The 72,089-nt window shown below is 38.8% G+C and overlaps 3 protein-coding genes across 3 annotated transcripts; all 3 read right to left on the reverse strand.

The window, feature by feature from the left end:
* Positions 1 to 11,328: 11,328 nt before the first annotated feature.
* LOC101409151 (stromelysin-2) lies at positions 11,329 to 21,318 on the reverse strand. The gene is given in 16 exon segments (XM_004427397.2): positions 11,329 to 11,429; positions 12,536 to 12,565; positions 12,568 to 12,616; positions 12,618 to 12,639; positions 13,329 to 13,455; positions 13,458 to 13,477; positions 15,669 to 15,729; positions 15,732 to 15,761; positions 15,764 to 15,798; positions 16,693 to 16,837; positions 17,036 to 17,200; positions 19,506 to 19,638; positions 19,755 to 19,889; positions 19,975 to 20,172; positions 20,175 to 20,215; positions 21,204 to 21,318. Coding segments are annotated over 16 exon segments (1,407 nt in total).
* A 6,018-nt stretch (positions 21,319 to 27,336) lies between these two features.
* Positions 27,337 to 35,669, reverse strand: LOC101408894 (interstitial collagenase). The gene is made up of 10 exons (XM_004427396.2): positions 35,565 to 35,669; positions 34,870 to 35,117; positions 34,628 to 34,776; positions 34,261 to 34,386; positions 33,064 to 33,219; positions 32,808 to 32,925; positions 29,958 to 30,091; positions 28,267 to 28,429; positions 27,628 to 27,731; positions 27,337 to 27,446 (listed from the first exon to the last, which is right to left on the reverse strand). Exons 1-10 carry the CDS (start codon positions 35,667 to 35,669, stop codon positions 27,337 to 27,339), a joined length of 1,413 nt encoding a protein of 470 aa, XP_004427453.1.
* A 20,367-nt stretch (positions 35,670 to 56,036) lies between these two features.
* LOC101408634 (stromelysin-1) lies at positions 56,037 to 63,631 on the reverse strand. Its single transcript, XM_004427395.3, has 10 exons — positions 63,527 to 63,631; positions 62,494 to 62,738; positions 62,253 to 62,401; positions 62,018 to 62,143; positions 60,274 to 60,432; positions 59,917 to 60,061; positions 58,888 to 59,021; positions 58,321 to 58,480; positions 57,193 to 57,296; positions 56,037 to 56,137 (listed from the first exon to the last, which is right to left on the reverse strand). Exons 1-10 carry the CDS (start codon positions 63,629 to 63,631, stop codon positions 56,037 to 56,039), a joined length of 1,428 nt encoding a protein of 475 aa, XP_004427452.2.
* Between the last annotated feature and the right edge of the window lie 8,458 nt (positions 63,632 to 72,089).

A 72,089-nucleotide genomic window follows, 5' to 3' on the forward strand; every position in this document is an offset into this window, starting at 1 on the left:
AAGAGTAATAAATATAGCCAGTAATGGATATGATTACTGTTGGAACTGTGTAGCTCCTCATTTGGGGGAAGACAGTAAGTACTTCTTCACCTGTAAGAATGATAACTGGATCTTAGGTGAAATAAAAAGTTGCTCCATTGTCATATGAGAGTTTAACCGTGTGTAAATGAGTGTATATGGAACCTTAGTAGCCAATGAAAGGGACTGAGGCAGTTAGCAATTCGTTGTTTGTTAGATACATATTTACACTTCATTGCTTGTTATGCAATAATGGAGATGGACCCAGTAAATAGTTCTCTTTTGTTGACTAGCATGCTATTAAGCCATGCTAATAGTGGGCTCTGCAGGGACACTGGAAGTGAAAGAGGTTTCTTTCCTTGGTTCTGGTGTGCTTCTCTCTCCAGGTTCTGTAGTGTGTGTGCCTTCTCCAGCACCCAGCTCCTATAATGTGTGCATTCTCATATTCCTGTGGAATATGACAGCCAATAGCACTCAGTGGCCAGCAGTTTCCCAGGGAATCCCTGCAGGTGGATTTGCAGTGGAATTCCTCCTGAGACATCTCCTTGTAAACAGCTTCCCATGGCACCCCCTTGGGTAGCTTTCTAGAAAGTCCCAGGAAAGTTCCAGAAAGTTACTGTGCATCACCTCAGCAACTTCTCTGCCACCCGGTGAGTTTCAGCCACCTCCTCTACAGTAAGGTTTGGATCTAAGCCTTGGAGTGGGGGAAGTCGTTTGGAGCTCTCTCTCAGCCCTTGCCGTAGATTATATCTGTTATTTCTGTATTCTTTAAGGTTCTCTTTACTTCTTGCTAGCCAATCCTTCATGACCTCAGTTCTGATTAAACTTCTCCTGCTCAATTTACTATGCAGTTTCTATCTCCTGTTTGGACCCTAACTGATATAACAAGTATATGCTTTCCAGGCAATTTTCTCAAGAGTACATTAATGGTGTTGACCTTAAACAAATAGACAGCCAGTAATTTATCTGGTAAAAATGGGTTTATTTGGGATGAGCAAAGAATTGCAATAGGTAAAAAGAGAGGCAATAAATTAAAGTACTAAAAACATAGCACAAGTATGATACAACACCTGAGTGATTGACACCCTAAGTAGCTTCATTGCAAACGCCAAATAATTTCATAATCATGGGCCCATGGGATACTGAATGGAAAGCAGCACTCTGAAGTGAAGGATTAAGATTTTGGTGAGAGGCGGATAGAAATTTGAATCCTAACTCTCTTCTCTATTAGGCATGTAGAACTTGACAGGTTAATCTCCTTACGGAAATTAGTTCCCTTGACTGGAGAATAGGGCTAATAATAATATCTTCCAAAAATGGTTTTCAGGAGAGTTAAATGGAAGTATGTGTGTAGTGTATATGTACTTCAATGCTTGTCACATTGAAATATATTGCTCAATGAGTGTTGATTCTTCTTAGAATTGAAAGAGATCCTTAAAGAGAATCACCTAATTAAATCCTCTTACGTGAGAGATGGGGAAACTGAGATTCAGAAATGCTAAGTTGTTTTATTTCTTAGAAAACTATTGGGAAATTATTCAAGGGACAGGGTGAAATTATTCAAAGTAGATTTCAACCTCTTAAAGGAAGTGTGACTCATTGCAGAGAAGAAATTGTTTCTGTGCAATGAGAAAAAACAAAGACAAAACAAATATTTTCAGCTGAATCCACATTACAAACTACAATTGAATCATCTTCTTTACAAATTTTGGAGCCTTGCCCAAGAGACAGCCATGTGACCAGGTGTTCCTGCATCATCGTCATCACCCCGGGTTCAATGTGACTCTAAGAATAATTACTAAAATGGCATGTTTCCAAGAGAGAGAAATTGTGCCCTAAAGTCACATATGTGCATAATCAAGTTTGTGGTTTAGCTAATGACAATACAATACCACTGCATTAATCTTGCTGAGAAAGCTTTACTGATGTAACTATTTACAAATCATCTTTTGGATATCAACTGACGTATCACTGCCATGTCCATGCTCCAGGGAAGACTCTTCCCAAAGAACTGCGTTTCCTACTGACCTTGCAGGAATGAAGTTTGTATGAATCAAGTATTTCTGTGGCAGATAAAAAGATGGCCTCAAATTTCTGGCATTCCACCCCCTTGGCCTTTGAGAGGTTAGGTCTATGCTCTTTCTTCTTGAATCTGGGTTGATTCTATGATTGCTTTGATCATTAGATTAAGGCAAAAATGCCATAGTGCCTTAAGAGATTGGCAGCATTCACTTTCTGTTTTAGAACACTCGCTTTTGGAATCCTGAGCTGTCATGTATTAAATCTGTCTTTGTTGAGGCCACATGCTGGGAGGAAGGCCAAGCCAGGTGGAGAGGCTGCATGGAGGGGGGTCAGGCTGTTTCTGCCATTCCAGCCACGTGCCAGACATGTGAGTGGCAAAGCCTGCAATGACTCCAGTCCCAGTAACCATCTGGCTATAACCATGTAAGAGCCCTAACAAGAACTGCACAGCTGTAAATAGTTAACCCTCTGAACTAGGAGGGATTATCATTTTAACCCACCAAGTTCTGGAGTGGTTTTCTGTTATGTGGCAACAAATAACCCAAAAACCTCCCTTGATTAAATTTTTGGGAGACTAAGTCATTCTTTCCCCTGCACACTTACTGAAATAATGTTAGTTCACTGAGTTTCTGAAGAGATGTCATATGCATGTGGTAGAGAGTAGCTCTGTGTGTTTCTTCACTGACTGAATACATTATTTCTTAATTTACATCCTGCCTGTTTCAAAAATGGACTTGATTCTATGATTGAATGATTATTGAATGAATAAATGAGTGAATGTGGTAAATGAATCATTAAATACATACAGTAAGTTTGGACATGAACTTTATGGAGACATTTAACTCAATTGTTTCATGTGTTGAATAAAATTTCACGCTCTTAATTATAAGTTGACAAGTTGACTGCTTCATAATTTTCTCTCCAAAATATACATCAAAAGTGCCTATCTTGGGTCTGGTCCAGTGGTGTAGTGGGTAAGTTTGCACGCTCTGCTTTGGCGGCCCAGTGTTCGCAGGTTCAGATCATGGGCACAGACCTACACACGGCTCATCAAGACATGCTGTGGCAGCATCCCACACACGAAATAGAGGAAGATGGGCAATGGATGTTAGCTCAAGGCCAATCTTCCTCACCAAAAAGAAAAAAAAAAAGTGCCTACCTTTCTCTTGATTCTAACCAAACATCTTGGGAGTCCCCAAATACAGCATGTCATCAAACACCTCCATTCCATTGCTCATGCGGTTCCCTGCACTTGGAACACCCTTCCTCTCCAGACTTATGGCCTGACAACTCCCATTCATTATTCACTCTCAGATCAAACATTATTTCCTTCCTAAGCTTAGGGACCCATTTATTCATTCATTCCACAACCATTTATGGAGCACCCACTTCATGCCAATTATTGCATGCTTGAGTAAGTTAGAGTGGTAAATAATTCAAAGAAGTTGCAGCCTGGTATGGGATAAATTTGAGGCAATAGTTACATGGAGTGGGATAAGTATTTTTGGAGCACTTGGACATGATATGCAACATCTGGGAGAACAGAGAGTGTGTCTCAGAGAAGTAGATCCTGAGCTGAGTCCTGATGTGCAAGGGGGTAGCTGGAAAGCAAGGGAGAGAAGGTGTAGGGGAGAGTTTTGTGGTTTGTTTGATTTTCTGTTTATGTTTTTAATCAAGTCAATCAAATTGAACTAAAGAGGATTTGCTGTAAATAATTAGGAGATTTGCATGGCATCCAATAATAAAGTATTTTGAGAAAGGAGTAGAAAGGGAGGGTTAGTTTTCTCTGTCTCCTCTTCCAGCTTTTCCCAGCTCTCCATGTTTCAGTTGCTGGGATCCCACTGTCTCTATCAGAATATTAGTCTTGGTGCTAACAATTGGCGTTGTTAATTCAACTGTTACAATTCAGTCAGGTGAATGATTAATTTCTAGACCTGGCTTTCAGTAATCTGAATGCCAGCTATACCCAGAAAGTGCTTCTGGCAGTAGAGTTCTCTGATTTTCTTTGCCTCTATGTAATGCATGTCTTTATGTGTATACTATAGGCCAGTGTTACTCAGTGTTGTCTTTGCTGGCCCATCTACTGTTTGTCATTCTAAAATGAGATAAGTAAAAAATGGATAACAAGTGCTTAGAAGCTCTTCTAGAAATTTGACAGATTTATGTCTATTGAATCTAATAATTTAAAAATTGGGCCCTCAAAATCTTTGTCATTTCATTTTCTGAGTAATTTCTTTTTATTGTATTTTACAAAATCATTGGTCCATAGTTTATTGGAAATTTAAAAAACTGCTCCCTCACTACAGATGGTTTGAGAAGCACTGCTTTAGTGTTTAAACCTTGTGATTTAAACACCTTCCAAAACTCTTGTTTCTCTCTACTTGGACTACCTCCCTTGCCCTTGCCTCCTAAGTTCTTGCTTTTTGATTTTCCACTTAGGTGTTCGCTCCTCTTTGTGGCCTCCTGTGACTTGTCGGTACTGGATATTGGGATCGAGACCCTTCTAGGTGATCCCACAGCTCTTTGTGCTTCCCCCGTTATGGCCATAGTACCTGATATCGTACCACATAGACTACTCACTTCTCTGTCTCCCTCTGGAAGATATAAGCTCTGGGAGAGTGGAGCCATGTCTGTAAAGCTCTGAGTCCTGTGTCCCTAGTATAGTATCTACTATACAGTAGACCTCACTGAATATCTGTTAAATGAGTGAGTTAATCAATGAATGAAGGAGTAGAGGAAGTAGAACTGCCATCCAACCTCCAGGAACCTGCTTCATGCAAGCACCTCTTTCTCCACTTAGAGAGCCGTCAGAGCTTGCTTCTTAGGTGAATTAGCTTGAACTCTCTCTGTTCCTTGTCTTTGAGGCATAAAGACCCTCCTACTAGGTTTTCTGTCTCACCCCAGGGTTTAGGATAAAACTGTTCTCCAGGCTACTCTTCCCTCTTTGATCTCCAGCTTGCTTCCTGGGTGACCTGGCCCAGTGTAACTTCCTAATGTAATCCTGCATTATATCATCTTAATCCTTTCTTTTTTCACTCACTTTTCCCTCTACCAATTCACAGACTTCTCCTTAAGTCTGCTCATACCTGAATCATCTTCCTGGATATCAAATATGATTCATACATTCTTGCTCACAGCTCTTCTTGCCACCACCATGTCACCTGTTCCCTTCTCTCTGTCTCTCCCTCTGTCTCTCTCCCTCTGTCTGTCTTCCCTTCCTTTCTCTTCTCTTCTCCTTTCCCTTTTCTTCCTCTCCCTCTCCTTCTCCCCATCCCTCTCTGTTTTGCTCTGACTACTATTTCTCTGTCTCTTACAGGCATATTTAATATAATACCCTAATACTTGTCAATGGCAAGAAAAGATCGTTTTATAATGCATATCAAAATTGTCCTTATTCATAATTTACTTAATGACTACGAATACTGTGTAATAGTGCTGCTTGGTGCCTGGATAAGAAGGTGAGTAAAATACAGAAAGAGAAAGGGAAAGATATCCCAAATCAAGCAAGGGCATCGATGGCCAATTTTCCCTATTTCAAAATTTTGCATTAGAGCTCACTCTAGACACAGTCATATGTCTCTGTATGTCGAGGATATCATTTCCAGATTGTGAGCTCCAAAAGGGGTGAGACATTTCTGCCTCCAGATCTTCTTTAGCAGAACTGGATTTTTACCTGAATTATCTGGTTAATTGTTATGTGTCTGTAACTCCACATAAGATCATTCACTGAATTAGATATGTATTGCCGATTTTAAGATTACCACAAACCTAGTGGATTAAAACAACACACATTTATTATTTTGGTTTCTACAGGATGGCAATCTGGGCATAGTTTAGCTAGGTTCTCTGTGGAGGATATCAAGGTATTGCCTGGGTGGCATTCTTATCTGGAGGCTTGACTGGGGAAAAATCCACCTCCAACCTCACTCAGATTGTGTTTACTTACTTTCTTTTCTGTCTCATTACCACAGTTCTATGGCTATTTATTGGCAAGTCCCAGCCTGTTCACAAAGTCAGCATTCCCCTATCTCCCCAAGGCTAGAACCACTTGATCCCTTCCTACAGGTGCAGTCATACTTCCAATTCCCTAAGCCAAAATTGACCAGAGGTAGGAATCATTAAAACACCCACTGCACCTATTTCTGAGAACATTCATCAACTCACCATTAGTGCTGGTCTTGTCCTGACATTGGAGACCAAGTCTCTTCAATAGTCCTTGGCTTCAGATTGGGTAGCTTGTATTTTGTTTTAGTTCCTTCTCAGAGATTCTTGTTCTGATACTAGGCCAGCTATGACCTGTCTCCTCAAATTTATGCGATCCCACCTCCCCCCTTATCTCATGATTTGGGGATTTTCTTGAACTAGGAGTTGAGACACTGATAGGTAGTGGTATCCAACCTCCCAAGTGCCCAGTGTTTGCCTCCCTGCCTGGATTCCCCAGCATTGCTTGCCTCAGATTATTCTTCTCAGTGTTCCTTCCACCTACTTGGATCTCCATTGACTCGTGTCAAACCTCATTTACTTGACTAGATTATGACTGGCCTTGGCTTTACACCCCTTTTGGACACATATTTCGCCCCTTCGATTGAATCTCCTTATCAGCACCTGCATCTGAAACAGTTTCTTGCTCTAAGAAATTAGTCATGCCAAAATTGATTCCAAAACTTGCCAAATCTGTGTCAGAAGTTAATCTTTCATGGGACGATACCATGGACAAGGTAGAAAATGATCCAGGCTTTGAGAGATGATTGGTCTTCTGTAGGTAAAGAAGAAGGTGAAGATGGGTGAGAGTGGGGGCAACGTGTGCACAGACATGTAGTCAGAAAATTACAAAGATTGAGTAACATCTCTCATGTGTGCCTCCTCCTGTCCACTCTGCCACTTTCCTGCTGAAGTCCTTTATTTTGCCCTCTCTAGACATGGCACAGGCAGAATTCAGAGGATATGGTAACTGAAGGAATGTAATCTGTGAGCAAAATAAGAAATCAAAGTTGACTGAGTTTCAAGACCAAGATATAAGAAGAAGGCAGTGCTGTTGTGTGAACCAGGGAACACTGAAGAAGCAACAAGACTGGAAAGGTCACATAATGTTGAGGAAATGATAGAACCATAAGAGTCAGATTTCCCCTATCTTCAGGAATTTAAAGGATTCCACTTAATATTGCTGAGTCTATTTCCAAACATGCAAAAACTGCCATGAACCCAATACTTCTCCATCAGTTCTGAGGATGAATCTTGAATCAGTGTCAAGATTCCGAGTTAGAATCTATTCTTATCTTAGTGTTAACTGTCCTAAGCCATTTTTATACATGGAGATCTGTAGAATCGGAAACACCTTGGTGGAGATTATACAGCAATCTCAGGGAACCACAATCTCAACTTTTGTGCCCTTAAAAGCAAAGACATTACTTAGAGCATATTGGAGACAAAGTTAAGCTGGATTAGGTTGATTTATGATCTGTTAATCTGGCCTCAAGAGGAGCAAGATCTTTGGGGCCAGACAGTTCTGAAGTAGAAGCTTGGTGTGACTGTTTACCAGTTGCTGATCATGGGAAAGTTTATCCTTTTGAGCTTAAGATCTGCAATAGAAAGACATTACTATTTACTATGGTTATTATGAAGACTAAATGAATTTCCCATATAAAGCACGTTGTATAGGGCCTATAAACTGAAGTTCCCTTTTTTCCTTACCCCTGCAACCACATGAAGGCATTCATGAGAACCGTTAATCTAGCCTGGAAACGTAAGAGAAAATGTTTTTGCAAGCATTTTCCTTGCCAACATTTTCCCAAGACTGTCTGTGCGTGCTTTCCACTTTGTAATTTCACAATCATTCTTGGTGGAAAACATTGATGTTGCTGCCTCTATGTCAATTCTTTTCTCACCCGTTGAATAGCAGGAGCATAATTAGGGTGGGATTGAGCACAACACACCTTCAAGGGTCTAAGCCAGTCCTGCTCTCCTTTCCACAGTAATTGACTCAGTGTGGCCCGTGAAGAAAGATAGCTCAATCAGAGGACAGTAGAGAAATCTTATTTGGTGGATAGGGATAACGTACTGAAGAAATGCTTTCAGTTATCAGACCATCACAAGGAAATTCAGGCTAAAGAAAAAAGCTATCATTTAGAGTGCAGAGCCAAAAGAACAGCAGAGGAAGCTGATTAAACTGCAACTGAAAACTGCCTTAAGACTTTTCTTGTTAGTTGGTGAGCCAATTAATTTCCTTTATTAAGTCAATCTATACCAAAATCATCCTACAGGACACTTTGGTCAGATTTGTGCCACCATCTCCCCATCCATGCTGCCATTCTTGGGATCATCCATGACCTTCATATTACTGAATCAGCGACATGCCTTTCCAGCTCTTCTTCCTCTACGTAGCCCTTAAGTGCTAGAGTTTTTCAACTGATACACTGTCACCTATGAAATGACATGTAAAAGGATATTAGTTACAGTATTGCTCTTAAAAGTACAATATTGAAAGTCAACCCAAATGTGCACTAATAAGGGTTTGTTAAATAAATTTTAGATTCATACACTAGATTACTATGTAGCTATTTAATAGAATGAGGCAGCTTCTGTTACCGATACAGAACAGTCTCCAAGATACATTAAGTGAGAAAAACTGGTATGTGGACTAGGATATGAAGTATGTTACCCTTTGGGGAAAAAAACCAGATGTTCATAAACGCATAGAATCGATGAAAAGATTCACATGAAATTCATAGAAATCAGAAGCATTGCTGACCTCTCGGTTGCTGAGATGAGATGGGAGGGAGAAAAACTTTTCACTAAATAGGTAATGTTTTCTTCATTTTGGACTTTGGGCCATTTTCATGTATTTCCAATTCAAAAAATCTAATGTAAAACACTTAAAATAAAAAAATAAAGAAAAATTACTTTTTTTTTTTTTAACAAAAAGCTCTTTGTAGTTATGATTAGTGCTATCTACCAAATATTTCTGATTCTCCTCCCATACGTGTGACAGGATATTATTTGCCTGTCTTTGGCATTAGATGAGGCAATGTAAATTTTCTTTGACAATGAAATGTAGACAGAATGATGTTTGTTACATCCACACAGAGCTTTAACAGTCACTGTGAAATTTACCAATAACTCTTTCCCTCTGTCACAGTGAAGGACTGAGCTTGAAGTGGTGGCTGCTCCTTCAGCCTGGATCTTGAAGTGAGGACAACTTGGAGTAGAAATCCCAAAGGAATACCATGATGGACTTTTAGTTTTAATCCACTGAAATTTGGGAGTTGTTTGTTACCACAGCATAACCTGGCCTAGCTTGAGTGACACATCATTTTATAGGGTTCAATCCTGAACCATCTTGCTTTCTCTCTGCAGTCTCTCCATATACCCTTATCTATTCCCATGACTTCACTGATGCCCGCAATCCCCCACAGTTTTATTTACTCTGTTTTTGGTTTCCAGGCTCCTTTAGCTAATGGCCTATTGATGCCTTTACTTGGTTATCTCACAAGAATTTCTAAATTTAAAAAATGAGATGATTCCTCCCCACTCTTAGCTGTCTCCCACAAAACTGCTTCCCTTCCAGTCTTCCCCCAACTATATTAAAGCCACTGCTATCCAAGAAGGTGCTCATGCCAGAAATCCAGGAGTTATTCTTAACAACTTTATTTCCCTTGAAACTCTTCATCTAGTCCATTGTTAAATCTGAATAATGTTAAAATGTATCTCAAGTCTAGTCATATCTCTCAATCTCCCCTAAGACCTCCTATCCTTGCCACCTTCTCCTGTCATCTGTAATAGTCCTTTAACCTGTCTTCCAACTTTCAACATTACTTCCTTCCGATTCTCTCCAGCTAGCGTAATCACTCGAAATATATAATGGCTCATGTTGCTTCTCTGTTTAAAGACCCCTTCAGCAAATCCGTAATGCACTTAAAATAAAAGACAGCTCTTTAACACATCTGAAAGACCCTGAATGCAATGATTCTTCTTACATGTCTAACATCATCTTATTCCACATCCACCCACCAACACTCTAATCAGGCACCCGTCTGCTTTCCTTTCCTTGAAGATGCCAAGATGTTTTCACCTCTGAACCTCAAAATTATTTTGAGTTTTCTCTTCCTGGATTGATGTATCTCCTACACATATACCTGGATAATTGAATTTAGATGCTTTTTTTTCATTATCGTACCAGAGAGACCTTCTCTAACAAGCGAACTTCAGCAGGTAGTTCCCTCCCTCACAATATTATTCTCCCTTGCCTCTCTGTCATTTCTTTAGTAACATCTTCATAATTTATAATCATATATTAATTTGTGTCCCTTTTTTTTTTGATTTCTTACTCCTACCACACAAAACTTAATGAGATTAGGTTAAATGTGTTTTTCTCACTGTCCTGCACCTTGCATCCAAGACAGTGCCTGTCATTTAAGTGAATCAATAAAAGAATGAACAAGTTTCTGTAGTGGACCTGGTAGGGTGTAAAGCATATAACCTAGTGGTAATAAACCTGTCATACAATTGGCATGCACACACAAACTTTTATTCACCCAGGAACTGCCAGATACAAAATGGTAACAAGAGAATATTTAGTGAGAGAGTGTGGAGGATATGGGAAATTTGGTTCCCAGGGCCGGCAGAGAGCACCACTGAAGAAACATTGGGTTAAAAGAGAACTGGCTGGATCTCAAACCAGTTTTGCTTCCCCACATGTAGGTGATGATGGGGACTAGACGGTTTGCTACGTTTCTAAGCTCCAATATCCCAGAACTCTATTTCCCAATTTTGTCCAGAGCCAGTCCTACAGGAGCTCTTTCTTCCTTAGGTGTGTAAAGAACACTTACAATATCTGGGAAGTGAAAATAAAGATTCTGTTGGTAGAGAGAATGGGAGAGGGTACATGACAGCCATATGCCCCATCCGTGAAATGTGTGTTCCTACTACACCTACTAGCAGACCATCTGTTAAATGCTCAGTCCACAGTGTGGTCATTGTATTGAAAATGAATTATTCTAGAAAGTAAAGAACAGGCCAAAAATAAAAATCTTTTTTAAAGATTAAATAAAACAACAATGGAGATACATTCTCTTGCCTATTGCACATGAGTATTTCCCACTTCTATTTAATGTAATCCAGCAGCAAGTAAAGGTTTCCAGATGAATGTTCCATGACACGTGAAGATATCTGCTAGGCTGATCTTCTTTGGCCACTGCACATGCAGGAACAATGAATCATTTTGACTCATAATAAATTATGTGAATAATTATTAGATTCATTTAAAATGAATCTATTTTCTCCATATCTCACTTAACAATATAACCAGTTGTTACTCTTCAATATACATGTCACCACCTTGGCATTAGGGTCAAACTCAAACTGTGACGATCCACTGAAGAAACAGAAAAATCCTGTAAATATAGATGAGGAAAATAATGAGACATTCTTCAAATAAATCAATTTTCCAACATGCGTAACTCAGAATGAGAGTGAGCTAATAGTGAATGGCATTTATTAAGTGGTTACTCTGAGCCAGGCGCACTGTGCTAAGTACTTGACACGCTTTATCTCATCTATTCTTACAATAAATATGAGGTATTACTAATGAGGACAAAATTGAAAATAAGGGAGATTTTGCGATTTTCCCAAGGTAACATCTCTAATGAAAGATGGAGGGAGAACTCTATCTCATCTGTTTGACTCCAAAGCCAATGCTCTAAGAAAATTAGATTATACTACCTCCAAATAGACAAAATTCTGTGTTATTTTAAAACCTTAGTTTATCCCTTTTCTTCCCAATTTTCTCTTCCTCCACTAGGTCCTAAATCATAGCTATGGACGCAATTGGACCCAGGAGAATCAGGTCAGCAATAAAATACACCAGAGGTCCATTTCCTGCTTTGAATACATTAAGGTCTAGTTATCTTAACAACAAGATCATTAGCCTCATGAGCATTGTGATTGTCAAGCCCTGGCAGCTCCTTCCATAATTCCTTAAGAGCAAGCACAAGCTTTGCTTTCTCATCTGCAAATTACCAGGAATCAGATTTTGTCTATTTTGAGCATATAGGAAGACTACTATTTATTTACAGGTGAATTATTTAATGCAAACAATTGCAGGCTGCAACAGAAGGCCAGACAAGGCTCCCTTTGGGATAGGAGAGAATGGACAACAGGATGGGACAGAGGAGAAAGACAGCCAGCCATTAGTAAATGTGGCTCGTATTTGGTTGCATTTTTATACCAACATAGTGCGACCTGAAAGATAATGGCTATGATGTGTGGAAGTATCCTTTGATTTTACACGCTGGCATGAAACAGAGGCTTAGAAATTATTCAAGAAAAACAAAATTTAAATCCAATTTGCATAAATTGGAAAGTTAACAATTTCAGGAATTTGGAGTAATAAGGATGTAAGACTGAATGATTTTAAAATTGTTTTGATTCTCCACTTCATTTTGATACCATAAAATGCCCCAAAGTGTCCGTATTGGCGATGAAATGAGTGTCCTCTTACCAGACGCCTGTAATACAGCATCAACTTTTTCTCAACTCCTGGAAAGTCATCAGCTATTAGTCTGGGGAAGCCTTGTTCCTTTGGACTGGATATTTTCGTCAAGTCTATACGAAGTGAAAGAAATACAGCTCAACACTGTGCAGGGGCCCCATTACATGCAACAGTATGATGTAACGTTAGTGTTCCAGCGTGGACTCCCGGATAAAATTCTCAAGTAGTATAAAAAAGTGTTAAACATTTTTATGACTACAAAAATATGTGACTTTCCTGGGCTTACAAGCTTAGCACATAAAACAATATTTTCTCCAGAAACAAGGATATCATGCTATTTTACAGAGGTTCCATATATATGTCTGAGGTCAATTTTCTAAGCCTAGACACGTAGAGCCTAAGGGCCTTTCTGCTACAAATGCAGGAAGACTGAATGCACATAAGATGCAAAGTGAATTGAATGAATCACTTGGCTAAAAATAAGCTTCTGGTTCTCTATCATACTTGCCCTGTAGACCTCGTCTCTACAGCCTGACACACTTGGGCTTCCTTTGGTGGCCCACTGTCGGGACCTCAGTTAGTCTCCTGATATCTTTCGGTGTGTGGATATATGACACAGAGATCAGCTATTTTGAGAGCTCTTTATTATATCTGGAAAGTCAAATAACTATAAGTCATCTTCCTCATAATCAGAAAGTTTGAAGTTAGAGGAAGTTAGATGGTGGGAGTGGGGGATATCCTTGAAGAAAGAAAATTATTTTCCTAATTAGGCTCCTTACAAAGTCATCCTATTGTATCTTACCTCCAGTAATTGTCCTCTACAAAGAAGTACATTTTATTCTTTTTCTTATCAGAAACAGCTGCATCAATTTTCCTTATAATTGGAGGAAAACCCAGGGTGTAGATGCCTCTTGGATAACCTCAATTCTTCTGACAGCCCAGAACTTATTTCTTATGGAAAAAAGAAGCCCAAGAAATTTTGAGTGAAGCCTTTTGGTTTTAGAAATGATTTTACTACATTGTTGTGGAAAACAGAAAGTCTTGGTTTTAATTCCAGCCATTAACCCAATGCCCAGTTGATAGCTGGTACTTAATAAATATTTCCTGAATAAATGTGTGAACAAATAAATGAGTAGATAACTCTGGTCCATTGCTCTTTCTAGGTCTTGTATTTGTTATCTATAAATTAAGGTGACCAGTTCTAGTTATTTCTTATAATTACTGGTGACTTCTTAATCTAAATTTCTAACCTAGAACTCTCTCTTAAGCTTCAAATCAATAAGTCAGTTACTTATTGGACACTTATTGGATATCTCATAGTCATTGAGTCCAGTCTGTTCTTCTACTGAATATCTTAGAGATCCACCCAAGTTTGAGTGAATTAGGACAATGGAATCCTATCAGTCTCTCTGCTTTTACTTTGTCACACCACCCCTCCCACACCAACCCTGAATACCTTCCTCACCTCACTGCCAAGTTAACTAATCTAAAATGGCAATCTATTGTGTATCTCTCTTGTTTCACCTGAGTTAAACAACTTGTACCTGTCTGAGCAGTTCAGATATGCTCCTACTCTTGTATAGACAGTTCCTTCTGCCTTAAAGAACTTTCCACTCTCTACACACCCAACCCTTCTCCGCACAGTAAAATTCTCCTTCAACACTCATCCTACACATCATCTCCTCTCAAGGATCTTTGCTGTACCCTGGGTATGGGTCAAGCGCCCTTCCTCTGTGATCCCATGGCATTCTGGCTTCCCTCAACCCCAGAACTTATCATATGGTATGCTGATGCCTCCATCTTTGCTGCGCTTTCTAGAACATGAACCCTTTTCAGTTTTGACCTCCAATAACGAGCACAGTGCCTGGCACATTGCAAGCAATAAATAAATGTCAGATAAATTAATGAATAATAGAAATACTTTAGATTATATAACCCTTTACAATTTCCAATGCAACCTCACATTATTTTATTTAATCTTTATAAAAAGGAGATTGTCAGAAACACATATTTTAAAAAAATCCCCATACAGTTTGACATTTAAAAATACTCCCAAATAAATTCTGAGTCAAGGAAAAAGAATTAAAATTAAAAGAAAACTTAAAATGAACAAAATGAAAATACTACATATCAAAACTTGTGGGATAAAGCAAAAACTGGGAAGAAAGGGATATTTATAGGCATAAATGCTTATATTAGAAAAGAAAGAAGGCTAGAAGTTAATAAGGTAAGTATCAAACTTAAGTTATAAAAACAATAACAGAATAAATTCAAAGAAGGCAAAAATGAGGGCAATGAAAGTATGGACAGAAACTAATTAAATAGAAAATCAAAATACAATAAAGAGGATTAACAAAGCCAAAAGTTATATTTCTTTGAGAAGACCAATAAAACTGTTAAATATCCTCTTATCCTATGACATCGATAAAGAGAGGAAGGCACAGAGATTCGGTATTAGAAACGAGAAAAAGGAAAAAACTTCAGCAATAATTAAAATGACAACAAAATAATACTCTGAAACTTTTATACCAGTTGATTTGAAAACAGACAAAATTGACAAATTCCTAGAAAAATGTTAACAAAATGGACTCAAGAAGTAATAGAAGCTCAAATAGCATATTACTAATAGAACAAAACAGCAGTTTAAAAATCTGACAAAGGAGCCAACAGGCCCAGATAGTTCCATTCTGTAATTTGTCTATCCCTGTACTGATGCCAGATTATCTTATCTATTAAAGCTTTATAATGCAGGACATTTATCCTCATCTTATTCTTCTTCAGGAGTATCCTGGATATTCTTGGCCTTTCCACTTCCATATAAATTATGGAACAAATTTGTCAAGTTCCGTGAAAAATATTTTGGTGTTTGTATTGAAAATTCCTTGTATCTATGGATAATTTGGCATTTTTACTATATTGAATTTTTCTATTCATGAATGTAAGATATCATCTATTACTTAAGTCTCATTGTATATTTTAAAACAAAACTTATAATGTTCTTTGTACACATCTTATTTAAGCATTAGCACTAGGTCTTGTGGTAATAAACTACCCAAAATTTAACGTAACGGAGAAAACTCGTCTTGATGAAGTTTTTGCGATGACTTACTTCAACAGGTTAAAATTCTTATATAATACTTACCTCTAAAACCAAATCGGTATCCTTACATTTACTTCATATGCAGCATCTAAGTCTGAGGGAAAGAGGGCCAAAATGTGGAAATCAAATGAAATTAGATTCGAGATACCAGTGGGATCTGTGCCAAAAATATCTATAATAGCTAAAAGTTGATTGCAATTGTCTTTCTTCTTTAGATACAAGAACAAAAAGAACATATTCTTCTCTTTCTTTCAATCAATGCTAATTCAGAAGTCTGGATTGGGCTGTCCTCCTCCATATGATCCCAGGGTAATGAAATCTATGGCAGGAAATGTGTTAACAGTGTAATGATTTAACTTGATGTCCATTCTACATGTCTGCAAAATGGTATGTGTATTATGCACCTATTAATATTTTTGAAAAAAGAAGCAGAAAAAATGTATACCTATTTATGCCTGTATGTGAATAGAATATCTTTGTAAAGAGATAAAGGAAATTGGTAGCAGTGGTTGCACATATGGGGAGAACTGGGGACTGTATAGAGAGGGGAGATGAGATTTTTCCTTTAACTCTTGTCTTTTGGTGTTGTTTTAATATTGTGCCTTAAGCATATATCACTTTTTAAAAAATTAATTAATTTAAATAGTAGGATTTGTTAGCAAAGATAAAGATACAAACCTGCTTCTAATGATCCACCAGCACTTTTTGAAGAAGTTGTATAATTTATGATATTTAAATGCAACAATTACTCATTCCTTTATTCAACACATTCACTGCATGTGCCGGGCCTATTCTAGGCCTTGGAGATATAAAAGTGAATACAACAGATAAAACCCCTTGCCTTCATCGAGCTTACGTTCTAATGACCAAGAATCATCCTTTGTAAGTCTGTGAAAAATGATCTGGACAATTTTAAGGCTGATAAAATGGAACAAGTACCGGGTCTGAATGATTTAAAAATGTAGAGGAAATATTTTATTTAAAAATCTCTGTTGAGTTTCTGTTTTCCTTTCCAAGCATTGTACGTCAAAAGAACAGATAGGAAAATATAATTTTCTGGTCTGACCTGTCTTTAAAGAGCAGGATTTCTCCCCTCAGAGTGCTGGCTGCCTCAAAGGACAAAGCAGGATTGCACATGGCTAGCGTTCCAGGTCCTGGAGGCACCGATTCCGTGGGCGCCACGGGGTCATCAGGGGAAGTAGGGGGAGGTCCTAAAGAGAACAGATGCAGAGATGCAAACGTTAGGAGAAATATGATGCTTCTGTCAATTTATACGCTTTCCAAACATTCTTAAAGTGCGTTGAGATGAAACATCATGTAGTATTTTAAAATTTTCCTGAAGACCATCATTGTGAAGCTTTCCTAAAGAACATCAAGAATGAATAGGCACTGTTTTCATCATCACTCACCATATGTGGACTGAATGCCATTCACATCCTCTTGAGAAGGGTGGAACTGGGCCAGGTCTGTGAACGCATTGAAGAGCGGGTACATCCAAGCTTCAGCATTGGCTGAGTGAAAGAGATCCAGGGAATGGCCAAGTTGATGAGCAGCAACAAGGAATAAATTGGTCCCTATCTGAAAAACCATAAGTGTTCAGAATCTAACAGCTATTTATTCCATAAACATATATACAGAACACATGCCAGCTATAAAGGCCATCCTTGGACTCACACAGTGTCTTTTCTTTAATTTGTGGATTGGATGATTGATTGGCATATTCCATACTTCATAGAACTTCATGTATTTTTTAAGGTAGTCTTGAAGTCAATATATCAGAGAGGTATTTTTTTTAACATACTCCTCCCTAGTTCTCTCTTTGGTCAGGGAAACCCAGTCACTTTTCTTATAATGACAGTGGTAGACATTGTTTCCAAAAGATATTTCTTTGGAGAGACCAAGACTGGTAGCCCGTCAATTCATATAACTCTTTATTGTCTCTATAAATACAAAGTAAGTTATTGTTCAAATTTAGTAACATGTACCAGTTGCAACCTCGGTTGAAATAAATCAGAATATTCACACTATTCCTCAAATTCTTAGGCAACAAAAACTCTGGTTATTTCCTGTGGGGATTTAGCCTGAGTTGTTTTTCCTCCTCTTCGTCACTATCAAATAAGTTTTGATTCTCAAAAACCTTCCCAGTAGTAGGTGCCATTGGATGTGCACAATCTTCAGTTTAAAATAGAAATGTACCCAATAATAGTTTTCTGTGGCACAAACACAGCTGGATTCAGCTTTTTTTACTATTATAAAAAGAGTTTTTATTGAAATTAATAGTAGAAATTATTTAACCAAGGCTACAAGCAATTATGCAGAAAACAATAGTTGTTCAAATAAAACAAGATCATTTCATGCAACACAAGCTTCAAGTCTGTACTCTCAGTAAAGATGCTCTTTGCATTTGCATTAAAGATCCCAACCAGAGCCAGCCCTGATGGCCTAGTGGTTAAAGTCAGGCACTCACCACTTAGGTGCCCAGGTTCTCTTCCTGGTTGCAGAACCAAACCACCTGTCTGTTCAGTTGCCATGCTGTGGCGGTGGCTCACTTAGATGAATTAGAACGACTTGCAACTAGGATATACAACCATGTACTGGGGCTTTGGGGAGGAAAAAAATAGTGGATCTCAGCTGAAAAAAAAAAGATCCCAATCAATCTTAAAAATAACAATTGTTTTGTAGGGGATCAGAATTGGTCACCCCAAAATATGTCTCTTTGGCTTGATCGTTTTTAAGAAGAAAAGACTCAGGGAGAAACTTTGACCTTCTCCCTAACTGTCTGAAAGAATTTAAGATAGAAGGCTTGTTCCAGGAAGGAGCTATCACCTTAGATAACTATAGTATAATATGAACCAGGTGCTGTAGACAGGGAGGAACCTAGCAAAGCCCATTTGATCAAAGTCCTCTCCCTGTCCCATTGTCTCTGCAAGGCATAGCAAACATTTGTTTACCAAGCATTTGCTTTCCCATATCCGTGTAAATTTCCTTCCTCCCCTTTGAAGTCCCGTACTGCTACCCCCCATATTCTCTTTTGTCTTTAGCTGAAGATGGTATTTAAGGTAGCAGCTTTGGCCATTTTGGTGAGTTACTCAGTTTTCCTGGGTTTCTCCCCTTTATACATGTTGTTAAACTTTGTTTGACTTTCTCCTGTTATTCTGTCTTATGTAAATTTAATTCTTAGACCAGCCAGAAGAACTTAGATGGGTAGAGTAAAATTTCTTCCTTTCCTACACTTTCAAACCATGTGTTTCAAACAGTGTATTTCAAAACTTCAGAAGCCACTTGAAAAAAAATAAATCAATAAATAAATGCAGTTAATTTTGGTCATTGTGTTTAAACTTAGCAAAGTCTTTCAGAACAAATTTAGGAAAAAAAAAAAGAGAAAGTTTCTAAGCTAGAAATAGTGACAGGTTTATTTAAACAGATGACCTAGCAATTTTCTTTATTTTCTGGCATTTTTCCTGATCTTTTAAGAGAAAAGGAGGCAAATGGGAAGAAATGAAGAAACCCAAGGGCAAATTTTAATGTCAGAACTGATTCAATGCAACTTATCCTACCTTGATCATCTGTAGTTACAGCAATGAAAAGCATTGTTAACATGCTCATTCTAACACCTCCACAAGATCCTGAGTTGTGGAAACAAGATTGAATCGTGCTTACAATATTATGTTTGTTGAGGGCAATGAAGGAAATGCAGACATTTTATAAAGTTCTTCAATAATGATTGAAACAAAGAGGACTTCTTATTGTTACCATTTGAATAATCAGAAATTTCAACTATTAGGATGCTCCATTTAATGCTCACTCTGGATAATCAAATTGTTCTTGCATAGTGTTAGACATTATTTCTGAAATCATCCAGAGAGGTTCATAACCCACCTGATGTATCCTCCATCCACAGTTCATCATCATCAAAGTGAACATCTCCATAAAAGCCTGGCCCAGGTGGATAGGTATGAGCTGAAACTTTTCCTGGTCCATCAAAATTTTCAAAGTTTCCATTTCTCTCTTTCTGGTGGAGGAAAAAAATTAATGGAAATATAAGTATTTAGAATTTCCTTTTGCCTTTTTTCAATAAGACAACACCAGATAAACGAATACATTTTATTTTATTTTATTATCTTTAACTGGAAAAATCATTATGTCAGTGTCTCCGTCATAAATCTTGGAGAATGAGAGTGAAGACACCTTCCCCTAGATTTTCAGAGCTTTCTCAATGGCAGAATCAACAACTCTTGACAAATCCAGTGTGTAATCCACAATCTTTCAAGAGAAAAAAAGGATATGTTATTTTCTCCTGTAATAGTAAGTTATAAAGTTTCAATATTATGGTAAAACCTCTTTGGACCCATTACCTATAAGTAAGGTGAGTTTTCCTCCACTTTGGCATGCCAGGAAAGGTACTGAAGTGACCAACATCAGGAATTCCACATCTGGGTTTGAGCATCACCTCCACAGTGTCGGAGTCCAGCTTCCCTCTCACCTCCAACTCCAGGAACTTCTGCATTTCTTGAATTTTTTTAAACAACAGGCCCACTGTCTTCCTCTAAAAAAGTGTTTCACATCTTTTGCAGGGTTGTAGTATTTTTCTCCGTATTGATAATGGAATAATAAGTATAGTTTTAAGGTCATTGTTAGGATTTTTAGCCATTCATCTAAATTTCACAAACCATTTTAGTTATCCAGTTTATTGAAACAAATGTAGGTAAAAAACTCAATATGCTTTTTCATTAAGACTCCCCATATAATTATTTTATCTTTATACTAATTTTTTTTTTATAATTTTATTTATTTTTTTCCCCCCAAAACCGTAGTAGATAGTTGTATGTCATAGCTGCACATCCTTCTAGTTGCTGTATGTGGGACGCAGCCTCAGCATGGCCGGATAAGCAGTGCGTCGGTGCGCGCCCGGGACCCGAACCCGGGCTGCCAGCGGCAGAGCACGCGCAGTTAATTGCTGAGCCACGGGGCCGGCCCAACTTTATACAAATTTTTAAAATTCATTGCAATTTACTTTGTTAAGCCAAGTAAAAAATTTGAAGTTAAAAATTCAGGTCCAGCATGCTTAAAGAAAAAGAAACTCTCCTTTGACATAATTGTGTGGATAGTTTTGATGAATATATCTAACTTTTTCTACTTTATACTGTTGATATAGACCTGGTTCAAGACTGAAGTGGGATAAGTTGTTTTGTCCAAACATGACAAGTAACAATACGAACATTATTACCTCATACTACTGATCAAAATTAGCATGTTCCCTCCCCAATTATTTTAACTAAAGAAATTCTAAAGTCAGAGAAGTTTTCTGCATTTTCCATTTGTTCTTTTCATTTAGCCCCAACGCTGCTGCTACTATTTTATTGTATAAACTTGAGTAAGTCTATCCCTTTTTTGTGCCTTTCTTTCCTTTTCTGTTAAAATGAAGGGACGTTACACCTCCAGCACTTTAATATTGTTTAATGCTAAATTATTCCAACACAGTAACCTCCAATCAAATCATTCTGCTTTGTGTTGCTAGAACAAGCAGGCACATTTGTTCCTCTGCTTGGGTTGGCCAGTGACTGCAATGGCTGCCACCATTAAGTGCCTGGACAAGATCCATGTTTGGGTCCTCCTTCTTCACTGCTCCATTCAGAGAATAAGCTGAGCAGACTGGCAGGTGTAACAGCAGAAGGATGACAAGATGCTTCATTATCACTGTCTTTACCTCAGGAAAACACCTCTGCTTATTGGCTTCCATTTCTACCTTCTAAAAGCCACCCTTTTATAGGGTAACAATGCCTATATCTGAACAGCGTGATTCATGCATGTGTTTTTTAATCTGAACATTAGGAATGTTCACAAAAGTTCAATGTAAAGAGGATATAGCCGACATCAGTAACTTCCCTCAATCTTCTAAACTTGAATGATGAAAGAATGATTGATCTCCAGGAAATGGCTTCTGTGTTTGTAAAGAGGAAAAAGAATTGACTAGATAATTCATCTTTCTGTGTTTACAGAGAGGTAGCTGACAAGCCTGGTAAAATGTCATGTGTTTAGACATTTTAAAACCAGTGAAATTTTCTTTTAAAAAGACTATATTTTAAACTCAAATATAAGTAGGTTAGGAATAAGTAGATGGATGGAAAGAAATTCCAACTACAATTATGGTCTAAATGTGGGAGTTGCTATCTAGGAAGATATTAGAAGGGATATTTCATTTCTTGAGTCTTCATTTAAAATGGCTGTCACCGATTTTCAGATGGATTTACTGGCCCTGGAGGGGGAGCATGTGAGAAGGAAGCAGGTGATGGAAAGGAGTGTCTGTAGAGGAAGGAAGAAGTGCACTGATTCTGCTATGGCATTCACTCATTCTGAACGCATGATATGGATTTCAGAATGGATGATATGTTTATAGTAACCACTCCATAAAACTTGTTAAATTGAAATAAATAAAATTGCATATTAGACTGAAATGTTCCTCCTACCTTCCTCCTCTTCTTTGCTTTTTAAAAATCTTCCTTTCATGCTCTTCTCCTCCTCCCCAAGTACAAAAAAGAGGTGGATTGAGATTTGTAATGGAGAACGATTTCAAATCCTCCCTGTCTAATCACTCTGTCCTCGAGTAATATTTCTCTCTCTTTTTTTTTCGCAGCCAAGTAGAGTGCTTTGCACATATGAAGTCTGCAATAACTTTTTTTTATCAAATTAAACTGTTAATATAGAGATCTCTAAAATTCTTGTAGTATATTATAGTCTATATAGCATTAGATTTTTCTCTTGATAAGGATAAATTAACTCTACCACACTTGCAGTATGTAATTTCAAATGATAGAAGACTAAATTAGGGAGTGTGCAGGGATGATCCTCTGAGCACCATCCGTCTCCACCCTACTTGAGGTAGACTGGACAGACTGGGGCTTCTAGGAACTGGAGGCTCTGAGACCTCTAAGCCAGAGTTGGAGAGCAGCTTAGATATGCCGTGAGGCAGCAAAGACAACCTGTAGATTAATGCAGCCAAGGAATTTGCTCCACAGTATGCCGGAATGGGATGGATATCAGCTTGAAAATCAGAAGAAGAGGGGGCTGACAACCAGACTCCGAGAAAGTCAGTTGGACTTTGAGGAAGTATATAATTTCTGTGGACCACTGTTTTGTCATCTATAAAAATGGGGTGGATGTAACCTCATTTGCAGGGTTATCATATTTGCTTTATGCTGGGGAACAAGTCATCTTATATTTGCTCCAATATCTTTACCAGACAAAGTTTGTTGGCCTGATGGATCTGTGGCAATGCTCCCAGGACTCATTTGGCAAGCTCTGAAATACTGTGTCTTCATTTGAGTCATAATTTTATTGGTGTTGGCACATCCTGTTGATGGATCTTACTATGTAGTAATGATACAATGAAAGTTAACATTTTAGTAAGAGCTGCGATTATAATTGGCTAAACACCAAAGCGCATGTCTTACATGAGTGATGTTGGTGTGTGAGCATATTCTACATTAAGCCATAACACCTTAGAAGACATTAAGAAATTAATGACTTGGGGTGGGAAGAGTATGTATGTGGTACAGAGCTGCCACGGTATGCCAGGTCCTAAATGTCTGTTAATTCTAATTTTAGAACAACCCAAAAGGGTAGAGATTAGAATCAGATAAATTAAGTAATAAACTCAAGGTCAGCCAGGTGACAAGTGGTAAAAGATTACTCAGAATCCTAACCGTTACCATTTACATGTTTATCAAAAGCTTCTTGCCTCTCCCCAAACTTTTTCTCTCATGTTTTGGCATTCATTTTATTTGTTTGTTTTTCTCATTCTTGAAATTTACCCCTGAACTTGCCTTCAGCTTACCCCCTTAGCTTCTGTTCTTTTCTCCCAACTCTCTGATCATCCGGCTAATCCAGCCTTTTCTTTTGATCTATGTCTACCTGCTCTGTCACCTGCAGCTCTTGGCCTGGGCTGCACAGATGTCGTCCAGATAAAACATATGTCTACTGTTAAGGAGGAAAAATTTTCTACTACCCTTCTAGATTCTTCTGTCTGGTCCAATAATTAAATAGAAATGGGACAGATTAACAGGAGAAAAACCAATTTGATTTCATAGATACGGGGAACCCATAAGAATGTGAGACTGCAAAGAAGTGACCAAAGCAGGTAGCTTTTATATACCTTTTAGATAGAGAAACAATAAATTTGTGAAGAACTGACAAAACCAAGAAACTTAGGCTTGGGTACTAGTTAGTGAAGAAATTAAGGAGAAAGCTGTTTACACAGCCTTCTTGCCCCTGAATTTCCTATCGCTGGAGATAAGGATGTCTCTCTACCTCCTGGTGCAGGGAGGGTACCTTTCATGTGAGAGATTTATTTCCTGCTTTCAGGGGGACAAAGGAGGTCAGAGTGTTTTTCTTGCACAGGCTGCTTCTTAAGTAACTTTAATTCAAAATAATCAATATTTCGGGAATTATTTGTGGCAGTGTACCCTGAACCCCATCACTACAATCCATCACATCTTGCAATTAAGACCAAGAAATGTATAACAGCTCCTCACCTATATGTGGTCCAATTCTTGGGAAGACTGGCAAGCTATCAATGTTAGACATCCAGCAGCCTCTGATTCTAAAATTGGAGATATACTCACGTGATCCTGGATCACCTATGACAAGACACTAACCACAATATTTTGCAACGTCTTCTTTTATTGAAAGCTCTTGATTTTATCATTGGTTGAGTTATTGTGCTAAGTCACAGACCAAGAACAAGTGAGAAATCCACCTCTTTTCCCATGCTTCTAATACCAATTTGACTGCTTCAGAATGGGAACACAGTTTATTGCTGAATTTTTACCCATTTTATTTCCCTCCGAGTAATTTAGCTAAATATTTTAGGTCACTAGTCCTTGCCGTAAGAAGGACAGTCGACTGAAGGAGGCAAATTGTCAAAGTAAGAGTTAGACATATCTCAGAATCGTGGCTTCAGTGTTTGTTGTAAATGTTAGAAAGCATGACTATATATTGTAACCTAAAATAGCCATTATTATTAAAAATAGTTGGATACATAAAATAATGTTACTATATCTTCAATTTGGATTAGGGTTCATTGTTCAGTTGGTTCATTGCTATGGTGGACTATTTTTGGTGGGAAGAAGCTTGTTAGGCAGGAGAGTAACAACGATGAAGAATTCTGGCTTTGGGAGAATGTGGGGAGGAAAAGGCAATTATCATTTATGTAATGTTTTCTACATGGCAGGCTTTATGCTAGGTGATTTAGCCTTGTTCATTCTCATGACAACCCTGAGAGTTAGTATTATTTTCCCTTTATCATAGACAGGAAATTAAAATTCAGAAAGGCCAAATCATTAGCTTAAGATCACAGAGACTTGAGTGGCAGAGCAGGTCTTCTGGCTTTGCACTACAATTTACTGGCCAGAGTGCTGCCCCTTCAACATACATGGGAAAAGTCTAGAAAGAAAAAGCTACTACTTCCCCTTATAGTAGTGTTTGGGACTAAATTCTCCAATAGATGTCCAAGTAGAAAAGCTGGATTTTGGGTTAAAACCAAACAAAACACGAACAAGCAAATACTCTACTTCTCAGTGCATCTGGGCTCATAGAAAGTAAGGGAAATCTCTAAACACTGCTCCCCAATCACTCCATACCAAGATTCTAAGGCTGTATTGATTTGCTCCAGTAAAGAAATCATGTCTGACACACAGTAACTGAATGGGAGCTACCGGCTAGGGGAGTTTACAGAAATCTACCATCATCGACCATGATCCATTTGGTTTTTGCAAGAACTGGAATAATGAATTGAGTGGGATTATGATAGGGTTGTTCCTTGTTTCTTTGCCAAATGGGAGCCATCTTGCCTGGGAGCTATGCCCCTCTTGCCAGATCAGACCTCAACTGATGACTGATTGACACGGGGCTACAAAAGGCCAGTTCCTTTGCCTCAAGGTGGGACTAACTGTGATTCAGTTTTTGCTCCAGAGCTCCTTGCTCATGAGATCACAGCAATCTCTGTCTGAGACCACATTGTTTAGCATTCTTTAGCTTTTTCCCTGCTCTAAATTGTTTCTCTCACTCCTCTTCTCCGGAGAGCACTCCACCCATAACGACCACACCAAAGAATTTCTGTTTCAGGCTCTGGTTCCAGTGAACTAAGCTAAGACAGAGTTGAGCTGTGATGGGAGGAACTCGGGGGTCCTGCTATGGTGCTGGTAATGTTCTAATTCTTGAGCTGGGTGAGAGTTACATGGGGTTGTTAACTTCATGATAACTCATTGAAATGAAAATTTGTGATATATGCGTTTTTCTGCATTTATGTTTTACTTCAATATAAAAATGTTTATTAGAGAGAGAGAGACTTGGCCAAAGGAGAGGTTAGACTGCTTTCCAAATTCTTGAGTTGAGAACTGCCTGCCCCAGAATCACAAGTCCCTCAAAATATTCTCAAGACTGTCTATGTACTGGGAAAGTCTGCAAACTGAGCACCCTCTGAGCTACTCATAAAACTCATGGGGCTTGGAAACTACCTGCATGACTCCTCCCTACATCATCATCCTCCCAAATTAGGTATGATGAACTAGACAATGCTTGTCTAGAAAATCTAGATAATGCAGCTTTAACAAAATCTGAAATCTTAGTGGCTTAGCACAAGAAAAGTTTATTTCTTAGGCAAAAGCTACTGAGGCTTGGGGTAACTGGAGTGTTGGCCCAGCAATTCAGGCTTCTTCCCTCTGCGGAAGTGCTCTCAATAACTGCTTCTACAATCACCATAGCAGAGAGGGGAGACCACTGGAGAAATTTGCACCAGCAATCAAATGTTTCCATCTGGAGTGATCTTGGTCACTTCTGGGCATAATCCACCAGCCAGGACTAGTCAGGTGTCACTGCCCACCTCCCACTTCCCCAACAACTGCAGGGAATTGGACTGTGGGAAAACGTAACCCTCCCATGTGCTCAGAAGAAGAGAAAGGGATATGCCCTTAGAAAGTTCTACCATGCTGTCCCTGCTTTTACCTAAAACCAATTTTGGAATCCTTATATGGGACATGGGAAATAGATTTTCCCTCTTCTATATGATATAAATTCCATGAGAATGGAGAATATTTGAACTTTTGGTATATCCTAATTTCCCACATGAATATTTTGCATATTTGTCACTTCCCATTTCAAATTTGAAATTTAATCTAAGTGTGACTTTATAATCAGGGAATAAGAATATAATAACTTAAACGTTAACAGAAAGTTTATAGAAGAGTAAAGACAAGGATGACTTTATTCCAAATATAAAACATTTTATTTTCTGTAACAAAAGTTGTCCCTTGCATATAAGGATGATATTAGTGGCTGCTTATATATTCTTGAACTGCTTTTCCTCTGGTGAAGACTCATATCTCTTGTCTCTTGCTGTCTTGAGAGGTGTTCATCGCTGAGGCTGCTCTCCGGTATCAATATCAGAATGTTATACTTTGGAAAAGAGCTTTTCTTATTGCAAAACTGAATCCATAATCTATGAATTTGACCTTCTTTAGCCTTCATTGGTGTAACTAAATTATAGCAGTATATAAAATATTACATTCTAAATCATAAAAAATATTTTCAGAATGAGATATAAAAAAGATTATATTTAATAGCTCTGTATTGTATTTAAATATATGGCTCTTCAGGAAAACACCTTCCTTGGGTTCTCAAAATATATTTTTCTGTTCAACTTTGTAACAGTTGATCAATTTTTTCTGCAGTTGAACCAGCTATTAGCTTTCTGGAGAGTCAAAATTCTCTTAGTTTTAGGATCAAATTTGTATTGCCTCGTTCCGTGAAAGAAATAAAAAAATCCTGGAAATGAAACAAAAGAAACTTACTACATTATACAAATGATTTCTAGGTTTAACATGAATTCTTAAAAAACCCAAGTCATTTGTGAGAATAAATATTTTTGGTGTGTGCTGTTCTAAATAACAATACTGATGCTATTCTATGGCAACAGAATAGAGAAAATACATATATATTCACTTACCATCTTTCTGGAAAACAGCATCAACTTTGTCACCAATTCCAGGAAATTCATCTGCTATCATTTTGGGATAACCTGCATCCATGGATCGTTTATATTCATCATACCTGGTCAAAAAATAATTGCATGTGTCAGAACTGTTTGTTAAACGTAGCATGTTCAAAATCATTACAGGGAATTCACCAGCAGGAATGTAATAAAAACTTGGAGTTCAATAGAGCATGTTTAAAATAGGGAGGTGGCATGAAGTGAGGTAGGATGTTGGGTGGACTAGAAGATTTATAAGGTCCCTCTGAGCTCCAACGTCTAGTTATAATTCTCCAGCAGGTGCCGCACAATGTCTTAAGGTAAAACGTGATGAAAGATAAGTTCTTGTTTGCTGAAGTAGCTCTCTGAAGATGAAAACCCTCCTTTTCACATCTTCTCTTTCAAATTTTGCCCCACGTGCTCCCTGGATTTCTGGGACAGGTATTGCCTGATGATTGTTGATCAGTAGACTTGGGTGCTGGACTGGCTACAGCCATTCATAGAAAAGTCAGCTAGCCAAGGCAATATGAGACTCATTTTAAATTGGTTCAATCTAGAACTTTCTCTTATGTTGAAAGAACTGGGACCCTAACATTTTCTGCACTCAGTCTTTACCTCCAGCACTCGTTAGCAACAAAGAAGTATGTTTTCCGAGTATCTTCCTCAGAAACAGCAGCATCAATATTCTTCACAGTTCTAGGGAAGCCAAAGGATCTGTGGATGTCCTTGGGGTATCCGTAGAGCATGGCTTGACCCTTAACAACCCAGTACTTATTACCTGCCAATCAAGAAACAGGGATGAAAAAACTTGCCTGGGGCACCAGTAGACAGTAAGCAGATTTCCAGCTAAATTCTTAATCTCACATGCTAGAGCAGTGTCCTGACTGCAGGTTAGAATCATCTAGGGTGATTTTTTAAAAATACCGATGCTGGTCCTACCCCAGACCACTTAATTCAGTGTACATTTTAAAGTTTCTTAGATGATTCTAATCTGTGGCAAGCTTTGAGAATGACTGGTTTATGGGGCTGGGGGGCTGCTTCCCAAAGCCAGATGTTCACATGACTAAAGAGTTCATTATACCACCTCTGTGGTATAAAACTCACTTGTCCAGGTTGCTCAGGGGCTGTGGAAGTTCACACCAATAGTATCCTAAGGGCCAGCGTGTTGTAATGACTCACAATCTGCAATGACTTGCAACCCTGGATAAAAATCATTGCATCTGACTAGAATACAGTTCTAAATACTTGAATTTATGCCGTGTCCAGATTCTGTATGTTTATACTTAGGAGGCCCTGCATCGCATAAAACTGGTCTTATATCTTGAAGCCAGGATTGTTCTCATTGCACAAATATACTTATTTACCCCTCAGGAAAAAGTAGTTTGAAACTTTGTGTATCTAAAATCCTGTTTAATTTTATGAGATAAGGGCTAGAAAGCCCGTTTCAAAGTTTTTTGCCCATCTGAACTGCATTCAACTCTTTGCCTTGAGTGTATGACTGGGTCAAATGTCTTAATGTTTGTCTGTACTATGCCAAACATATATTTGCAGAAATAATGGTGTTTGGCATACTGTCTTCAAAGCCAGGAGCTGATCATTGGATTATGTTTCATTCTGATAGAATCAAAGAAGTTTGCCCCATTCAATTCACGGTAATTCAGGACTTCTCATACTTTAATGTACATACGAATTGCCTGGGAATCTTGCTAAAATTCAAGGTTTGGAGTGAGACCTGACAACGTGGATGGACCTTATGGGCGTTATGCTAAATGAGATTCTGTATTTCTAACAGACTCCTAGGATGATGTCAACGCTGCTGCTCTGAGGACCATACTTTGACAGCAAGGCTGCACGCCCCTATCTGGCTGCCCAGTGGGGGCCTCCCCCTCTCTCAGGAGAATTATTTGTACTTAAAATAGGCTTTAGGAAATCATACAACCCAAATGTTTCTGTTCAATCCTCTCTATAGTGTTGGCCCGAGTCTCTCAATTTTATTGCTGAGCACCCCCAGGGATGTGGAGAGTTGAAAATACAGAAATCGTTTGCACAAAAAACACTTTCATAAGTCCCGATTCATAAACAGGCAGAAAATTTATATCTGCAATCATATGCTTTTTGTTTAAAATGGCTCAGAAATGCACTATGCAATTCTTAATTAAGGTGATGGACTCCCACTGATTTGGTAAGTGAGACTAGTAGATTTTCAAAAGTCCATGGATAGAAGGTAGCTAGTACTCTCTTATATATCAGTCCCCAAAAAGATGAAAAATTATTCATAAAAACTGAAAAATAACTGGAAGCATTACCTTTAAAAAACCGGACTTCATCTCTATCAGCAACCTCATAAGCAGCTTGGAGTCCATTTGGCAGTTGTGGCCAGAAAAGAGAAATGAAATTGAGCTCAACTTCTGGGTAGAAAGGATTTGTGCGCATGTAGAACCTGATTTGAAAAAAACAAAAGAAGATTTTGATCTAAGTGATAGCAAGCTCTGGCTGACATCCAGCTCCTTCTTATTGCTGGCACTGGTGGTGCGCTGGTAAATGTTTAACATCTGGCTTTCCAAGACGGGGCTGGCGAGCAGTCACAGTTTGTAGCATTTGCTTATTTCCATGGTGGAAACACTCCCACTAAGGCAGATTTCAGGAGATTTGCAGTAGTGCACATTGTATAGTATTTCCACCGTACAAATACATCAGGCATAAACAACCTCAGGAACACAAATAAATAGTAAAATGTCATAAAATAATTACAAAGGGATGAGTTTTGATTATTTTTATTACTTTTGGTTTAAATATAATTGTAAGTTTACATAATTTAACTTTTAATAATGGTTGTATTTAGCAATCAGCTTGCAAAATTCTCAAAATTTAATAATCGGTTTTGGAGAAACTTTATGAGCAGCTGCAGCACACCACTGGCTGGAACTCAATGCTAACATACTACATTTAGTGCACACTTCCAACACTTAGGCCCTTTACCTACATCGTGCCCTACCTCACAAAAACTTTACAAGAGCATATTACTCTCATCTCACAGATGAGAAATTGAGGTCAGGGAGGCCAAAGGTGGTATCTAAGGCCATGCAGCTGAAAAGAAGCGAAGGTTGACTTTAAACTCAGATCTGGCAGCCACTCCGTTTATCCTCCTTTGATTGGTGGTTTACAAAGTTGATTCTACAGTCCATAGGGACTGGGGTAACAGTGAAGCATAGACTGTCATGTGGAGTTTTCCAGATTCCACACCACAGGGAAGACTATGGCCTTGGCAGTTAGAAATCTGACTTCTAGATCCAGTCCTGCCCCTGTCTGGCTGTGAGACCTTAGGCAAGTCAGTTACCATTACTCTTTCTAGCCTTTCATGTCTTCATGGCTTCATGTCATTTAAATGATCTCAGTGAACTTTCAGTTCCTGCAAACCCTAGACTTGGTCCTGTTCCTTGGAGTAATCCCTCAAAGACTTGTTTGGAAAGGTGTGTCCTGCTATACTGAGAGCTTTCCTTTAAAAGTATGTAGTTCCAGGCCGGCCCCGTGGCTTAGCGGTTAAGTGCGCACGCTCCGCTGCTGGCGGCCCGGGTTTGGATCCCGGGCGCGCACGGACGCACCGCTTCTCCAGCCATGCTGAGGCTACGTCCCGCATACAGCAACTAAAAGGATGTGTAGCTATGACAGACAACTATCTGCTGGGGCTTTGGGGGAAAAAATAAATAAATAAAATTAAAAAAAAAAAATAAGAGCAGGCTGAGTCTTTCACTGGCTCTTCCCTTCCTTTAAAAAAAAAAAAAAAAAAGTATGTAGTTCCTTAGCACTCCTCAGCATTGCCCACACCCTCTATAGTTTACATTCAGCCTTATCTTCTACATTCAAAAATAGTAAAGCAGGGCCGGCCCCGTGGCTTAGCGGTTAAGTGCGCACGCTCCGCTACTGGCGGCCTGGGTTCGGATCCCGGGTGCACACCGAGGCACTGTTCTCCGGCCATGCTGAAGCCGCGTCCCACATACAGCAACTAGAAGGATGTGCAACTATGACATACAACTATCTACTGGGGCTTTGAGGGAAAAAAAAGGAGGAGGATTGGCAATAGATGTTAGCTCAGAGCCAGTCTTCCTCAGCAAAAAGAGAAGGATTAGCGTGGATGTTAGCTCAGGGCTGATCTTCCTCACACACACACACACACACACACAAAATAGTAAAGCAGAGAATGGGAAGCATTAGGAGCCAATACTCTGCTTTCTGGAGTAGATATGACCACAAGGTATAAAACTGCACCAGCAACACTCCAAGAAGAGTGGCTGAGGAGAAGTGAGCCTTTCAGAGCACCTCTACTTTCTATGTGCCGTGGACTGCATCATTCAGAAAAAGATTATGTTACTATTTTGCCTGATCCTTTAGGAATCAGTATGATACATAGAACAAGCCTGCCCCTTGCATGTGAGGGGACTCTAGCCTTTTTGAGGCCACACGCTGCAGGGGGAGTTCTAGGATCCTCCTCTGAGGAGGGAAGCACATTGTGACTGCCCATATCCCCCCAAGGGAGGGTCCTCATGAACTCTTGGAGATTCTCCCTGCAATGGCTTCTCCCCTTCTCTAGGCTTCTTGGGGGGGGCAACAGAGACCTGTCATGATCACAGGCTTTGGAATGGCTGTCTTTCCTAGGATGGAAGGGGTAATACTTTAAGGGTGGCTACACAACCCTCACCAGCATGATGGTGCTATGAAAAGGACTGATTTCCCCTAAGAAAGTACTAATATGCCTATCATCATAAAGAGCAGTATAAATGAAAAGAGCCCTGGAGTAGGGCTCAGAAGACCAAATTACTGCTCTGCCACCAATGACTTCTGTGACCTGAAAGGATCTCTTTCCTTCTCTCTGCCTTACTTTACTGACCTGTAAAATGGGATTATATTGGCTTATTGTCTACTTCAGTGGTGTTTTCTCTGATAATCATATAACAGAATACATGTGAGGAAAAGAAGCTGTTATAAATTCATTATGTTGTGCAAATGCAAACAATTGCTTACATTTAATTATAATTATAACTATGTATGTAAAAAATGTAAGATAATGTGTGAAGCATAGTAGTGGCCCATAGGCACCCATAGTAGTGAGTGTTGTTATTATTACAAATACAAAACACAAAGAAGAATTGGTGTCTTACCTGTCTTTAAAGAACATCACTTCTCCCCGAATCGTAGTTATAGCATCAAAGGTCAGCTTATTATCACACACCTGTGGGGTCTGTGGGCCAGTTGGCTGGATGGGATTTTGGGAAGGTCCTAAAGCAAAGAGAGATCTGGAGTTAGTTCTGCCTGGCATTGGGAAACTACATAACCAATGAAAGACAGCTTCTTAAAGGGTACAGTTAATGGCTGTTTTAATAGCCCCTTATCCATAATGTCTTTTTTTATACTCACCGTATATGGCCTGGATGCCGTTGATGTCATCCTGAGCTAGCTGAACATCACCACTGAAGGTGTAGCTGGGGTACATCAAAGCCCCAATATCAGTAGAATGAGCAAGTCCAAGGGAATGGCCCAATTCATGAGCCGCAACGCGATACAGGTTGTAATCTAAAAGGGCCAATAAATGCATTTGCAATTATTTGAAATGTTTTCAGCTTTGAGACATTTAATTAAGAAGTAATCTACAACTCTACAAGGACTAATGCTCACATTTTCTCGATAGCTTTTTAAAATATATATAAAACTTTTTTCCAAAGGTGGGAGGAAGGCATTATTAATAGTGAAGAGAGAGAGGTCAAAGCCTAAACTCTATGATGACACTGATACAATTAAAAAGCAAACTCAGCCGATTGAGAGTCTAGCACAGATTAGTCAATCTTGTCAATGGTTAGATGGCGTATATGATATCACAGAGAAGCAATAGAGTTCTATTCACGTAATTTTTTTTCCTGTTTGCAAACTGCTACTTGCCTAATGCTGGAAATTTTGGAAAACATGTACAGCCTCTCCTCCCTTAATTTCCACATAATCTTACTAACACTGCTAAATTTTGGTGTGTCTCTAGTAAAAAAAAAGATTCTATGGGGCCGGCCCCGTGGCTTAGCGGTTAAGTGCGTGTGCTCCGCTACTGGCGGCCCGGGTTGGGATCCCAGGCACGCACCGACGAGCCGCTTCTCCGGCCATGCTGAGGCCACGTCCCACATACAGCAACTAGAAGGATGTGCAACTACGACATACAACTATCTACTGGGGCTTTGGGGAAAAAAAAAGGAGGAGGATTGGCAATAGATGTTAGCTCAGAGCTGGTCTTCCTCAGCAAAAAGAGGAGGATTAACATGGATGTTAGCTCAGGGCTGATCTTCCTCACCAAAAAAAAAAAGATTCTATGTAGGTTCCCACAAGGAAAACATCGAGATTTTCAACATTTTCTTGATAGAAATTTTAGAGTGACCTATTTGTAGCCACTAAGATGTTGTTACTAACAGAAATATCCTTCTCTTACAGTTTTCTAGCTGTATCATCAAATTTCTAAGTGGTAATAGAAAAATATATACTTCTATTAATGTATTCTTTCAGTTAAATCAACCAATATTACAATGAACCAAGAAGAGGGTAGGGGAATTGAGAGAGAAAGATTAATTGACTTACTTCTGAAATTGCTGGTCCACGTTTCATCGTCATCAAAATGAGCATCCCCTCCAATACCTGGGCCTGGTTGAAAAGCATGAGCAAGGTTTCCTCCAGGTCCATCAAAGGGAGAATTGTCATGGTGATCTACAAGAGACAGAATTCAACAAATGTCCCTCTTGGTTCTTCTTAAGGCTAACCAATGAGGGATAGCATTAGCTTTGCTTAGAGGCAAACAGACTGCCGTCAAATGTGATACACTTTCACTCCTTAAGCCCATAAAATTAACACTCCTCTTAAACAAGGAATTCTAGCTGCAAAGCTGAAGCAATTTAAAGGCAAAGTGAAGTTAAGGTGAGACTACTTTCATGCCACAAGAAGAGCTTACCTCCCCTGACAAAGGATATCATTATGTCCGCTTGACCCTCGAAGACCTTGCTGAAGGTCAGGGGCGAGACATTACTCCAGAGTTGAAAGGCTTTTTCGATGGCCTGGTCCACATCTGCTCTTGGTAAATCTGGTGTGTAATTTTCAATCCTTAAAATGAAATAAAAAACAGATACATCGGAGCTCATTTCTTATGACTCTGATGGGAAATAGCATTCTCACTCTGATGCTCAGTCTGGTTACCTGTAGGTCAGGTGTGTGTTCTTCCATCGAGGGTTCCCTTCAGTGATGGCAAACTGAGCTACGTCGGGCACCCCACATCTGGGCTGCTTCATCACCTTCAGGGTTTCAGCATCTGGCTTCCCAGATACTTTCAGCCCAAAGAATTCCTGCATTTGCTTCAGTTTTTCCACCACTGGGTTGCTACCGTGTCTCTTCTTTTCAATTTGCTTGCCATCACTCTTCAGGTTGTAGTAGTTTTCCAGGTATTTCTGATGAAAGATAAAATTACTCAAACACTAGATGGGAAATCTTTCTCATTTTTCTAAACATTGACAGTATGAAATTTTAGCTGAAACAGAGAACTACTTTTAAAGATTGCATTCAGATTCTGTGGTTCTTATTATCCTTATTATTGGTGGAAACTGTAATTTCAGAGTAGAAATCTCCCTACCGTTAGTTACTATGAAGTCAGAATTACAATTTGTAGAGCGAAAGTTGCATATTGTTCCTTTAGTTTCCTCTCACCTCCAACTGGAAAAGGAAAGCCTATGCCTGGCTAGGTGCCTTTTTTGGGAGAGTGCCCTCTCTGACAAAAATTTCTCTCTGTAGGAAATCCAGCCTTAAATAAATCCATTATACTATTACTGCTCCATTATACTGTGGAAAAATGCAAATGAAGGCTTTTGCATTTCTGGCACGTGAAATTCAGCATTTACCTGGACAATCTCTGCATCTTGCTCTTCTGTTTCTGAAGGCACTGTTGGGAAGCCATGAGACCCCACGCCCCAGAGTAGCAGCAGCAGCAGAGGAAGGCTGGGCATGCTGGCTTCTGTCTTCCTTCTTGGCGAAAAGAATCTGATGCCTCCCTACCTCCTGCAGCTCCAATACCTCAACTAGGAAGCTCCCTCCTTATATATAGAGCCCTTGCACTTCCAGAAAGCTAGAGGCTGTCTGACTCACATTTCATAACATCCTCTTGATTAGCAATGAACAACCTAAGCAATCATCAGAAATGATGACTCCAAGCAGATTATTTGGATACGCTTGGTGTTGTAATCTTATGATTAATATCAAACAGGACGTGCGTGAAGGAGACACACTTCACTGTGTAAACTGTTGTTTTCCCCAATTCATTTCTATCCTATTTGAGAAAGGCCTTACTATAGACACAGATCACAGAGTGCTCCATGAACTTTTTAAAAAATAGGCTTTGCTACTTGATTCTCTGGTCGTAAAATGCTCTGGGTTGTACACACACCTTGCTCCAGGGCAGAGGGCAGAATTACTGACACCGTATGCTCTATGGCTGTTCCGCACCTGTACTGACTGAAGTTTAGCTCCGCAGGCACTCACTTTGGGATGGCTCTCCTGGGTTCAGTGCTGTTCCCTTCGGCCTTTGCTAAACTCCGTGGTACACTATTTCCATTCACCATGGTTCCCTTAATCTTCATTCAGGCCCAGGGTTTCAGAACTTGAGGAGAAGACCCCTGTTCACAGGTGGGGTTTGAGAGAACTCCTCACCCTGTGTAGACGCTGCCCATCGGCATCATGGGACAAATGGGATCCTTCTCTGAAACCTGTCAGAATGTACCAGATGAGGCAGGGGCTGGCAAAAGACCATGTGTGAGTCTGGCATCTTATTTTTAATCATCCTTGTTCCCTTCAATGTGAGCACATCTTTGCTCCTTGGGGCTCAGGAGCAATTATTTATTCTTTCATGTAAGCATTCATTCATGTATTTACGCATTCATTCATTCATTCACTCAAAAGATCTTATTTAGTATCTTCTGTGCACCAATTACTATGGGAGGGGGCTAATTAGTGAATATACATCTTATGGGACACCTTAAGATGGCTTTAATGGAGGTCTGTATAAAGTTGTACAAAGTTTTACCAGACAATGTTGAGGTAGAAGAGACTCTGGAGCTGGTCAAGTCCTGTTTCCTGACCTTCCTTAGATTCTCCTACTTCCATCATGATTTTTGCCAAATCTTAATGCTACCTCTAGTATTGCTTTTGTATTTTTCTTTAAATGTATTTTAAATGTTTTGCCTCATTATAGGCTATCATATCTGTAAAACCATAGTTTAATGGATTATTGTTTTTGTATGCACGTTAAAATAAATACATGGCTATGTAATGAAAAATGAACACTTATGTATTCACGTTCCACGTTAAAGTGTCTTGGGGGCCACCAGTGGTATCCGTTTCACTCTTGGTGAGAAAAGCTGATCTAAATCTGTAGCTTCCTCTACTCATGCCACACGTTCCTTCCTTGCAAGTGTTTAAATGAGACATAAAGTTGAGAAACACTTGCCTATATTCTTCCACTCCAGCATCTGGTGGTTCTCCCACCTTTCCTACCATGTCAGATTTGCTTTCTCACCTGACTGATTTCCGTTTTCCTTGTCACACTAAGAACAACATCTTACGCATAAATATTGTTTCAATATATGTTGGATTGATGTGAAAGAGCTTATTTCCTCTCCAATCATTTGACCGCAACTTCCTCATCTAAGTGAAGGAATATGTGAGTTTGAGATGGTAAGAGGAATAGGAGGAAGCTCTCAGGAAGATGAAATCCTCTGCTCACAGGCATCAGATGGAGGGTGGGGTGAAGACCAAAGAACACAGCAATTGAAGTGACTCCAGCATAGACAAGGAAAATACTGAAGGGAGCTCTTTATATTAGAGGTTGAACAGACTGCATTTTCAAAGTCAAGGGGTGGCAGACACACCCTTATATTGGGGAATCTGGTCAGTGTGAATAGGTTGCCCCCAGCTCCACTGGGGCCTGGGAAACAAGGGTCACAGGGTTAACTCAGAATACTGTTATGACCACCTGGAATTGGGCAAGAAATCATGTAAGATATCACCCTGGAAGAGTTTCATGAAATGTTCCATCTGGCAAGAGTCTATATATACTACAGTCTAGAAATTTTCAAACTTTTGTAAACAAAATCCCTTTTGGAAAATCAATTTGCAAACTGGATGAAAGCAGAAGTACTCTGTTGGAAGCAGGGGATGGCTACTGGGAGTCCCACCTACATCACTCTCAGTTTGTCCCCCAACCCTCTTCTCTAGCAAAGTCCCCATTTTCTATGGAATGATAAGGATTCGGTGCAGTGAAGCTCAAAAACCACGGTTCTAGTCCAGCATCCTGATTTTCCAAATGAAGAAACTAAAGGACAGAGAGGTTGCCCACAGGCCCAGGTCACACCTCTTTGGGGATAGGAGGACAGGGGTGGGAGAAAAGAGTGAATAGAGCTTGGACTAACATCTTTTTCTCCTGGTCTGAGTCCAGAGCTCTTGACCTAAAAGCTCTAAGTGTTTCGTCCCAACTTCGAGGATGCTGACATGGATTGGAAGCTGGCTACTTAAAATAGATTTACATTAAACTTCTTCCTAAAATAACAAAGAATTTTAAATTAAGTGTTGGTTAAGTGGCAAGCCTCAAAGATTCACGGGGTCCTGAATCCTGAAATTTCCAGTTAGGTATTCATAGCAGAGCACATGTAACTTCTGGGCTAGTGCTAGTGTGTGATCTATTTGAGAGTGAAAAAGAAAACATAAAAATCTAGAACATAAAGTGGGGGATTAAATCCTACTAAAATCCTAGCAATGCCTGGACATTGCGTAGTTTCCAAGAAGCTCGAGATGTGTTAAAGCTTCAATGTTCTTCACATTTGGATATTTTTTCTCTGGGAGCTTTTTCTTTCCCCATAATCACTTTTGAATGTAATTTTGTGAAAATTATTCCTCTACCCTTTATCCCCTGGGAGAATGACAGGCTTAAGAGTGTTCTTATGAGTGTGGCTGTGTCAACTGACTCCTGACTCTTTCCAAATAGGCGAATTATTTCCATGGTTTTCCTGGTCGCTTCGTGCTGGCTGCTCTGTGGAAGGACTCAAATATGTTTGTACTTTTCCATATTAAATTGAATCTTGGAATTTCACTCTTGCTTCATATTTGTTTATGCTTGGAAATTCAACCTTCTTAATTTTATACTTCAATTTGAGTGTCAGAAATATTTTCTATTTTTTTTTTTTTTTGTCCTACAAGTCTTGTAGGACCTCTTTTTAGCCAGAAATCTTAAATATTTAATGCTATTTTTGATTTTGGAGTAACATGAGGGAAAGATTTGTCCCACCCCATATATTCTCCCTACATATGGCCACGTGGTAGATTTGTGGACAACCACTGTGTGCCAGACACTCAACAGACACTTTGCACCTATTGGTTACTTCAGTCCTCATGGTTACCCTCCAGGTAGAAATGATTGAAGTATCAACCCTAAGTCACTCATTGATATGCATCTGTGCAACTCCAGTCCACCTCCTAGCAGTCTTTGTGGTACTCCGATCACCAGACATGACACTCTGGATATAGAAATTTTGCCTCCCTAACAGACAGAAAATGTTGTGAGACACTAGGCTGGTTACATTAATTCCATCATGTCTACAACAATGTCTCCATGCCACCACCCTGTCCCTCAGGCCTGAAAGAACCTTCTCCTTCAAGCTACCACTCAATCGCCCTTATTTCCTTTACCAAAACTCATGAAATTGCAGTTTGTAGTTGCTAACTCAACTTAGTAGCTCTTTACAAATGATTGTTGAATGAACTAATGAATGAATAAATCACTGAATAAATAGATACCAAGTGACACAAATAAAAGGGCCACATCTCATTGGGCTAAGTTGTCTGCAAAAAGTCTCGTGGACATGGTTAGATTTTTACTTCTTTTACTCTCCTGAGATTAAAATTATTTAAACTATCAGGAAAAATTTGGATATATCCATTGAGTGGAGATTTTGAATGAAGCACTGCATATTTACTTTTGCCTATTTACGCACCATCTTATAACCATGCAGTCTCTGATGATTTTGAGCATTTTATTAATTTGTTTGCCAATAATATTTCCTCTTCTGGATAATTTAGTAGACACTCTGGAAAATGCTTATAGAAAGCACATCCCTGAAACCAGCCTACAGACTTTCGCAGCTGTAGCTCTCCTTAAAGGATCAAACCAAAGGCCCTGGTGGGGATAAGCTGCTGGTACCATGGCTCAGCTCAGACAAGTTGGAACCATTCTCTCGCAGCCCTCATGTCTGTGATATGGATTTGAGATATGTGAGGAAGCTCAGGACTTCCTTATGAGATTTTTATTATGCGGCAATGCCCAGACTATGACTTGCTTAAACAAACTCTCAAACGAGAGTCTCTGATATATATCTGTGCCTTCTTCAGAACTTTTTTCTATGATTCAGGTCTCAAATTATGTTCTATTGCTGCAGAATTTTTCCGTGTTTTAGACAAAGTGGAACGTTCACTAAGCCTACTAACCTTTTACCCAGTTCTTAATTTCTCTCAACTACTCATGCCCCAGCTATAATTCATTGCAATGACAGCTGGGCTGGTCAGCTGGTTTTCCGAATCAGTCAACGTTTTCGAGTGTTGGGTAAAAGAAATAGCATTTAACGTTTACTGGGCCCTCGACAAATTTAACCTATATGACTATTTTGTCCTCACAATAATCTGGTGGAATAGTTAGGAATAGTTGTCCCACTAGCAAGTGGTAGAGATAGAAACTTGAAATGAGGTCTTTGGTTACAAAATCGGGTGACTCAGTTCTTAATACAAAACATTAAACAATGCAGACATCTTTATATACGTGATGTTGGGATGTGTTTTTTACTTTTAGTAGAAAATTATTGTTGAAACAGCCAATGAGATGGTACAGTCTCTTTTTGCTTAAGCTGATGTCTCCTCCTGTGATTTCAACCCTCTCTCTTCCATATAAGTGTTTTCTTTGATACAGATCTTTTCCCTCTCCTGTAAACATGTCTGCCCTGTAAAGTAGATTGAAGACCACAAAGATAACTATTATTTCAACCCACTACACCTTGAGCATCTCTCTTCTTTTTGCCATCAATCTTATTACTTAAGCTTAACCTTGACTTTAACTCCTAGCACTGTACTCTCCATGGTTACTACTGACTCCCACCACAAAGTCAAATGGCTTTTCCTCACTTCAGGTTTTCATTGATTCCTTTTGGCATTTGATGCTCAGACTTGGGAATGCTTCTTTCCTTGGCTTGGGAGCTTCTGCATTTTGTTTTTTTCCCTGTACCTTTCTGATTACCTCCTTTCCTTTGCTGACATCTCTCCCTTCTCGCTCCTCCTAAATCTAGCCATTCACCAAGGTCCTGCTCTGAGTGTCCTCCTCTTTAATCTCTCACCACTTTTTTCCAGGACAGTCTCATCTACTCCTATAACTTCAGCCAACATCCTCACAGAAATTCTACCTTAAACTCTGGCCCGAATTTTTTCCTAAACTCCTATCTCAGTTTCAACTGTTACCGGGACATCTCCACCTGGATATGTCTGCTATCATTTCTTTTTGAACAAAGACTCTGATTCTTCACCTTCCTACTTCTTATCTAGCACAGAACTTCCTAAACCACAGACTTGGGTTCAAATACCAGCTCTACCAATTGCTAACTAAATGACCTATTACTCGATACTTTTATGTCTTGATTTTGTCATCTAAAACATGGAAATAATAATAGCATCTGCCTAAGATGGTTTTTTTGAGACTGAAATAAGATAATACATGTACAATATATTAGCACAATGACTGGAACACAGTGAGCACAAATAAAAAATATTTGTAACTATTTTTATGAATCAAATCCTTCACTGGTTTCCCCTATCTACCAAAACAAATAGCAACTAATTGTAGCACTCAAGACCTGCCATGCTCAGGTTGAAAAATGGCTTCCGAGTTCCACTTCCCACTCTTGCAGACAAACTGACTTACACTGTTCCCTAAATGTGCTCATACCATGTCCCCTACTTTGTCATACTTTCTATTCCCCTCTCTTTCTACTTAATACAATTCTACCCATTCTTCAAGGTCCAGTTTAAATGTTACTTCATTCACAAAGTTTTCCCTTTCCTCCTTCTGTGAGATAGTTCTACTCTGAATTTTCATAGGACATTACACTTTCTTAAAGCACTTTTCATATTTTCCTTACCTTGACTTCACTCTCCTAATGGAAGGTAATTTGTTGAAAGGAGGGCTGGTGTTTTATTTGTGTTTGTGTCCCTGTCCATTTTCCAGGGCTTACAGGTTTTGTACAAATTTGCTTGATTTGGACAATGTTAGGTTAAATTCAATAGAATAAAAAACATGGCACATTAACACTTTTGAGGGTAACTGTCTCTTCTTTCAGAAAGAGTTCTTTCAATTGGCAAGCCCAAGAGGAAGCACAGTCACTATGAGGGCTGCAATAGTTAAACCCAAAGAATCATACTGAACTCCCAAAGAAATTATGATTATCAGGTTGCCATATTATATGTGGACAAGAACACATTAGTTAACTATTCCCTTAAATTTTTTATAGAAAATTGAATGCCTATAGACTTAACTCACTCCCATTTATTAAATAGGTACGATATATGAGGCATCAGGTACTTGCTAGGAATTGCAAAAATAATCGAACACCAATTTTGCTCTCAGAAGTTACTTCTCTCATGAAATGGATGCAGCCTGATTATTGTATAAACTGTCATTTCTTCAAGTAGCTGCTAAAATCTTAGGTGTAATTTATATTATAGCAATAAATATTTATGTAGGCACATATCTCCAAAATTATTATGGAAGATGACAGGAAAAATAAGATTCAAAGTGCAAGTGTGTACTTTCTAGCCAATTTATCCAGAAATCTATTAATGTCCAAAGCAAATTTAATCAAAGCCTCTTTTTGCTACTTGTGTAAGCATGTCTCTTTTAGTTCTGCTACTTCTTAGTACTGGTAACAGATGTTGTCATATCAGCATAATTAACATCAGTTGTGCATTCTTGGAGAGGTAACCGGAGAGGGACTTAAAGGAGCTGTGTGGTTAGATAGTCGTCTGGACTGTCTTTCAATAAGCCCTCCTTGGAGGGTCTTCTTTCGGGTCCTGAAGAGTTGATGAAAGTGAAGGGCTCTCAAGCCATTCTGTACACCGAAAACACGAGTAAGTATTAGTTGGGGTTTGGCATTATGGTAAGGACATGCAACTAGTCAGTTTCACAATCATGTATGACATTGTATAGAATTTTTGAGATTCATTTCATTATAGAAAGGGTCCCAAGTTACCAAGTCTTTGAATTGTTTCATGAAATAATTTAATCTTCGAGATCAATTGAAGAGGAAACCACTTCCGTTTCCCTATTGCATATTAGTGGTCTTTGAAGTTTGGGTAATAAAATATTATTTTCCAAATAAATCACATACAATTAGAACAGTTTCTGGCACAGAATAACTGAGTACATGCTAAAGAAGAGTTAGCTTTGTTATTTTTATTATTATTTCTCCTCTACCAACTAAATTCAATGTAAGCTAAGGTACAGAGATAGCCATAGCCTGTCACTTCCAACCAGATTCCGTGGCAGCCTGGGTCCAGCATGGCTTTTGTAGAGAAGCTCCCAAAAGACAGTGCCCTCCATGGTTCTGTGAAAAGAAATGAGGTTCACAGGCCATACAGCTTTCAAAAGAAGCGGGAGAATGTGTACAGATAGAATGAATGGGGCATAAGGATTTTTAGAGAAATCTTCTGCAAGGATAAGAGCCAGAACCCCCTGGAAGAATTCATCCTAAAAGCTACACAACTAGAGCATCAGGCTGTGTTCTTCCCTGGCCTTGGCTCTCAGCCTGAGGTCACAGAGCCCCCTCAAATCCCCCAGAGTCCTCTATTTCTCATCTCTCCCAGGGCCCTGCTGTCAAGATTGTAAGAGCAAATCTACAGACTCATTTACACTGAGGGGTTAGCACAGTCTCTGTATAAAAAGAGACCAGTGTGTATTACATATTATATATAATATATTCATGACTCAATTTCACTAAATATGTATACCTATATAACTATACATACATAAATATACTTAACACAGTGCCTGCAGAAGAATGTATACATATAATTCTATCGGGAGTACATAATAGGATAATATATTGAGATGTAAAATTGTATTTTTTGCTCCATAATTTCCCCTCATCTTGCCAAGAACTCTGTGTTCCCTAGTCTCTAAGATATCTTCAGGACTACAGTCAAAAGCTACTTGATTGAAGGCAATATCTCTTTCCAACTTTTGGGAAAACCCAAGATCATTTGAGGAGGTTATGGTAGGTGTCTTCACTAAGAGGGGAAAGGAAAAAGGTTTGAGGGAAGCATAAGAGAGAGGAGCAGTTTCCTTAAACCGGGAAGTGGAACATTTGGGCGTTTTCCCACCAGGTATAAAGACCCATGCTCCACTTCCGGCTCCTTGGAAGATCCTGAGGTGGCTGTGAGGTGGGCCTAGGGAGGCTGGGTCCCCTAGAGCTGGATCCTTCCACAATATAGGCGAGGAAAAATTGAAAGGCAGACATTATCTTCTGCAAAGCACCAGTAGATGGCAGAATGAGATTTAAGCCCGGGGCTGTCTGTTTCCAAAGCCAATGCACATTCCAGTATCAGTGCTTTGTGCGCAAAATAGTGGCTTTCTAATTGCAGTGAGTGAGGATAGTTACCTTGTACATGGGTAGGGGATGTATAAGACAGTCTTCTTTCAAGTGCCCTCCAAAAGACGTGGTAGAAAAAGAAGAGAATTTTGAATCAAATGACGTACGTTTGAATCACAGGTGAGCAATCTTGGGTGTTATCATCCACAAAAAGGAAATGATAATGCCTAGCCCACTTGTTTATGATATAATTGAACTGACAGGTACTTTGTAAATTGAATGACTACATGTCACAATTGCCGTTACCTCTTGGCCGTTAAGACTGTCCCCATGATCACGTACTACGTAGCAATACAGGGTAAACAGAAGTTCACAGACGTGAAACCCATTTTCTGAGTCTATAGTTAGTACTTTCTTGAAGTGAAAAGATAAATTTATCCCTAGAATATTAACCAACATTCTATACTTGCATTATAAATTCAATATATTCCCATTGATTGATACTCCAGGTAGCTTGGTTGCAAATGTATAATTATTACATGTACACAGAAACAGAATATTGAACCAGAAATAACATTCTGATGTGAAAGAAATCTAATTTTTGTGTAAGGCAGATTTGGATTCAAAACTCGATTTTGCAACTTTTTAGATCTGTAACCTTAGGCATGTTAACCTCTCTGATACTTCATTTTCTCTTATATAAAATGGAAATAATAATATTAAGATCTGCCATGACAGTTTTGGGGGTAGTTAATTCCCCAAATGCAACATACAGCATGCTTGTCTTAGTTGCATAAATCACGGCCAGGAAGTCGTGTATCATACGCACTCACCTTTAGTTTTATCTTGGGAAAGTGAAACTCATTTTCCTGTTAATCATGCTGAGGAGATTTTATTGATAAATAAAGTTACATTAAGAATCAGCTGTTATTCTATGCCTTGTCACTTACCAGGACCATACCCCGGGGTGGCATTTTCCCCCAAAGCAGCTTTTTTCTGTTGACCAACAGGGATTAAATGACTGATGTGGATCCTCAAGCACCTGTTTGGTAAATCCAGGGTGCTTATCCCCCCATATGCTTTGCCCCTCACTGGGGCACTTTTAATCCACTTTGGAGATGCTTAAGAAGTTTACTTTATGTGCAGGAGACAATGCTTGTTAGGTGAGTAAGTTAATAGTTTAATTTATTGTTTATAGCCTGACTACTTCCAAAATGGATTTACTGCTGAATTATTCACTGACTGAATAAATTAATTAATATGCTTTGGGGAGTATTTTCTCAGTTGTTACATTTATTAAATGAAATTTAATGTTCTCAATTGTATAATTAGGGAGTTGAATACTTAATATTCTTCCCTCTACAAAATGACTCAGAAAAAAACCATCTTTTCTTCGCTGTAGTCGAACCAACTCTTTGTGATTCCCGAAATACGGTTTGTTCGTATCTTCACGCCATTGCATGTGCTATTCTCTTTCTCTCCACGCTTGACCTGATGGACTCCCACTGGTTATTCACGTCTAGAATCAAGCATTGCTTCCTTCCCAGACTTATTCATTCATTTATTCATTTAAAGAAGCTTAATAAACAATGACTAAGTGTCAGACACGGTGCTGGGCACTGGGGACAGTCCAATGTGGGACATAATTGAGAGGACAGTTAGAGCACACTGTGTATTAGTGGGTGCACAGAAGAGGAAGATTGAACACAGCCAGAGGGCAGGATGATAAGGTCAACGAATGTCCCAGAGAAGGTAATTCCTGAGCTAGGTCTTCAAGAGCAAGTCAGCTGGCAGAATAGCAGGTTTATTTCCATCAGGAACCATTTGATTGGAAAGAATGACAAACTGAATTAAACAGAAGTTTATTTTAAAGAATTAGAAGAATCTCCTGGAATCCAATAATGAGAAGTGGTTTGAAGGGATGGGTCAGGCAAGTAGAGTGAGATTCCTCCAACCTCTCCACCAGCTTTTCTCTACTGTCCCCATTCCATTTTTCACCACTCAGAGAACACTACCATCTCTGTCAGCACCCAGGAGAGCAGAACACTGAACTATTGCAGTTCAGCCAGGTGCGTGATTAATTTCCCAACACGTTTTCATAGTCTGAATGTGAATAACAGGCTCTAAGGGCTTCTGCCCACAGAGTTAATTACTGGTTTCCTTTATTTTCAGTAAGGAAACCTGGACTGTAACATGTCCCTTTCCTTGTAGACTTTAGATGACAAGAAGTAACCAACAACTTCAGACACCTTTACTTTTCATCCCAAGACCCTAAAACTTTGCCCTCAGGGAGCACATGGCTTGAGTCTGGGGAGACAGTTTAACACAGATAGCAGTTGAACCAGCTGCTTTTTCTCCTCCCCTAACTTGATGGCTTCATCTTGACATGGCATTCTCCTCCGCCCTGCTGGGACCCCACAGCCAATTCCATAGATTCTCTGAAGGTCCGTGGCATGCCAATCCACCCCCAACTTATGTCTAAGCCAAGAGTCATTTTGTTGGGAGGTTAATTACAGTGGATTTATAATAAGGAACTTGGGGAAGCTCATGGAATCCAATCTCAGGGCAGCCTTCCTGAGAAATGGGGAGATTACAGGCTCTCTCTGTCTCTGGCTGTCACTCTCAGGCTCTCTCTCTCTCTCATATTCTCAGCCTTAGCCTGGATGTTCGTTGTTCTCTCTCCTTCTGTAGACCAGCTTTGCTTTGAGGATGATGCTCCCGCATAACATCAGCCTGTGCAGGACTTGGACATCCTGTGGTTTTAATTCTGGTTCCAGCCCCAGATGATCTTATAGATCCTGTCCCCAACATGGTCTAACCGTGTGTCCTGGGTCTGTTGTTTCTAATTCTGGGAGACAGCACGGGATAGGCTCTATTTTATTTTATTCTAGCGTCCCTCTCTAATTCAATCAGCCGTGGGCCAACTGTGGGATTGCTGGTACAGACACAGTTGCTTAGGCCTGTCACATCCCCTGAGACTTTGGGAGGATACGCCTAGAGAAGGGAAAACAAACTGGGCAGGCTTACCACATATGTCATCTGCAGTATGCCAGGCAGTGGATAGAGTGAGCAGAAGGGCTGGAGGAAGCAGAGAGCTTAGCATGTATAGGGAATGTCACGTGGTTCAGTATGGCTAGAGTGTAGCATTTAGAGTGGGACATAAAGAAGAGACATAAAGAGAAATGACACAAAGAAGCAAACAGGGCTGAAGTTATGAAGGGCCACGACGCCATGCTAAGGAGTTGATGGAGATAAAAAGCCAAGATGTCTCCCTTTCAGGCCTTTACACATGGTGTACCTCTTCTCTGCAAGGGACACCATCCCTCCTCTCCTTTACTCACCAGGTATTTGCCCTGGGGGTTTCAGCTTAGATGTACCTCCTCTGAAATCCTTTCCTGAGCTCCCAAAGCTGGGTTAGTTAGTCACTGTGTGTTTCCCCAGCTCTGTGCGCTTGCTCTGAGCAGTGCTCATAGCCCAGTCTTTATTCTGATCGCGGGTTCACTCTTCTGTCTCTTTCGCTAGAATATAAGCAGGAACTGTGTCTAAATGTATCTTTATCTTTGTTGCCAGCACAGTGCCTGGCAATCTTACACATTCAGTAAATATCTGTTTAAGGAATGAATAACTCAATGAATGAATGAGATGGAGGTAAGTCAAGTCACAGCAGCACCTTTCCTTGCTTAAAGGTCAAGTTTGGTTTTGCTTCTTAGGTAGACCAGCTGGAGCTCTCTTGGCCCCTAGCCCCTGAGGAATGAAAGCCCTCCTGCAGGTTCTCTGGTCTCAATCCTGGGACTCTAGATAAAAATTCTCTCCAGATACCTCTCTCCTTGTTCCCTATCCACTTTCCACATGACTAATCTAGATTACTTTTCTAATGTGATTCTATATTTTGTCATCTTAATCCTTTCCCTTCTTCACTCGCTTCTCCCTGATTTCCTCCCTCAACGTGCCGAAACACCCCTCCACTCGTCATCTGCTCATCATTGGATCATCTTTCAGGGTCCACACTTCCTGTCCCAAACTGTCCATGCCACCAGCACATCACATCCTCTTTTCTATGTCAGACACACGTATATAAATATAATAATTCACATCCTTGACTCACAAATAGCAAGAAGAGGCAATATATAATTATAGATTATGATACACCTGTTATCCAACTTTATTTCATTAATGGCTGTGATGCTTCAATTCAGTGCTATAGAAGAGTGGTTAAATATATATTTATTGTGCACACATTCTATAACTCAATATTGGAGTGCCCTGGGGCTTGGTCTTGGGGCCATTTCCCTTATATTCTCTTATATTCTTACTCTATTATTAAACTCATCCAATTTCAAGACTTTAAAACCATCTATGTGCTGATGACTCCCAAATTTGTATCTCCAATCCAGATCTTCTCCTTAAAATCCAGACTCATATATCCGACATCTCTACCTGGATGTCGAATAAACATCTTAAAGACACCACATGTCCAAAACTGAACTTCTGATCTTCACACCAAAGCCTGCTCCACACACAGCCCTCAAATCTCAGATAATGGCAGCTTGGAAGCTTCATCCATCCAGTTGCTCTGTCCCAAAGACTTGAAGTCATTCTAAACTCTTTTTTTTTTTTTTCCCTCACACTTCACAGCCCATCCATCACTAAATCCTGTTGGTTCTACTTTCAGATGTACCCAGAATAACTTTCCTCCACCTCTGCTGCTACCAGCCTGGTTGGAGCCACCATCCTTTCTTGCCTGGGATACTGCAATAGCCTCCTAACAGCTCTCTGTGCTTCTGCCCTTGCTCCCTTACAACCTAATCTAACAGAGCATCCAGAGGCTCTTCTGACCCATACCCACCAATGGCTCCTCCAGCTCACTCATACCAAAAACCAAAGTTTTACATTGGCCCATACAACCCCTCATGATTTGCTCCCCACCTCAACCCTTGTCTCTCTGATTTTATCTTCTGATACTCCCCGCCCCCCAACTTACTTCATTGCTGTAAGCAGTCCTCTTGCTATTCTTTGAATGTACTGAGCACATGCCACCTCAGGATTTTTCACTCTAGCTGTTATCTCTGCCTGGGCTTCTTTTCCCCCAGATTCACTTGGCCTGGCTTCACTCTCTTGCCTCCTTCATCTTTGTTCAGATGTCACCTTCTCAGTGAGGCTCACTCTGACCAAAATATTTATACTGCAACCCATCCCAGGGCAATTCCAGCCCTCTTCATGTGCAATCCCTTTACCTCACTCTACTTTTTTTCTTTTTTTCCGTAGCACTTATCTCCTTCTAATATACGATATAATGTATCTGTTGTGTATAATTCTAGCTTCTTGTCTGCTTCCCTTGTGAATATAAACTCTAAGAAGGCAAAAATCTTTGTCTGTTCTGTGCACTGCTTTATCCAAGCTCGTAGCAGTCCACTTGGCATATGTGAGTGCTTAGTAAATATTGCCAAAAGAGTGAATGAATGAAGAAATCAATGAATATCTCCTACCCTGTCTGCCGTTTATGTTTATCTCCATATCAGTGGTATTATCCCCAAATTGTGAGCCCCAAAAGGGTAGGAAGCATTTCTGTCCTTTCTTAGCGGAGCAGAATTTTGACCTAAATTTCTTCAAACTGTAGTCTGTGGTTGTGGCTCTCCTCATAAATTTATCACTCACTCACAAGGATGTAACTTGAATCTGATTAATCACAAGACTGATGTGGGCTGAGAGCATTGAGAAAAGACTCTTCCATTTGCCTCAGAGTCAAATGGTATCATATTAGGACTTCGTGGGAAAAAAAATTCAAAAGAAGTTAACATACAGAAAAATTTCAGGATTAAATTGTCATTTTCAGATGTAGAATTGTCAGGGATGTTGATTTGATGTTCTGTAATTGATCTATAAAATAGTTTTTTGTCTTTAAAAATCTAGCTGTGGTCTCAGGTGTCACATGTTATCCCAGGAGTGGGGAGGCCCTCCACAATGTTCTTTTATGAGCCCCTCATGCCCTTTCCTGTGGCATCAGATGTTCCAGTGATTTCTTAATGGATTAATCCCCACCAACAAATCATCAGATATTCTTGAATTATAACATGTCTACTTTATTTGTTAATAACAGATCATATTCCTATACAATTAGATGTACATAAAATATTTTATTATGTGACTTAATATTTCTTACCTAAATGGAAAAATAATATAAAGCAGCACTTACAGGAACTTCTCAAGTTATTAGCCTTTGACTTTTGAACATCTGTATCATACATTCATTCCTAGGTCACTCCAACCTACCTCTTTTGACTTAACCTGCTACAAAGAGCTGACCCCTTCCTCTATTTCTTTTCCAACTCTTGCCCTATTACCTGTCAGTCTTTTCTTCGCTCTATCCCTTTTGCCGTTAATCACATTTATGGATCAATTCATATCAACACTAAGAGTAGGGAGGCAGCAGAGTGGATCAAACATAAGGCTGGTGTCAGATAAGGTGGATTAGATTCCTGGTTCTCCTATTTATTATCTGCATGACCTTGAGGATATGGTTTAACCTTTCTGAGCAACAGCAATCTTTATATTTGTATAATTGGTTTAATAATATCTACTTCATCAATGAGAATTAAATGAGATAATATATGTAAAATATTTGTTTCCTCTCTGCATTAAAATAAGACAAATAATATATGTCAGCCTTTCAACTGGATTTATAAATGTCTGAGGGCAGCTTTCTTTGCATGCCTATTAATACAGATTTACTTGTATTACAATTAATATTCAATTTATTAAAGACAAATCTTAAATTTTCTGGAGACTTTAAATTCAACTTTCTAGGCTTGTTTTTCTGTTTATTAATTTAGTAAATATGTATAAAGATAAGTACAATCACTTTCACTAGCTCCTTGATTAATATTTAATTGATTCATATAGCAAAATATTGAATTATCCTTGAACATTTAATACTATTTGCGTTCATAAATAATATTTTCATCAACACTTCAAATTATAATTATGATTGTAATATAGCTAATTCTTTAAAACAATCCAAATCTATTGTGCAGACTTAAAATCCAACAAGCAGGGTATTTCTAAACATTTAAGTAACTCTTATTAATATAATAAAGCAAAGAATTAAATGCCTTAAATAAGGTTTTCATACACTTTTCAAACACCAAAAAACAGAAAAATCATATGCAAAACAGTAGGATGACTACAAAGCACATCATAGCATAGTAACAGTATGTAAATCAAAGTCTCAATATTGTATTCATTATTATCATCTCTATACATATTCATATACCCTTCTTCCAGAAGTGCCTTATTTGCTCCCCAACCAAAGAGAAGATAATTACTACCTCCAGTCTACTACAGCCACTGAAGTTACACATACTGATTATTACTAGTGATTGTAAATCAAGGCAAAGGATGTTTGTACTGCTTCCAGGATGATTCTACTCAAATCCCAGGGTACCAAGCTGAATACTTTCTTATAATTAAACCCTGCCAACTTCTTCAATTTTACAGAAAACTGTTTTCACAAATTACAGATTGTAGATTCAGCATTCTCTTCCCACTGTTTCTCTTCACAGTGGGATCAAAACGAATCTCCATGTGGCTTGATTTTTGGTGATGGGCTTCTTAAACACTTCCGAAATCATAACCCATCTGTTCACTGACTGGTGAAATTCTACTTTCTTTATTTTTCATTTTCTCATCTGTGTTAAATCCACCATTTTGTTGGCTTATCGCCAAATTCCAACCTGATTCCCAGCTTCTGCTTTCCTTCCCTGTCCCCCTAATCTAGTGTCACTGCATCACTTCCTGTAAATACAAACATACTCCAAATTTCCAAGGCAAGAGGAATTGAACCAGTTCTTGAACATCATTCTGGGATCCAGCAGCATACCACCATTAGGGCTGGACTAGTCTTGACGCGGGCTGCAAGTCTGGTCTTCTGGTGTTTGGACTCTGGTTGGTGTCAGTAACACAGGTGAATGGCTTGTCAGCACACAAGTGCACTCCAGTCCTCCTGGAACAAGATCGCTTGGGGAAATTTACAGAGGGGAACAGTAACAGGTACGAGGTTCCTCATTTTCTGTTATAATTTGGGATAACACAGGGGAATTTAGAGAGGCCGGATGTCAGATGCAGATAGAAGAACCCTAGCCCTAGGCCTGTGGGGATTTTAAATTGCAGGATTGAGGAAGAATCAGCCCTCTCCCTTTGTGGTCACGCAGTATGATATAGCAGAACATCTAGTTCAGAACGGAGTCAAAACTAGATAAGATAAAGCCATCCAGGCTGATTTATTGTGTGTTATCCTCAACAAAATAAGAACATGATCTTTGAAATCAGAAAAATGTAAAATTAGATCCCGACTCTGCTATGTACTACGTGATCATGGCAAAGTTACTGAATGACTCTGAACTATGTTTCTGCACTATGGAAACAAACCATCAACACAATAGTCATTATGAGGACTAAATGAGCAGTACACAGCAAGCCTCGAGTGCAGCGCCTGGAAAAAAACAGGTATTCAGCATATAAAAAGTTGTTTGATTCCTTTTCCCCCTCAAGCAAAGGCATGCAAGAGAACTATGAATCAGATCTGACAGTACAAAGGAAAAATACGTTTTGCTTCATTCCCAGCCCAACTTCTCCTAAGAATTATCTGCATCTATTATTTCCATCTGCTTACTGCCCAAATTCTTTTTGTGGTGGATGGACAGAGATTGCTGCCTCAATATCTTTTCCCCCACCCCACAATGTAACAGCACCATGGCTGGGGTAAAATTGACCCATCCTCCTTGCCACAGTAATTATAGTAGGACGACCACATGATTAGAGATGGTCTAAACAGGAGAGGCTCAGAGTGTGGTTTGAGGAGTGGGAGTGGTGCTTTATGGAGGCATGATGGCTGGAACTACCATAGAACTACCATATGCTGCCATGAGGTAAGCCAGCCTGACGGTAGAACTGACATGGAGGACAGAGTCAAGACAAGAGTGGAGGGAAGGAGCCAGAACCCTGATCACACTGAAACTGAAACCTGCCTGACTGCTGTACTTTTAAATAATGTGAATCAATAAACTCCTTTATTTTTATTTTTTTACTTTTTAAAAACTTTTTTCCAGCTTTATTGAAGTATTATTGACAAATAAAAATTGTATATATTTAAGGTGTACAACATGATGTTTTGATATATATATTCATTGTTAAATGATTATCACAATCAAGCTAATTAACACATCCGTCACCTCACATAGTTACCTTTGTTTTTTGGTGAGAACATTTGAGATCTACCTTCAGCAAATTTCAAGTATACAATACACTGTTATTTTTTAGTTGTGTTTTTTTTCCTACCAAGTCTTGCGTTGAGAAGGCTGACATAATAGATCGCAGGGAGGGAGCTGCTCTGCTACATAGGAAACCCTGACTCAGGGGCAGGTCGTCTGTGAATGGTTTAGCACCAGGTTCCCTACGAATCTGTGTTGCGTGATGGGCAAGGAGAGGGCCGCCTTTCTGGCTGGCCCCATTTCCCAGAAGATGGGCTCTCACACCAGACCCAGTCCCAAACCTTGGCCAGGCTCATCGCAACATGTGGGGTGCAAGGTGGCCCTCCAGTGGGGATGGCAGGGGACTGGCTATCCAAGGCCATCTGAGGACAACCTAGGCTCTGGCCGCAGCACGGCCGTATCATTCCGCCTGGGTTGGATTCTGATTTAGAGGCATTCAGTCATAATCCTACAGATGGTAGCTTCACCCATTGGCAAAAATTACCTTTTCATTGCATAATGTGTTTTACCTTTTGAATATGTGTTTTGGCTATGTAGTACCTATCTAAAAAAATAAACCAAATAAATTTGGGTAATTTTTAAAATAAAGAAATGCTCAATTCCTGGCAAAATATTGCTATTTACTAGAATTCCATCTTAAAATGTCCCCTATGGTCTCTTTCATACCATGGTTTTAAGAACAATCTAAATGAGAAAAATCCCACATATTTACAGCTTCTCTCTTTTTTTCTAAATTGAGATATAGTTGACATATAACACTCTATTTGTTTTAGGTGTATGACACAATGATTTGGTATATGTATATATTGCAAAATGATTACCACAATAAGTTTAGTTAATATCCATCACCACGCCTAGTTACTATATCGTCTCTTTTGAGTTCCAGACTCATTTACCTCATGACCAATTGGATATCTCGCAGATATTTCAAAAATTGGCAAAACTAAACAATTCTTCCTAACTCTTACCCTTTCCTCACAAAACTGCTTCTCTCCAAGCCTACTTGGAGTAATGCTGTCACCATCAACACTTATGCTTAAGGAAGCTATCTGGAAATTATTCTGACCACTTCCCTCTCTCTTAAACTCCATATCTAATCCATCATCAAGTCTTATTGTCTACCATGTATATATAATATATATATTCTTGTCGTTGACTTTCCACTGTCACCACTTTACTCCAAGCCATCATCTTCTCCCCTAGTTCCCATGTCTCTGCTCAAAAACCTTGTCTAGTGCCATTCCCTCAAAAGTTCTTCTAAAACCACCTAATCCAATGTAGATCCTCTTATCATTCTATTAAAGAAGTCTAGTTTTTCCTTTATAACTCCTATTAAATTTACAATTGGATGTACATGTTTATTGTTATTTGCTTATATTCTTCCTTGCTGGATTATAATCTCAGCAAGGGTGGGGGCTGTGTCCATTTTCTCAGGCTCCTATGCCTACAACCTAGCACAATGCTGGCACATGGACTCTGATTAATAAATTATTCTCAAACGAATGAATAAGTAAAGGGTGAACGATCTCTTACTGTGTAGCAGATACTGTGCTAGACACATTACTTAGGGGCGATATATCTGTCTTAGGATAAGCATTTGCTCATGGACTTCCAGCATGGCAAATACAAAATGAGTGCAAGAGGATATTGTCATGTGTGAATAGGGTGGATATGAGCGCATTTGTTTGCTAGGGCAGGGAAAGGGGCTCTACTGAGGAAATATATAAGAAAAAGGAAAAGAAGAAGAACAGGCTTGATTTCTCCACCTGAAAAACGAGGTGTGTGAGCTAGGTGATCTGCTATAATCGTAAGATTCTGCTTCACATTTTTTTCCAGAGCCTGCCCTGCAAGGTGACAGCTTTCCTAGATCTTTCTCCTAGGGTATGTCAGAAACACATATAATGTCTGGGTGGTAGAAATAAGCATCCGGTTTTTAGGGTACCCGAGAAGGGCAAGTAGTAGATTGTCTTCAGTTCTAGAAGAGCCCATTGTGAGGCCCCAGCCACAGAGACCCTGATCCTAACACCACTGCCTGAGGATATCAGGCTATCTTCTGCTCAGTCTATAATGTGCCCAAGATTGTGAGGATGACTTGTTCTTGAAACAAACAAACACACAAAACAATAAAATAAAATAACTGACAAACCTTCTTTATTAAATAACAAGCAAATAGTCTATATACAGTCACTTGTCTGTGGCACATGAGTGTTTTCCCTCCTCCTATGGAAGGCTACTCCATGTGACCAAAGTGCAAGGTCAGCAGCCCATCTGAATGCCCTGCAATATGTGAAGCTGATTGGCAAAGCACACAGCTCACACTCGCGTTCTCAAGTCACTGCACACGCAGGAGAAAAGGAACTTTCAATTCACAAAGACTTAGGTGCAGAATTATTAGCGTCGTTTAAAATGCCCATATTGTGCCTGCTAAGCATCTCTCCTAACAATTAAACCAACTGTTACTCTTCAAAACATGTGTCACTTTCTTTGCATTTGGGTCAAACTCAAACTGTGAAGGTCCACTGAAGAAATAGAAAAACCCTGCAAATACAGACAAGGGAATTAGTGAGATATTTTTTCAAACAAACAAATTTGCAACATACCAAACTCAGAATAGTAGATAACTAAAAATAGAAAATGTTTACAGAAATTTGCTATGCACCAGGGACTATGTTAAGCATTGTACATGACTTTTGTTTTCATTTATTTCTGCAACAATCCTATGAGGTAAATATATCTACTCCATTTTACAGATGAGCAAGTTGAGTTTCAGACAAATTTAGATGCTTGCCCAAGGTCACTCAACAAGGAAAGGACAGAGACAGCACTCCATACCAGTTCTGTCTGACAGCAAAGCCAGGCTCCAAGTTAATAGGTTATTCTGCTTCCAATCAGGTAAAATTCTCTGCTTCTTTGGAAACTACAATCTCTTTATTTTCTGTCTTCCACACTCCTCCTCTCCTTTCCCCATATTGCAGCCTGAGGGACATTTCTGGTCCCAGAGATGCACAGTAACTCTTGCAGAAAACCAGACGACTATCTATGGCTCTGCCATCATGGTGCTCAGGTTACCTTTCACTAAAGATCATCGGCCTCCAGCCACAGGATGTTTTTTTTTAAACTTTGGCCACATGGAAAGGTAAGTATTTGCAGCTGACCGAGGTGGGCAATGACTGACTCCTGAGGAAAGACAGAGAAATCTCCCTGGGCGTTAGTAGCAGCAATAGGATGGAGTGGAGGAGGAAGCCAGCCAGCCAGTATTAAACTTGGCCACACTACTTGAGGGGATTTTTATACTGACAGAGTAATCTGAAAGGTAACAACTCTAAATGTAAGGAAGTGACTCTTGAGCACTTCAGTTTTATTTGCATGTGTAAAATAGAGTAGAGAAATTTGTGTTAATTATCTTTATGATCAAAACTTATATGAAGTAGTCATGTAATTGGTATAAAACTGGTAAGTTGAAATTCAGGGGAGGGAGGAGGAAACTGGTTAAAGGAAACCTGTTGTTAAAAATTACTTCAATTCTCCTCTTGCCCCTGATTCCATAGAACCTTTCAAGTGCCCCGTTGCCAACAAAATGAGTATCCTCTTACCAAATGATTCAAAAACAGCATCAACCTTTGAGTCAACCCCTGGAAAGTCTTCTGCTATTTGCTTGGGATAGCCTGGCTCCATGGACTGTCTCCTTTCATCAAATCTGCACCGAGTAAAAGAAGTACAGCTCAGCATCGCATAGAGTCCATGTTACCAAAATGCATAAATCATGTTAGGTTTAACGTGGAATTCTAGTAAGCTTTCCAAGTACTGCAAATAAATGTCAAACACATGTAGCACTACAGAAATATGTGATTTTAGCGGTACTGCAAATTTAGCTTTTAAAACTGTATCTCCTCCAAGAACAGAGGCAACATCCTGATTTAGCAGATGCCGTTTGTTATCATATTTCTTAAGCCTGGACAGAAAGGATTTTAATCATCTTTCTATCACAAAATCATTAGGAGTGAACAGATACATAAAGTGAATTGAATCATTCATCTCAAATAAATACAAATTTCAAGTTCTCTACCATCATGGGCTCATAAATGCCCTCCCCACCCTGCACATCTGGACTTCCTATGGCAGCCTCCTAGGAAAAAGAATTGAGACGAGAAGCAAGGCACAGTAAATGTGTTTTGGACTTGTTGTCTGGACCTTGGTTGGTCTGCCCAGATGTCTCAGAGTCTGGGCAGATGGCTCAGGAATCAGTCTTTCTGGGAGTTCTGGGTTCTATCCATGAAACTGGACTGTTATTGCTCATCATCCTCTTAAACAGGCAGAGGTAATGAACGCGTGAGGGAAAGGGAAGGCTTTGAGAATCATATAGTAAAGTTGGGAAGACAAGACAAACACCCAGTGAGACGATGAGTAGACCTATAAGACAGTGGGAAAGGAATGCTAGAGTGTGGCCTGGATGCTCAGGGCTTTTTTCAAAAAAGAAAAGCTCAGTTGGGTTTGGAGCCCAGCAGGGAAATCTTCACGGATGTGGTGGGACTTGAGCCAGGACTTGAAGGATGGGTGGAATTTGGGTAGGTGGAGGGAAAAACAGGGCACTCCAGGCAGGCGGGGCAATAACACAGAGGGAAGCTCTAGCCTATTGCACAAAACAGGAGCACTTAAGAAACACTTGTTATCCGGCGCAGCTGTATTTGATGGTAAGCACATTCCCACAGTCGTCTAAATACCTCCAGTATTTGTCCTCTACGAAGAAGTATGTTTTCTTCTTTTCCTTATCAGAAATGGCTGCATCTATTTTCCTTACTGTCGGAGGAAAACCCAGGGAGTGGATGCTTCTTGGGTAACCTGCTTTCTCCTCATTTCCTCTGATGGCCCAGAACTTGTCTCCTGTTAAAAAAAAAATAATAATTCAGAGTCACATTGAATTTATAACAGTTAAGCCTTTGGGTTTAGGAATACGTTTTAGCACAGTTGATTTTCATCATAAAGAGGAAGGCAGAATTTTAGATATAGTCACCAGCTCAATGTAGGCATTTAACAAAAATTTGCAGAGTGAATGAATAAACACAGATCGAATGAGGGAATTTACAACTTTGAGCAATTTATATTCCTGTTTTCACTTTTATCATGTGTAAAATATAAATAAAATAATACCAGTCCTAGTTATTTTTGCATTACTTTAGAGTAACAAAGTAGACAAAATTTGTGATTGTAGAGAAAATTAAAATCTTATTTAATTTTCCTGTGAGAGGGTTTATTTCAACAACTTAAAGAAATTATTATACAATATTTACCTTTAAAAATGAAAACAGTATCTTTGCTAGTAACTTCGTATGCAGCATCTATGTCTGAAGGAAGAGATGGCCAAAACGAAGAGATTGGATGAAATTCAGGTACAGATGTCCTGAAGGTTTTGCGCCAAAAATATCTGAAATATATGTAAAAAAAATGAAAATTGAAAAACAGTCTTTCACCTCTAGCATATTTTCCTCATTGCCCTTCCTTACCCATCTTCCCCCATTCCCTCATCCTCTAGGCTCAATGACAGACAGAAATCAGGTATATTGCCATTGCGAAAACATCTTCCCTTTTTTTTTTTGGAAGACTGCCCCAGATCTCCTGCCATCGGATTCCAGAGCAACTTCTATGAAGTTATCCTACCATGCTAATTAATTAGCCAAGTGTAAGCTTTACAAACCTACAAGTGATGCAAAACAGTGTATACGTCATACCATTGTTTACATTTTCAGAAAGACAGGCAGATGTGTGTGTAAGTATACGCACTACATGAGTATACTTTTATATGTGCAAGGAAGAATTCTGGAAGGATATACAAGAGTCCCTGGCTCTAGATGAATCTGTGGAGAACTGGGGAACTAAGAGTCAATGATTTGAGGGAGACTTGCTTTTAACTTTCTCTCCATTTGTGCAGTTTGAATGTTTTATGTCGTGCATATTTATCCAGCAGTGAGTAAATTAATTGATTAAATGTAATGTTATCCTGGTGTCATTTTTAAAGGAGGTAAAGATAAAATTCTGGTTCTAAAGCTCTACATGTGCCCTTTGAAAAGCAACCATGACTTATAACACTTGGGAACAACAATTCAAGGACAAGAATCAAATCATCCTGTCTAAGTCTTTGGAAATGGACTTAAAAATTTTAGGAAAATGTGGAAAGTATAGCACCAGAATGATTTCATGTTCAGAGAAGACATTTTTTTGTTTTAAATATTTAAAAATCTCTATCAAATTTCAGTTTGTTTTCCTTTCTAAGCATTGTACATCACAAGAATAGATAGGAAAATATAATTTTCTGCTCTGACCTGTCTTTAAAGAACAGGATTTCTCCCCTCAGAGTGCTGATTGCGTCAAAGGACAAAGCAGGATCGCACATGGCTAGCGTTCCAGGTCCTGGAGGCACCGAATCCGTGGGCACCACGGGGTCATCAGGGGAGGCAGGAGGAGGTCCTAAAGGAAACAGTGCAGGGATGCAAACATTAGGAGAAATTAGGTGATTTCTCCTAATGAAGTGTTAGGTGATGCTTCTGTCAACTTTTATGCTTTCCAAACATTCTAAAGTGCTTTGAGTTGAACTGCAAATGCTTTATGTAGCATTTTAAAGCTTTCCTGAAGACCTTCATTGAAAAGCTACAATGCCTAATTTTTCCAGCATCACTCACCATAGAGGGACTGAATGCCAGTCACATCATCTTGAGAAAGGGGGAACAGGGCTAAGTCTTTTCTGTAGATTGGGTACATCAAAGCTTTAGTGTTGGTGGAGTGATCGAGACCCAGGGAATGTCCAAGTTCATGAGCAGCAACGAGGAATAAATTGATCCCTATTTAAGAAATCAAAAATAGTAGTTGCTTATTCCTTAAATACACGTACATTACATCTGTTAGCAGTGTATTATATTTATTTACTTCCTGGAAGAACACAGGGCTTTTTTTGTGTTGTTTTTGAGTAATTGATCAATTAATGGATTTAACTACATACTTAATGGAAAGCCAAGTGTTTTTCAAGGCTCATTCTTGAAATCAATCTTTGAGACAAAGTGTCCAGCCATATCCAACTACTCCCCTGTCCAGCCTCGGAAGCCTATTAACGTCATGAGAGCTTGATCCCTTTTCTTGTTCTCTGGAATGGAATGAACCCACTTGTTTAGCACATCACTAAATATTTTTCTTTATTTGTCAATGGAAAGCTAAACACTGTTTGCATGTATTAACATTTGCCGGTTTCAGGCTCAGTTAAATGAATCACAGCTTATTCATCTCAATTCTGAAATCCTTAAACAATCCTAGTCCCGTTATTTTCCATTGGAATATTGCCTGCATAATTTTTCAGCCTCATGATCATTATTAAGTACATATAAGGTCCAAAAATATTAGTAATAATAGATGTCATAGAATTTGCAAGATTAGTTTAAAACATAATATGCCCAATCGTGTCTAGTGTTTGTCACGAAAGAGATTTTGGCCACATAAACACTAGCTGTATTCAGACTTTTTTCTTCACATTGTTAAAAAAACCCATAATGCTGAAATTGGAAGGCATTGGGTAATTATAATTGATATAAAAAGTAAGTCAACTTTACTTATGCAGTTGTTATTTGTGTAACTTGTGATCCTAGCAAAGTTTTCATTTGAGACTTTGCAGAAAGATGTTGTTAATCCAATCAAACCAAGAATTTTATCTAGCACTAACCTCACATTTATACTCTCTACAGAGATTCTGTTTGCATTTTGATTATAAATCCCAATTAAATTTCAGAGATAGTATTATTTGTTTCAGCCAATTGTTTGAAAACTTTGTAAGCCATTCCTTAAAGTATACAGTTGTGAACTGAGTAACATTCTTCTACGTAAGCAGTTTGGACATGGTATTTGGGGGTTAGTCCTTTCTTTCAGAACAAGTCTGTAAAAACTCTTCTTCACCTAGAGAGGGTAAAATGTTGATTTAACCAGAAAAACCTAAATGGGAACCTCAGTTTCTAGAATTTAATTCTCATTTCTATTTTGAAGAGTAAAGAAGTAATTGGGGGAAATTTCCACCTATTGAGTATAAGCAATATCCAGAGTTCATGTTAGTGTGAAGTCAATGCTATACACTCTCCCTTAGATATTAGCAATCTGACATAATGAGAAATTTTTCTTAATTGTGGTGCTAAGATCACACAAGAACCACAATCATCAAAGAAATACTTAATGATGCTTCCTATATCATGCTTGCCAAGACTGAGAATAAACTTTTTAGACATCTGAAAATGTTTTCAATAATAATTAAAACAAAAATACATTCTGCTGATCCTTGACCCAGTGGGAAATCCAGAACATCCCATTTCTTGAATATTCTTAGTTATTAAGAATTTTCCAAGTAAAAAAAGTCAACACCAAAATCTTTCTGAGAGATGTGTAACTAACCTGATGTATCCTTTGTCCAACGTTCATCATCATCAAAGTGAGCATCTCCATTCATGCCCCACCCAGGTGGAAAGGCATGAGCCAAAACTTTTCCAGGTCCATCAAAAGGATAAAAGTCTCCATGGTCTAATAGAGAAAATGTTTTTTATTGAGAAGATAGGTAATTAGAACCTCTTTGGAAGATTTTCCAATAAAACAACACCAGATAAATGGATGCATATCATGGTTTTTTTACCTCGAACTGCAAAAGTGATCATTATGTCAGCCTCTCCTTCATAAATCCTGGAGAATGTAAGTGGAGTCACATCTGCCCAGACTTTCAGAGCTTTCTCAATGTCAGAATCAACAGCATCTCTTGGCAAATCCTGGGTATAATTCACAATCCTGCATGAGAAAAATTGAAGAAGATAATATTTTCTCCTGTGAAAGTAATTGATAAAATCTCAATATTACATCAAAACCTCTGGACCCATTACCTGTAAGTAAGATGGGTTTTCCCCCACTTTGGCGTGCCAGGAAAGGTACTGAACTGACCAACATCAGGAACTCCACATCTGGGTTTGAGCATCACCTCCACAGTGTCGGAGTCCAGCTTCCCTGTCACCTCCAACCCCAGGAACTTCTGCATTTCTTGAATTTTTTTAACAATAGGACCGCTGTCCTTTCTTCTAACAAACTGTTTCGTTTCTTTTCCAAGGTTGTAGTAGTTTTCTAGGTATTCCTAATAGAATAATAAGTATAGTTTTTAGGTCATTCTTATGATTTTTTAGCCTTTTATAGTAAGTTTGTGTAGTTACTCTACTTAATCTATTTGAGGTATTTCTCTAGTTTGCTGAAATCAAAGTAAATGTCAAATATGTTTAATTCTTCAATCACAGACTCTTCCTCACTTTTGTTTTTTCTTTGTAATTAATTAATCTCTGCAGGTTAGTTTGCTGCCAAAGCAATGAGAAGGAAGTGGAAAATTGTGATATATAGCCAGTGATCTTAAAAAAGAAAAATAAAACAATTAAACTTCTTTGGGCATAATTGTATATTTCAGGCACATTATTCAATTCTCTCAATTTTCTACTTCATGCTTCTCACAAGGACCTGGCTTAAGAAAAAAATTGGACAAACCCCTGTATCTAAACATGACACTAGCAATATAAATATCTGGCTAAACTTACATTGGATTAAAATACCTGAAGAAGTTCCAATGCAAATGTTTTATATATTCTTCACTTGTTATTAATGCATCTCAAGCCCCAGTGCTGCTGCTACTATGGTGTTGTGTGATCTTGGGAAAACAGCTCATATTTCTGGTCTTTGTTTCTTCCTCCATGTAGGAGGAATCTGAATAGTGTGATACTGGGATGCTGTCCACATCTAGCACTTTATAACTCTCTGTCCATGAACTATTCCTACCCAGTAAGCTCAAACCATTCCGTATGAGTTTTACAAACGGAAAGCAGAGATGGTTTCCCCACTTGGCCCTATCAATGAGTGAGAGCTGTATCCATTAATTACCTGAACAAGGTCCATGTTGTCCTCCTCATCCCCTGCAGCTCTGTCCAACGGATAGGCTGAGCACGCTGCCATGCACAGCAACAATAGAACTGGAAGAGTCTTCATTTCCGCAGCCTTTACTTAGCTCTATGTTGCCTTAACGCCTTGCTCTTCGCCTACCTTCTTCTAGGTCTACCCTCTGGAGCTCAACTTTTATAGTGTGACAGTGTTTGTTTAGATCACCCACTGCTTGACTCATGATTACTTTCATCCAAGTGGCAGCAGGACTGTTGCCAAAAATCCAAGTCCAAAGTAGGATGATACAGCTTACTACTAACTTCTCTCAACTTTTACAATTTTGCAAGTCAAAACCGTGATTAATCTTCAGGAAATGCTTCCTGTCTTGGTAAGGAGAAAACTAGGGCGTTTTTTTTCCTCTGGCTGAGGTAGGCTGACTGGGCAAAAAGTCAGAATTGTGCAGAACTTTTAAATGAAGTTTTATTTTAAGAAGAACATATTTAAAATCAAATATAACAACATGCAAGTAAATGAAAAGCTGTACATTTATAGCTATAGTTTATACTATTAGATTCTGTAATACGGAATAATAACAAATAAAATTGGAAGGTAGAATTCATTTTTTGAGTCTTTGATTTGAAATCCCTACTATAGTTTTCTGATTGAATTTGTTAGTCCTTGAGGAGGAAAAGCTCACAGGAGGGATAGAACAAAGATTGTGAAGAAGGATGTGTATTCATTCTCTTTTGGTTGGTCTTAATTCTGTACCCAATTTGTTAATAGGTGACAGATCTGTAATATCTGCTTCATAAATACTAGTAAAATTGAAATGATTACATTTTTCACTGGACTGAAATACTCCTCTGTCTTTATCATCTACACCTTACTTATTTTTCAATCTCTTTCCCTCTTCCCTAAATTCAAATTAGTAGATACTTTGAAGCTAAAAAAAAGCCACCCTTGGGGCTGGCCCGGCGCTGCAAGCAGTTAAGTGCGTGTGCTCCACTGCGGTGGCCCGGGGTTCACCGGTTCGGATCCCAGGCGCTCACCGACGCACAGCTTGGCAAGCCATGCTGTGGTGGCGTCCTATATAAAGTGGAGGAAGATGGGCGCAGATGTTAGCCCAGGGCCAGTCTTCCTCAGCAAAAAAGAGGAGGACTGGCAGATGTTAGCACAGGGCTGATCTCCTCACACACACACACACACAAAAAGCCACCTTAAATTCTCTCTTTATTCTGCTCATCTTTTTTCTCTTCTCTTTCCTTCCCTTTTCCTTTTGTTTCCTTTTCTTTGTCAAGTAGAGTACTGCTCACATTAATCGTGTATAGTAAATGCTTGTAGGGAAGACCCTAAACATTCCCAGAAGAAACTTTGTTAAATTTTTTACCATCCTCTCCACACCTACCACCCACCCATCTGCCCAATTAACCTCACCTCCCTACCCTTACAAAAATAAAGCAAAAAAAGAAAATGCAAAAGGGATGCAAATCAGAGGGAGCAAAACTTACACTTATTAAATGTTCACTAAGTGCACCACGTTTTTATTCATCACCACACTTTGTTTTTTCTTGGTTTGCTTGCTTGTTTATTTGTTTACTAAAGAGTGGAACATCTTGGGAGTGAGAATTAAGTAAAATGATGAATAGAAATGTGCAGTTAGTGAAGGTTTAATCAGTTTTGCTCCCTCCCATTTGCATCTCTTTTGCATTTCCCTTTTTTTTCCCTTTGTTTCTTGTATGTTTCTTAATAAATATTGGAGAGATTTCACCCAATGTGTATAAAAGATGTAACTGGATTCCTCCGTGGTAGTAAGATCCCTGTAACTGGAGGTATCCAGATGCCTGATGCCACTTTGCAGGGGGCCATACATCAGATTTAAGCATCCATTTTCAGACTAGATTCTGTCTAAAGGCACTTCAAAACTAGTGTTCTATATTCCTTTGGGGGAAACAATCTGTGTCTTGTCTTGGTTGAAATAAGGGGAAAATATTTGTCTACACTGACATCAGAATAGCTAAGGGGGTTGAGGTGGTAGCAGGGCCTGTACCTGATGGGTTCCAGGAAGGAACAAGGGAGTCAGACAGAAAAGGTGGTGAGAGATTAAAAGCAGAAGAGTTGTAGCATCGACAGTTGTCAATTCCTTCTAGATTAAGGCTTTTCCTTCATAGGTTTTCTCTGGTATCATAATTTACGAAACATATTTAAAGTTTAGAGGATAGCCTGACATATCATGTTTATTTTCCCAACTGTTCAAATGTAATTGACAAAATGGATCACAATGTTCCCAAAATAAATACAAAATTCTGCCAATGCAGAACTTTTTCATCTTTTTAAACAGCTTCAGAGCCTTCTCTGAGAGGTCTTCCTTGAGTGCCAGGAAGAGTTCATTACTTATTTCTTAACGGTATCTTATACCTGCTTCTGTTGCTGATTTTTCACATTGAACTGTAATGTAATGGTTTACCTATCTGCCTCCCCAGATCACTGTAAGTATTTGAGGGTAGGGACTGTGTCTCACTTATTTCTGTACTCCTAATACTTAGCATGGTGCCTTGCATATAGCAGATATCCTAAAATTGCTTAGGGAATTAATTACCATATTAGTTATGAATGAAAGGCTCACAGCAAAGGTCAAACAGCTGAGTGAAAAGTCTAAAAATTCACAAATGATGAAGATCTAAATTCCCAGATCTTGCATGTCAAATTTACCAAATACCATAATAACTGAATTTTTTAAGAGTTTTATTTTCATAGAAAAAGATTCAAACTATCATCTTAAGTCTCTCTAATAAGAGAATAAATTAAAGACTTATATACTCAAAATCCTCTTTCCTGTACCTGTTGAACACCTAAACTAAGATTGTAGAATCAGGGAGTTTTCTGACAATGCATGAGATAGTCAATTTGTATTTTGTAGATTAAATTTTGAAAGGCAATGCATTAATGAGAAGGAATAGGTAAATTAAAGAGGAAATGGATGGAAGATGGAAGGGAGGAAAGGAAGAGAGTGGGGAGGGAGAGAGAGAAGGTTAAAGGAAGAGCAGAAAGAGGAAGAGAGAGTAAACACACCAAATGTAGAGGGAACAGTGAACACTAAAAAAAAATTGTTTTTTTTAAGCACAGAAATGAAAATGACTGTTCCACAGAATAATCATTTGCTGTATGCCTAAATATATACAAGGGTCAGATAATGGCTGGTTTTATATATCTGACCTCCAGGGATCAGAGGCCTGGAAGTAAACTTAAATTCAATCTGATTCAAACTTGGATTCAAAGGTGGCAGTTAGTTCAACATTCTATCTGATAACTTTTCACATTTGTCTTCCTATTTACCATGTTTCTCCATGACCAATCAGACAAGATAATACAGGATCCTTGCTACCTCCAGCTGATAGATCATTCTTTCAGCTACCCATTCATTCATCAAGTGTCTAAGTCTTAAATGCTTCAGAGAACCCAAACTAAGGGTGTAGATTTGGAGATAACATTTAAAAGAGAAATTTAAAGGGAAAGTGACTAAATTAGCTATTTAAAAATGAGAAGGAGAAAGGAAGGCTGAAACAAAGGAATGAAGGAAGCATATATAATCTAAAAGTAGAGAAGGTGATCGCTGCCTAATGAATTCTACAAGGAATAAAGAAAGAAGTTGTACAGGAATTACACAGAAGGAAAGGTGTTTACTTTAAAAAAATGCCACAGATAAAACCACAAATGAATGGAGACTGAAGTGATTTGGACATGGAGGAAAGTCCAGGAACAGAATAAACGACTATGCAGAGTCAAGAAAGTTTAGAGTCTATACGGAAAATGACAAAGAGTTAATTTTTTATTGAAGTAAAAAGTGTGTGAAGGGTAGTCATGAAAAATGAAAAATAAAGTTGTGAGAAGATGGGTTGGAGCCCGTGTGTGGAAGGCCATTAGTCTGTAGCTAAGATATTTAGTTTATTCTGCTGGTGATGGAAAGCCATGTTTCTACAAAATATTTTAGATAAAAATTTTTCATATTTCAATAAAGTTTTCTATTTTTGTTATAGAAAATTTAGAATACAGAAAAAACATAGAAAGAAGAAAATAAATCATTTACAGTTGTGCCACAAGGAGAAAAACACTATTAACACTTCACTGTAGTTTCTTCTAATTTTTTAATACCTGTATATTCTTTTTTACATCACACTGATCGTGGGAAATTTATAAAAATTTACATATTTTTTCCACAGTTCTGAATCTTACCAGCCAGAAAGAAGTACTAATAAGGCAATATATTCTCTTTGAATTATAGGATAAAACATGTTACTTACAGGTTTTCTTAATGTATGTTTTTCATAGTTGAAATCAGACCATATATGCTAATCTTTATGCCTATTTGCCACAAAAACTTTCAAGCATTTTAGTTGCAAGGTGAACTAGAGTTGAAAAGGGAATTAGGAGCAGATAAGATTTGCACGTGGATGGCTCAGTCTTTTTCTTATTTATAAAAGCATAGTGACTCAGATCACTCAACGTGAATGGTAAAAATGTGGAAAGCCATCATTCAAATTCCTTGGCAATGACAATGGCCCTTATGTGGCTCCAGGCAACTCTGATTTTATGGAAAGAAGGAAAGCATTTTGTAATATTCTTGGCATAAATATTTCAATTGTGCAAACAGAATAACATAAACTAAAGCTTTTAGTGGTACTTCAACAGACAGTAGATTCCATCTGATTGTAGTGTAAAAAGTGTTTCTCATGTGAGGATTAGTGTGGAAGCAGAAGGAGAGCAGGTATGAGAACCAGCACGGACCAAGCATAACCCTGTACTGCCAAATCCAGCTGACAGGCCATCTTGCAGTTAAAAAACTGACGTTGTCAAACAAACTGAGGAAAGGCAGCTCTGTTAAGCTTTTTATAACCTGACCTACAAGTTCTGGAATGGTTCATTTTGAATCGGTTGGCAGTTGTATGTCATTATGCAATTCTTTTCCAAGGGTGGTTCAGAAGAAGTTTACTAATCTAGCATATCTGGGCATCTATTTTGTTAACTGCTCCTAGAGGCGATATCTTGGATGGGTATAAAACAATTTCTTTTCTCTTTTCCAAAATCAACACTCATCCAATAGAGATATAGCTTCAATGTTTTCTAGATTGTAGAAAAGTAAATGTCCTGGTTCCTGAGCAGGCTGTGTGGAGAAAAATATTTTTCTAATTCTTTCAGATGACCACAAGTTCCTGAGGTTTCATAAGACAAACGTAGATAGGCCTCCAAATCATTTTTTCCCCAATATAACTTTACTGTCCCTATAAACAGTGGAAAAATTCATTCTAAAACAGGCAACTTTGTTGTCAATGTTATAACTTTTTTTCTTTTTCATTTTATGTGCTGTAGCGCAAGTTTGGGAAAGACTGTTCAGTGGCTGCTAGCCAGTGTCTTCTTTTTAAAAAAAATACTTATTTTACTTTTTTTAGGTCTGTGATCCATTTTGAATTACTTTTTGCAAAGGGTGTAGGGTTTGTGTCTCAATTCACTGTTTTTGCCTGTGGACATCCAGGTATTCCAGCACCATTTGTTGAAAATAACATCCTTGCTCCATTGTATTACCTTTACTCCTTTGTCAAAGATCAGTTGACTATATTTATGTGGATCTATTTCTGGGCTCTCTATTCTGTTCCATAGATCTATTGTCTCTTCTTTCACCAGTACTACATTGACTTGATTACTGTAGCTTTATAGTAAGTTTTGAAGTTGGATAGTGTCAATTCTCCAACTTTGTTCTTCTCCTTCAATATTGTGTTAGGTCTTCTGGATCTTTTGCTTGTTTGTATAAACTTTAGAATCAGTTTGTTGATATCCATAAAATAACTTGCTGGGATTTTGACTGAGGCCAGTTGTCTTCTTAGACTGAAAATTTTCCCATTTAATGTTTTTGGTCAGATGAGTGACAATATCAGAACTATGCTTCCGTGAGATTTATCTGGTAGCAGTGATTGAGGTAGATTAGAATGTGAAAAAACGTGAAGTTGACTGGTTTAGGGACTACCATAATCATCCAAGTGAGCTGTAAGGGGCACCTGAAGGACTGCAGACATAAGTAAAAATAATCGAGAAAGGAAAGAGATGATGCAGACAGAAAAAGGAAAGGCAGGATGAAACAGGCATGGCATGGCATTAAGTTTTATAAACTGGGAAAAATTGAAACTAGCTCATCTGCAGTTAAGGTTGAGTTCCTTTCTTTGTGACTTGGCAGATCTTTGCCAAGTGTGAAAATAAACAAAGACCAACCAAATGAGAACAAGCAATGGCTATTTATTCAGAGCTTGCTATAGCAGGGGAGTCAGTGACTATCACTTGTGTTTTGACAGAGACTCAACAGTAGACAGAGGAGTGGGAAATTGTATAGTGGAAAAAAGGGAAAGCTTCATGTATATCCTTATTGGAGGCTGTTGGCACGGGGAAGCTGTAGGTGGGCTAACTAGAAGTGGGGCATCCTGTGCTATTGATTAGGGGTACATATTTGACTTTTTCTGATTGGTCTTCAGTTGGAAACAGGGACAAAAATTAGAGAAGCTGTCAGTTATTAATCAAGTCTTGGTTATTTTAGACTGAACTGTCACAGAAGTTATTGTTTAGCTTCCTGGATTGTCACTAGAGATAACAATCTGGTTTCCTGTAAGTCTGACTTATAGCAGGCTGGCTTTCTGGGTTGTTTATTGTAGATAAGAGGATTGGTTGCTGTAGGTTGTGGGTCAAAGTTCTATTTTTATCTATGGTCTGGCCGTTGTCCATTTGTATATTCAGTCTCTCACTAGAAAAGTTGTCTCTACTCCACGGCTTATGCGCCTCTGTAATAGATGAAAGTTTTGGGTATTTACCCTTGGCTGAATGACCCTTTTTTTTTTTTTGTTATTCACATATTCGTTGCTTAAACTCTGGAATTGATAAGTGCTTTATTCTGAGGCTTAGGTCAAATAATTGTAACCAGTAATGCTCATTGCCCTGACAAATCTGTGGTAACGGTCCTAGGCACTGCTTTGCCACGGCTCTGAGACACCTCGTCTTCTTTCGAGTCATGATTTGTTAATGTTGACACATCTTTTCGATGGTCACATTATGTAAGAATGACAGAATGGAATTTTGTGTTGTAGTAACAGCTAAAACTACAGTTGGATTTATACCAAGGCAGAGCTAACTCATACAACCTCTGTGGGGCTGTATGAGTTGTAAGTGTTGGTGTGCCAGCTTATTCCATGAAAACTATACTGTGAGAAGAATAGAGCCAGGGTTCTGAACTTTCATTATTTTATATAGTTTTAGGGAATTAATGTCTCTGACTCTTCTCAGAGTGTGTAATATGGTAAGACAAACAGATGTATATTCAGACCTGTTCCTTTAAGAAAGGAAAAAACCACTGTATATTGAAAATCTACTATGTGCTCATGTTACATGTCTAACCTTTACACCCACATTGTAAAGTAAAGATCTGTATTTCACAGATGAAAAAATTCAAGTCCAGAAAAGCTAAAACTTCTGTTCAAGCCCACGTACCCAGTGAGTAGCAGAGATGATGCAAATGTTGTCCAGTGAAACCCAAACAAACAGAACAAGAGTTTGCAGCATCTGTGGACGAATTCCAATCTCTGCATCTCATCTGTTTATGACACCCTCTTAGCCTGGACTTAACTCTTCCTACAAATTTTCTCTCTCAATTTTTCATATTCCTGAAAACTGAATCCTGGATATGTTTCTTACCCCTGTGTCTGCCTGATAATTACTCTTCAGTTTGGGGGGCACCTCTCATCAATTTCTGACCTTCTGACTTCCTTCTCCCCTTTCTAAGCCCAGTCTTTCCTGCCCGTTATCCTTCACTCGTGCTGCCCAGATGTGACCCAGTTAGGTCACATGTCTATGAGCAGTCACTGTGTGTCATTAAGATTCAAAAATCCCGAAGCCTCCTCATGCACCAACATTGGTCAATGTTCCAATTCCTGAAAAAATCAGCAAAATCTTGCCATGAATTCCTAAGTGCTTGTCAAAAAAATCCAACACTAAGATTCTGAGTGTAAAAACACAATTTGGTACCTTTGTGACCCAAAACATATTTCACAATCCTTGTTTCTTTTGAAAGTTACATTTTATTCGATTATAAGATGGGAACATGCTGTTCCAAGTCAGGAATTTAGAGCATAAGTGGAAAAACTTCTCCTCAAACCTCACTTATATTCACATCTCCTTTAAGATTTTATTGTCAACTTGACTGCTCCGAAAAAGTACAGAATAGGAGTAGGATTTTTGTTGTTGTTGATAATTAATTAACCATTTTATCTTGTCCCTAATAATGGGCTAAACAGTATCAGATTATGCTGCTTGTTAGTTAAAAGGTTATCAGCCAGAAGAATCAAAGTGGTATAGTAGAAAGAACATGAGTTTTGGGTTAAATAGCCCTCAGTTAGAATCTTAGTTTCTGCACTCATTAGCTCTGTGACACCAAACAAATTGCTTATCTTCTCTATTCCCTTTTTTCTTCATTCTTAAAATGACAATAAAAGTGTCTGTCCTATGAGCTTGATATATGTAATAGAAAATAATTATA

Source organism: Ceratotherium simum, chromosome 7 (assembly GCF_057802395.1).
Source record: "Ceratotherium simum simum isolate JZ-2026a chromosome 7, ASM5780239v1, whole genome shotgun sequence".
NCBI lineage: Eukaryota > Metazoa > Chordata > Mammalia > Perissodactyla > Rhinocerotidae > Ceratotherium > Ceratotherium simum.

Excerpts from the sequence above, each read along its gene's own strand:
- LOC101408894 (XM_004427396.2), bottom strand. The coding sequence starts at position 35,669 with ATGCCCAGCCTTCCTCTGCTGCTGCTGCTACTCTGGGGCGTGGGGTCT. Across the intron at positions 34,777-34,869 it reads AACACACACCTGACCTACAG|GATTGAAAATTACACACCAG; the intron begins GTAACCAGACTG and ends TTTCATTTTAAG. Across the intron at positions 27,732-28,266 it reads GTTGCTAACGAGTGCTGGAG|GTATGATGAATATAAACGAT; the intron begins GTAAAGACTGAG and ends TTTTTTGACCAG.
- LOC101408634 (XM_004427395.3), bottom strand. The coding sequence starts at position 63,631 with ATGAAGACTCTTCCAGTTCTATTGTTGCTGTGCATGGCAGCGTGCTCA. Across the intron at positions 60,062-60,273 it reads TGGCATTCAGTCCCTCTATG|GACCTCCTCCTGCCTCCCCT; the intron begins GTGAGTGATGCT and ends TGTTTCCTTTAG. Across the intron at positions 59,022-59,916 it reads ATCCTGTTCTTTAAAGACAG|ATATTTTTGGCGCAAAACCT; the intron begins GTCAGAGCAGAA and ends CATATATTTCAG.